We start from the raw sequence: 72,089 nt of genomic DNA, 5'->3' as shown, positions 1-72,089 counted from the left end.
TCGAGTGATTCTGCGATCGCTGGAATGAGTTTGAAGTTCGGCGCTGTCCATTCAACTCCTTTCACTAACATATTGGAAGTCTTCTTCGCCTTGCTCCTGCTGGTGGTGCTAGTGGAAGTCATTGCTGAATGGAACGAGTTCTTTTTAGATCCTTTGCTGCAAATTCATCTTAAATCTCCTTAAGCACTTTGAAAACCTAAGCTCTTCGAATGCTGAATAACGCGGTGAAGAATGAAGTCGATTTTGCCCTTTTTATTAAAATTTTGTCATTAATGCTTGATAAGTGGGTAGGTGAGATGACTTAATGACTTTAGTGATTGCTCGGTAAGACTGACCTAACTCGGTGTTCTTATGTCTGACCTAACTCGGTAAGGTCTGCAGTTTTACCATGCTCGGTAACATTCAACTCGGTAAGTGACTTTTCTGTATGTATCGAAAATACTGATTTCATCGATTATGCTTTTGTATTTTGGAACTGCTTATGGTAAGGATTTGAAGATGCAGTTCCTTATCTTCTTTAATGGATCTAATTTGTAATGGTGGGGTCACCCAATTCTTGAGTGACAGGACCATTGCTTGAATTATCCTGCTCGGTAGATTTAGGAACCCACTGTTGTCTCATCTGTTTCTGAATGTTGTCAGCTTTAGCTTTCTTTTCATCTTCAACCTTCTTTGTGTTCATGCAGTTCTTGGCTATATGTCCGAGTTCAGTGCATGTATAACATCTTATGGTTGTATCTTTCTTCCTTAGATGATGCCTTGTACAATTCATCCCAATGTGTCCATATTCTCCACAAGAATGACATCTGAACGAGGTATTGTAATCCCAACCAAATATTGCTTTGACAATTTGTTCTGCTGGAGTGAATGTCTTTGTTCTACATTCTGATGCCTTGTGACCTTGTTTCTTGCATTTGTGACATTTGCCTTCAAATTTTGGTTTCTCCTTGCATTCACTAGCCTTGTGACCATGCTGATTACAGCTGTAGCATTTGCCTTTGAATCTTGTCTTTCCATTGCTCCAACATTTGTTTGATGTGTGACCTGTCTTACCACAGTAATTGCATGTAGGTCTTTCATTTCTTTGGCTACCTTGCTCGAAAGATTCACCTTCTTCATTGTAACCAAGACCAGCTTTACCTTTTTGTTTATGAAGATTTTGCTCATTTAATTGATCCAAGTCTGTTTGAGATTTCATCATCCTTTCATTTGCTTGCTTTTGAATATCTAGCTCATTTTTCAAACTTTCATTCTGTTCTTTGAGAATTCCGATCTCTTCATTTGCATTGGAGAGTTGCTCGGTGAGATCTTCATGCTGTACAATTTCATTGTTTCTTCCTTCTATTTCATTTTGCATTTTATTCCTTTGTTCTAGGATTTCACAAAATCTTGCAGACTGAATTTCCTGTTCTCTTCTTAGCATCCTTACTTCTTTTTGCAGTAATCCATTTTTTTCTAGGAGTTCTTTAATTGCATTGTTTGCTTCATCTACTTCATTTGAACTACTTGTAGGAAAGAGATCTTCAATTTTTGTTTCAACATACTCATGATCATTTATTTCTTTTGCTAGTTCCTTTCTTCTTTTTAGGGATTGGGAAAGATGTTCTCTTGCTTCTTTGAGTTGCGCTATGGCCATTTCTAGATCTAGCTTTTCATTCTCAATAGCTTTGTCAAGTCTGAATATCTCCATTGTCTTGATCTTTTCTCAAGCTGTCAAACTTTTACTCTGAGAACCACAGTGCTCTGATACCAATTGTTGAAAATATTCAAGACTAACCAAGTTACTGAGAGGGGAGGGGTGAATCAGTAACACTTAAATCTTTTAATTCATTTATGCACTTGCATATATTAAACCATTCATTCATTTAATCTACTGCATGCATGAAAATATAATCATTCACAACACATAACACAAAGATTTGGTGACCCAGAAACCTTCCAAATAGAAAGTAAAACTGGGGTGGGGATGGTACCCACAAAACTTTGGTACTGCAGTAAAAGTTGGCCGGTTAAGGCTTACAATGATCACTTCTGATGATCTGCCCTGTTAGAAGCAAATTTGGACTGCTAGGTCCACCTTGTTAGAGGATTTACAAACATACAATGAAGTATGCACTCGGTTAAGAGATTTACAAAAGACTGTTAATTCTACCCGGTAAAAGGATTTACAAACTGATTCAACTGTTAGGATGAAATAGTAGATCTTGACTTACAACTTTATTGCTGATAAGATCCTTTGAGTATTGATCTCCTTCTGAGATAGATATGTTGATTCTGCTCCTTTTCTGACTCTGTGAAAATGTTCTGGTCTGCTGCCTTAATGCAGTTTCTGCTCTGCTCTTTCTAATTTCGCATATCCATACATCTTACATTTTTCATACATACTACAGATGGTATAATACATCACATATATATACCGTCCATAATTACATTTACATTTCATAAAGTCGGCCTCATACAAATTAATAACATAAACTCATTCTTAAGTCGGCCTTACATAGGTGAACAAAATATTACTGAGTCGGTAGATACTCGGTTCCTCAAGCTGGCTCGGTGATCTTCTGATACACGGCGTCCACTATAGTACTCGGCATTGTCATGCTCTCGGTAAGAGTAGAAGCTCGGTCCATACTAGTCCCGAAGTGTAGCTTGGAACTCGGTAGCTATGGTGACTCAGTAGATATAGTGTCACTCGGTAACCACTGGTGACTCGGTGAGAACTGACTTCTCGGTAACTGATGTTTGTCTCATATGCTCGGTGACAGTCTTACTGCTCGGTTTGAACTGTTTAATCGGTGAGCTTTACTGAATGCTTGGTATAGGCTGTGGACTGAGTGATGAGCTCGGTAACCATTCAAAATCGAATAAGTGTTTTCACTAAGTGTATTCACTAATGACAAATATATCATTATTCCAACAGGTACGTGGCTATAATTGAAGATCTGGAATCCTTGTGCAGAGACGAACAGATCCCCCTTCGTTTCACGGATTTTTCGGAGGACCGTGTGCACGCCGGGCGCCATCGTCCCGTCAACTTTAGCTCAAATTTTCAGAATAGCACCGTCTTGACATTTTACTACTAATTCTAGGTCCGCAGCTTCATCCCATATCCCTATCTTTGTTTATAAGTGAATCTTTCCTACTTTACATGCATTCCTAGTTCAATCTTTCTATCTACATTCTTTACAAAAGAGGGTATCCTTGATGTCTTAACCCTTGAAACCCATATAGAATCCAATCTTGCATTGTGTGGGATTGGATCTTGTGGGTTTCAACCCCTCTTTTGAATGTAAAGTCTCTCCTAAGTGAAAACCATCAACCCTAGTGACTCTCCCTTCTCTCTCCTTGGGGTTGGGGAGGGGAGAACGACTAGGGTTTGATTTTTCTGCTTTACATTTTGGTGAACTCAACGTGAACATCCTCATTCTGATTATTCATGATTAGATCTGAGAATTTTGTTTCCTTAAAGTATATTTCCATGTTTGATCTTTTGCAAATTTTAGAGGTTGATTGCATAAAAACCCTAAAATTTTCTTTTAAGTAATTAAACTTGTGAAATGTTTAATTGTTAATGCTTGTTTCAGATTTACCCTTCTATTGCATATTGTCAATTCATATTTGTGCTTTAATTCTGAAAATTAAGTGGTTAAATATCAAAACCCTAATTTTTTAGACCTTCTTGATTCAACTTTTGACTGATAATTCCACTGATCAAAACACCTCCAAATCGGCTGTAACTTTGGGTTCCGCAATAAAATCACAATATCTTTCATCCCTGAAAATTTGGAAAAAAGTTGCGAGGACCGTGTGCACCCCGAGCACCATCGTCCCCGACATTTTTTCTGAAATTTCGAGAGCTAGATCTTACTGTATTTTTCTGCTAAAATCTAGAATTTTGGCTGATTTTATCAATTTTAACACTTTCAAAATTAAAGTCAAAGTTGGTCTAGTGATTGCTTGGATTGAGGCTTCTAATCATTCAAAAATTGTTGAAATTGAAATTCATATCAAAATTGTGTTTCTTACAGTCCTAAATCTGAAAAGTGTGTTAGCATTCATTCGAAATTTCAGTGCTTTATTCAAATTTTTACAATTTGTGACTTTTGAAATTAAGTGTTTAATTGCAACAACCTTGATTTCCATTTTCAAAATTTGAATTTTGTATGAAATCGAGTCAACTTTTAAATTTCAAAGCCTGCATTGCTTTCAGCATTCCCTCTAAAATCATAAAATTCAAAATTTCAGTTTCCCTCTCTTTTTCAAAATTCAAATTTTGCATTTTTTTAACAATCTTGGTAGGGTTCAATTTTGAGATTGCAACTTTAATTTGGCCTATCTACAGATCGTAAAATCACTCAATTTTTTCAGATTAGCTTTAAAATCATCATAACTATCATCCCTGAAAATTTTGAAAAAAGTTGCGAGGACCGTGTGCACTCCGTTCGCCACGGTCCCGGACATTTTTTCCAAAATTTTGGGAGATTGTCCTGATTGCATTTAACAGCTTAAATCTAGGAGATTGGCTGATTTTATTGAAATTTGCTGCCTCTAAAATTCAAAATCTTCTCTCTCTTTAGTGCATGAGTTTTACAACAATAAGCCCTACGTACACTATTCCCGTTAGACGAAGCCTTAGAATTAAGTCCTTCCAAGGTGTAATTACCGAGGAGATGGAACCTAATTTGAATGGCCTTTTTAACGAGGACATGGGTAATTCCTCTAATCCTCTTAATGATGAAGAAGCTCTCCATGAGGTTTCTGTAGAACAACTTTCAAAATTGGACAACCAATTTGATGATTTTCGATAATGGATGTCTCAGGAATACCCCGATAGTCAAGCTCTTTCATTAATTGAGGGTCTAAAACGTATGGTTCAAAGTGATAAGAATGGAATTGATATTTTGCATGGTATTGCACAAATTGTGGATTCAAATGTGATGCCTATGAAAATTTGTGCTAAAACCTTAGGTTATACACAACCTCCTACTCAAGTTAATCATTCTATTCCTTTGACAACTCCTATTACTAGTATACCTACTTTTACATCAAACATAATGACTACTTCAATACAAGACATTCCTCCTATGATCACTAATCATGGGGGCAATCCTTCTTCTTCAATCAACCCTCTTCCTTCATTCAATCCAGCTTCTTCATTCATTCCTTCAATGAGTGTCCCTATTATATCTCCACAAATGAACATGACGCAAGGGGGCAATTCATTTAACCCTTCCATTCCTCCTTGTAGTGTTCCTCCTTTCCAATCATCTCCTATGACTAACTATCATAGTGTCCCACCACCTTACTCTCTACCTTCTTTCAATAACATAACACCTCCATCACAATCTAACACATCTAATATGAACTCTTCGACTGAAGCGACCACTAACAATCTTGCACAAACTGTCTCTTCTTTACAGCAACAAATTGCCTCTATGAATCAATCTAAGTTTAGTGTGCCCACATTTGATGTTGCGAGCCCACTTTCTCTTGACATTGTTCGAGCTATCCCCCCTAAACATGTTGAAATTCCGCATTTGGAGCTTTATAATGGTAAGGGTGATCCTCTAACACATGTTAAGACCTTTCAAACAATATGTACTGATTTTGCTTATGACCAAAGGTTGCTTGCAAAACTGTTTACTAGAACATTAAGAGATAAAGCCCTACAATGGTATTGCTCGTTGCCTTCTTATTCTATTACTTCTTTCGAACAACTTGCAAATGCTTTTATTCAACAATTTCAAAACAATATAAGTCCTAAAGTTACTTTGATTGATTTAATGCATTGTAAACAAGGTGTTAAAGAAAAAGTGACTGATTTCATTGGTAGATATAAGCATTTGTATGCTCAAATTTCTTTTCCAGTACCTGACAATGATATTCAAAGAATCTTTATTTCTAATTTACAAAAAGACATTAGAGAAAAACTTCTGTTTTCTGAGTTTACTTCTTTCCAACAGTTGTGTGCAACTCTTCACAATTATCAACTGACTGTGAGTCAAATGGAACAAGCAAATCCTATGGCTCTGAGTGATAAGGGTGATAGTAGTCAACAACCATTTGGGAAGTTTAAACCGAATAGAGAGTCCATTAAATTCAATGAGAACATCATCAACAACAATGTGAATGCAGCATCAGGTGTGCCTCCTATTTCTAAGTTTTTCAAGAAAGAAAGAAAGTTTACTCCTTTGAATGAATCATTGCATAGTATTATGAATAAGTTATTGGAACAAAATGTGCTTACTCTTCCTCCTATAAGGCAAATAGATCTTGCAAAGATTAATTCACCCTATTTTGATAACAAATCTTTTTGTCAATTTCATCGTCATCCTGGGCATGATACTGAAAAATGTTTTGCTTTAAAGGGTAAAATTCAAGATTTGATTGATAATAATACTATCTCTATTTCTGGTGTGAATGATAAAGGCAACACATCTGTAGCTCCTCCTAACCAAAATCTTTAGATTTTTACTGATCCATTACCTTCTCATACCTCTAATGCGATTGATACTAATGATTCCTCTGTCTCACCTGATGATCTTGTGTCTATGATTCTGAATGTGATTAACTTTGTGGAGCAGCAGAAAATTCCTAAAGAGCTTTCCATCACATTTGATTGCAGTGAAACTATCAGGGCACCTGATGGTTCTTTATATATAGTTGCAAAAGTCAAGAATACACCTTGTCGTGGAGTGCTTATTGATCCTTCTTGTATGGTTAATGTCATTACTGAAGAGTTTCTTTTTACTTTGCAATTAAATCAAGTGATCTATGATGAAACAAGTGTGGTTGTGAAACTATTTGATGCATTTTCTTCTCCTGCAATTAGTTCTATTACATTACCTATTGAGGTCCATAACAAATCCCTTGATGTGGACTTTTCTATTATTCCATCATTCGAACAATTTCGTGTGAAGCTAGGCTATCCTTGGCTATCTTCCATGAAAGCTATTGCTTCTCCTATTCACAAGTGTTTGAAATTTCCCCATAATGGTGAAGTTGTTACTGTCAATTATAGCCTCTTTAAACCAGCTGAAAGAACTTCTAGCATTCCTATTGATTACTTTTGGCCTAAACAATTCCAATCTCTTCCTCCGCGAAGTGATCATCTTTTCAAATCTTATCAAAGGTGGAAAAAAGATATGATCCTATCTCTAAGCAAACCTAGAACACCCAAACTTGACATTCCTATGGTTCTTGAGAAGGAAGTTCTTCCCTTGAAAGATAAAACTAATGTCTTTCCTCAAGAATATTCCCAACCCATCCCTATGGATGTGACTATGCCTATATCTAATAAACTTCCTAAAAGTAGACCTATACCTCCTCGTCATGAGGGGCTTGGTCTCCTTCCTAAACCAAATATTCCTCCCTTATATGGAGCAGTTCCTCCTCCTTCCTCTTATGGAGAGAAGAGACCTTCCTCTTCTCCTATTATTCAACCTAAGAGACCACAACCTAAACACCCAAGTGAAAAGGATGAGAACATTCCTCCTCCTCAATCTTCTCAACTTCCTACTAAGACTAGATGAAATCGTTCTGCACGTGAACGCTGATGAAAGCATCATCTTAGAGCTCAGGCAGCTGCTTCTCAAACTTTGCAATCCCCAAGAACACCTTCAACTAATATTATTCCATTTTCTCCTTAGCCGACAATTGAGCCGAAATCTCCTAAACATAAGATGCATGATGGTCTTGATCCTGTGCGAGTTAAAGATCCTATTTTTATAAATCTTGATGATGATATAGATGAAAATGTTATTCATGATGAAAATGTTACTCCTATTCATTCTGATAGTGAATATGAATATGTTGATGTTGATAACCATTTATCTAACGCATTTTCTAAAGCACTTATCCTAGCTCCTAGACAAGAACAACGTGGCTTGGGATATGAACATAGCCCTTGTTTGGATCTTGTGATAGCTCCATCTGCTGTGTTGGATGTTCCTCCTCTAGCGTGTTTCCTACCTTCCCAAAATATTGATCAACAAGATCGGGGGGTAGATGACATGCTAGACTAGTTCATTAGCATAGCAGACTCTCTCCTCCTCTCTTGATCTCTTTTGTTACTTCTTCTATGTGTTATTCTCATTCTTCTATTCGTTGTCCTTAGTTTTGTCTCCTTGAGGACGATGCAAAGCATTGAGATCTCTTTTGGTCTCTCTCATGTTGACTCAAAAGACACATGTGTTCCCTTCTTCTAGGTGACCTTCCTTGATTGGGGAATGAAGAACAATTATGCATACATACATATGATATACATGAATTATCATACAGCATACTGACCCCGAGGAAAGCGAAGTCACCTCGTGCTTTGTCTTTTGTGTCTATTATCCTTGGGCTTATCTCACACTTGGGGGCTAAATCCTTGTGATAACGTGCTCCCTTCTCATTTCTTATATGTATCACTACCTTAAAGCAATCACCCTCGATGAGGCGTGTGCGATCGCTTTAATGTAAGGGGGCATACATCCCATTCATATCTTTTCAAGATACTTGAAAATTTCTTGACAAATTTATCTTTGCCTCAAAAATTTTGATATCTTTCTTGCATGACTCATAGTGAGGGAACCTTACTACTGACAGTCATGGTTCTCCCTCATGATCTTCCCTTTTACTTTGTCAATCAAAGTTGTAAGATCCTTAGTCCACTGGGGGCTTGGTGTATCTTGCCTCCTTGATGTGGTGAAAGTTTTTCAATGTTGTTTCCTTTTACTTTATCGGAAGTATGAGCGTACGCTTATACTCCCGCTAAAGTGGGGGCTAAATGTAGCGTCCTAAAATTGTGACACTTGCAATTTCGACTGCATTTTGGTCTTCACGATGGCGGCGCAACGTTGAACCGGAATGGAGACCCCAAAACCTGTTTATAACACCAAAAACTGCATTTTTCTGCACCCTGGCCTGATCCCTCCTTGCACCCTACTGTCTCGGGAGGTGGGACCATGGCGCCCAGTGCCCTGGTCCTTCAGGACTAGGGTGCCCAGTGCCCTGGTCCCCCAAGACCATGGCGCCCAGCGCCCTGGTCCCTAGCCCTATTTTGGGCCTGGTCTCTTGTGGGCATCGGGTCTTTAAGTTTGCAAATTGGAAAATAATGTTTCCTGGTCGGCCTAAGGTCGGGAAAATCAGTCTATCAGCCCTAATTGACAAGTATATAAACTACTTTTCCTCTCCTAGAAAAGAAAGGAAGAAAATAAGCAAGAACAAGACGTGAAAGCGATATTCAAACATTCAGACATTCAAACATTCAAGGATTCAAGCATTCAAGCATTCCTTCAAGCAATTGAGCATTCTAAGTCTCCATTCAAGGCTAAGTGTTGCATTCAAGACAAGGATTCAACCATTGAAGAGGAGATCACATACAACATACTACATACATTACACCTTCGCATATAAGAATACAAACATTCTTCCAACAAGGTATCAGTACTTGTTTACATTACAAACATTTACATTTACAACATTCTCATTTCTTGGTTAATTCCAAAACTGGGGTTTGACCTAAAGGCAAACCCCTCATCCCTAACCCGCCAATCATCCTCTCTTTTCTGTGTGTAGGTTGCAAGTATGCGGCTGTAATTGAAGATCTGGAATCCTTGTGCAGAGACGAACAGATCCCCCTTCGTTTCGCGGATTTTTTGAAGGACCGTGTGCACATCGGGCGCCATCGTCCCATCAACTTTCGCTCAAATTTGCAGAACAGCACCGTCTCGACATTTTGCTCCTAATTCCAGGTCCATAGCTTCATCCCATATCTCTATCTCTATTTATAAGTGAATCTTTCCTACTTTACATGCATTCCTAGTTCAATCTTTCTATCTACATTCTTTACAAAAGAGGGTATCCTTGATGTTTTAACCCTTGAAACTCATATAGAATCCAATCTTGCATTGAGTGGGATTGGATCTTGTGGGTTTCAACCCCTCTTTTGAATGTAAAGTCTCTCCTAAGTGAAAACCATCAACCCTAGTGACTCTCCCTTCTCTCTCCTTGGGGTTGGGGAGGGGAGAACGACTAGGGTTCGATTTTTCCGCTTTACATTTTGGTGAACCCGATGTGAACATCCTCATTCTGATTATTCATGATTAGATCTGAGAATTTTGTTTCCTTAAAGTATATTTCCATGTTTGATCTTTTGCAAATTTTAGAGGTTGATTGCATAAAAACCCTAAAATTTTCTTTTAAGTAATTAAACTTGTGAAATGTTTAATGTGCATTGGATAATGGATAGGGTATTGGAAGAATTGAGCTTCAGTGGATGGAAATGAAGGTAAGATCAACATTGGCACACACCTTGAGGGGTGATGGACTGATGGAGGAAGAGTGGATTTTGGATATGGAGATTTTGATGGAGGAAAGGCTTGGGATTTTGGGACATAAGGGCCCAAAATGGATGAAGAAGGTGATGGAGGAACAAATTTGAGAGGGTTGGATGGAGGAATAGCAACTATGGATGCCAAGTTGGATGTTTCTTTAGGCTTTTGTGCTTCAAGGAGCCGCTTAGGGATCCACATGGTTTTTGATTTTTCATGCTTTTGTGGTTCCTTGGAGTGCATTGCTTGCACAAGGGATTTAGGAACCCATATAGATTTTGACTTTGCTTTATTTTGCTCAGTGGGCCTTTGTGGCCTTTTGGATATATTTTTTTCTTTATAGATCATATTGTTCTTTGTTTTGACATGTCGATTATATTGGACATGTTGATCCTTGAATACATGTGGATTGCTAGACTTATGACTTTTATACATGGCATCCAAATTGCTTGGAGGGGGAAAAGAATGCATGGATGGATATGAATGAAATGGACTTCTTTTGGATGGATGAAATTTACTCAAGGATGTGTGCCTTTGCTGACCTTGCATAGAGGACAAAGGGATATAAGGACCTAAGATGGATGGAAGGTATGAAGGGGAAGGGATATGTTTTGATTTTGATGGAGGGATACCAACGTCTTCTTTGATATGGAGAGATTCTTTCTCATGAAGGTATACTCCTTTGCCTTTATGAATATCTTGACTTTTAGGATACTCTTTTCTTTGGGAAGAAGACGTGAGTCCATTATGAGGTGGATATGATATGAGAGAAACAATGAGATCTTGAAGTGGATCAGATTGCACCAAAGTGGAAGAACCCATTATGCATGTCGAGGGTTCATGAACATCTTGCACTGACACATTAGAATCATGAGGGGGATTAGGATCATGAGGGGGACTAGGATTGTGTAGTGGACATGGTTCAATGACAGGCTCTTCAAGAGATGGAATGGGAGAAATAATGGGATCATCAAAAGAAATGTGATCTAGGAGTTTATATGGAGCATTAAGACAAGGAGATGGAGGAACAAAAGGATCTTGTGGAGGATTTAAAGGAATAATTTGATCTTGACAAGGAGGAAGATCATTGAAATCCTCTTTAAAGGTTCTTTTCTCTTGACTTTCAATGGGATCATTAGAAAGGATGGAAGGGATATCTGAAATGTCAATGGGACTTGAAAGGACATTTTTTTCATGAAATGGAATGGGATCATTTGGGATTGGATGGACTGGGATATCTTGATCTTGTTTGGGGAATGGAGTGTCAATAGGACTTTGGATAGGATGGATAAGAATAGGGGAATCCTCATGAGTGTTCGGGAAGATGGGATCTTGATCAACAATTGGATGGGATGATAAGGTTTTAGGATATTCATCTTGATCTATTTTAAGACACGTTTCTTCATGCTCTAAATTATCCTCTTGACATGGGGTTGGACTTTGGATATGCATGGAGGATTCTGACAAGGAATCAATGTTTTGGCATGAAGGAAATGCACTTTGAACATTTGTGATGGATTTTGGCAAGGAATCAATGCTTGAACATGAGGAAGAAGGACTTCGAATGGGGTCCTCTAAAATAGGTAATGGCAATAAAGTGCATGGTGGCATTGGGTCTTGTATTTCTAAAACATGACAAGGATGTGCATCATGAAAAGGATTATCTTGGCAATCAACTATGGATAGCCCTTGGATAATTTCATCCTTGGGTGTATTATTTGATGAGGACAATATGGAAGGTTCTTGTGAAACTTCTAGAGGTGTAGGGATAGATGCCACCGGAGAGTCAATTTGTTTGTGGGGAGATGAGGCATTGATAGACATAATTGTATTATCTTGATCTTCCTCAAAGAACTCACTTGGTAATTTCCTTAAGAGCATTGCAATAAAGCCACCTTTCTTTCGAGGTTTTGACATGGTTGTATCTAGAATTTGAACTTGTTTGGCAAGGAGTTGGTTCTAGTCTAATGTCATGTTTTGATATTGGACTTGGTTCAATTGTTCCTACATGTTTGAAACTAGGCATGGTGTGTGCTGCAACCTTTGTTTTTGAATGTTTGGTTGTGGTTGTTGACATTGATATGTTGATTGAACTTGTTGATATTCCACCATTGGTTGAACTATTTGTTGACATTGTATAGTTGGTTGGACATATTGTTGAAATTGGACCATTGGTTGTCTTGGTTGTATATGTTGGACCATTGGTTGTTTCTGTTGGAAATGTTGAACAACTGGTTGAACCATTGGTTGTGATGGTTGAAAATGTGATTGATAGTAAACACCTTCTTGTTCTTGTTGTGAAGGCACATAATGTTGTTGTCTCTTGTTTTGAAATTGTTTCATCATCTCTATTTGTGAGAGGAGAGCTGGTATGTCTGATCGTTCAATAAGAGATCTTACATCAATTGGCTCAATTTTTGGATTTTGACCTGGAAATTTTTGAAACATTTTGGACATTTGTGATCTATTCTTCTCAATGTTTTTCACTCTTTGTTCCAATATCTCCTTTTCTTGAGCTAGTTTCTCCTCTAGTTTTTGTATTTGGACACTTATTTCATCATAAAAAGTTTGATCAATGCTATTTTGTTGTTGGGTTGGATAGAATTATGATTGCATTGTCGGTTGATATGTCAAACTTTGTTGCATCATTGGTGCTTGAAACCTTGTTTAAATACACATGTCACTATGCAATGTTTTTGGGATTTTTTATTTTAAAAGGATGATGTATGATATGCAACTAAATGCAACCTAAATAGACGAAAATGCAATCTATGGCAAGAATGCAACCTATGTTTTTGGTTGTTTTTCAAGATTTTGACAAACTTTTTGGAATGCAAATCTAAAAAACAGACCCTTAGGAAACTGAAATGATGTCTAGACCTCAAAGGACAAAAGGACCAAGTGACAAAAGGACAAAATGACAATGTCTCCCCTATATGCTTGGATACTAAGCTAGGTTTGACCAAATGACATTGATGACAAAAAGACAAAAGTTTGATAAGGTCTAGACTTCCTAACAATGACTTAGGGTTTATTCAAAGATTTGGATTACTAAAGTATGACAAACCAAAGTTTTGACACCTTATGCAAATGGACAATTACTATGCCAATGACCCTAATATGATATGATAATGACCTAAGCTTAATGAAGAGACCTAGGGTATACAAATGTGCCCTAATGTTATGAGAACAAAGTTGCAAATGCAAATGTATGACAATGTCAATCTAAGACAAAACCTAAGGTTGAATTATGAAATGGTATTACTCTAATGCAAGAGGACACATGCAAATGGATGACTTTTATTGATATGCAAAGGAGTATGACCTAAGTGAAACTTAACCTTGGTAGTTGACAATGAATTTGCAAAATGCAAACCTACGATGAACCTAAATCTATGTGACATGAATGTTAGACAAGATTTTGAAAAATGTTTGACAACCATGTTTGAAGGTGTTTTGAACTTTGTTGAATGAAATACTCGTGTTTAACCTTGTTTTGAATCGATTGTCTTGTTTTTGAAATGAGACACAACTCAACTTTTGACAAGCAAAGAAGACAAGATATTTTAACTTAGACTCAAGACAATCATGCTCATTCACACATTTCTTATGGTAGGTAAAGACAGTAGGTACTTGAGAGGTAGACACATTATGAGATTCAAGGAGAATACATAGATGCTTGACCCCACGGGCTCCCCTCCACGGGACTCACTTCTCAGGGCAGCCAAACATCAGTCCCCATGGAAATCTCCCCATGGCGAACTTAGTATCTCTTCCAAGCATCCGAACTCGTCCTTCTCAAGAAACTAGAAGGATTTTTGGCCTCTAAATACAAGGTGTTTAGTAAGGATTTCTGTTAAGCGTTACTCCTTGGTGTCACTCAAGTGTGATTGAGACATTAAGCCCACCAAGATACCAAACAAATGTAGTCACGTAAGCATGATTTAGACCTTGAGGCCCTACTTTGATGTTGATATGAGAAAGAGTCCAAGGGTCATCACTTCCCAAGTAACTACAATTCCCACGTAACCCTTCCTTCAAAGCTTTCGCCCATTAGGTATTTATTTATAGTGAGTTAGAATGCCAAGGTATTCTAGCTATACACACTTTGGGTTGTTCAATTCTCCCAATTGTCACTTGCTTGCAAAAGAAAGGAAATTGTCGAGAAGGCAGGCCCTCTAAAGGTAACAAACAATCCAAGACATGAGAATGGTATCGAAGATCTGGATTTCTGATCACCCTAAGAAGGATGAGAGCATACTCTCCTACTCCAATGTCAAACTCGACAAGAAAAGTGAACACATATTCATTCCATCCTACTTAGCAAACATACTAGGTGCCTAATTATGAATTGCAAACACAAAGTTTGGTTGGAATACAAGGCAACTTGCAAAATCACTAAGTTAGGAGTTTGATTTGCTTGGTCTTTGACTAGTGAACCTACATAAAATTTGTTAGTAGTTTAATTCTTTTTTTGTCTTCATCACACGTAATGCCAAGATGTTGCACAAAGAATCAGTACCAAAAAATCAAAAAGCAGAAACAGAATGCAAAACAAAACAATTTGCAAGTAAGAAACACTGCTTTTTACCTCTGTTTCTGGCCCTACACAGGCGCAGAATGTCTCACATAGGCGCAGAATGCAGTAACATAGGTGCAAAATGTAGTAACACAAGTGTAGATGCCTTTGACTCAAGCACAAAAGTCCTTGACATAGACGCAGAATGCTTGACATAGACGCAGATTGCTCCTACATAGGCACAAAAGTTCTCAGAAAGCCCTGCATTACCCTGTTTCTTGGGTTTTTCACCTGCAAATCATCTCAAAAGCACTCAAAAGCATGGTTAGGGGGTTATTTAACATCGGGTTCACCAATTAATGTAGATAGGAATCTGGAAATCATTAAAGCAAATAGCAAATTAGACTAGCTCAATCACGAAAACTCAATTGTAATGATCAATCCTAATTACACTCAATGAAAACATGAAAACAAGACATTCAAGATTGAAAACTAAGCAAACCAAATGTAGATGTCTTCTTCATGTGGCTCCATTGTTCTTCTTTCTCCTTCAAATAGCTTTGTTTGTGGATCTCACCTACTAGTGCATAAGCATGATGTGAAAGCAAGTAGACAAGACAAGACGACAACATAAGGGTACTAGAAGCATGATTGATTCAACCAGGGACCTTGATTGAAGAAATTCATCCAATTTATAGAAAAATTGGAGAAATGAGAAGAATAGCTTGAAGAGATTTGAAAGGAAATTTCAAATCAAGAATGACAATTATGACAAATTATTACAAATTGACACTTTGTATGCAAGATTGATTGATTGATAATTATGACAAATTGCTATGTCAAAATTGATTGATTGTCAATTATGACAAATTGTGTCAAATTTGCTATGTCATTCTCATGAAATTAGGAGAAAAATAGGAGAAAATTGAAAATTAGATGAATTAGAAATTAGGAAATTAGGAATTAGAAATTGGGAATTAGAAATTGATGAAAATTAGGAAATTAGGTAAATTGGAAAATTAGGTAAATTAATTAATAATTTGTCTTTTATTAATTAATTCACAAAAAGAGGAATAATTAGTTAGCCAATTAAATAAATATTTAATTGTGACACGAAGACTTAGGATAAATAAATAATTTATTTAACCTAGAGGGAGAATTGACAAACAGGGTTTAAATGAATAAAATCATGAAACCCTAGAAGATGAATTAGAAATGCAAGGACGACAATTAGGTCTTGTCAAAAGATAATTGATATTGATTCAATTTGATCATGATTTTGACTGACAAAGGACCAATGTTGATAAGTGATTTGATTGATAAATGTGCCAATTGACGAGGAACAATGACTAATTGATCCAAATTGACATGATTGAGAAAGACGATGATTAATGACAAATCGATCACAAAATGATAAAATTGAAAAGAGAACAACAATCGATGACAAATCGATCGCAAAACAACAAGATTGAAAATGACCACAATTGATGACAAATCGATTGCAAGATGACAAGATTGAAAATGACAACGATCGATGACAAATCGACTGCAAGATGACAAGATTGATAAGAGGACAAAACCCTAATTCCATCATCGATTAGGATTGACGATGTCCAAAATGATGACAAATAAACATGCACATTGATACGACAGGATAAGATTGACCAAAATCATGACTGAAGATTGTTATCGACAAGACCAAATTCGAAAGTGATACAAATGGAGAATGCCGAAGAAGGACTCGATGCTCGCAAATGATAAAGACCAAGTGCGCAACATAGGAGAAATGTTAATACGACGTAAAAACCCTAAAATAAGGCAATGCATCAATGTTAAAGTATGACTCCGCAAGCGTTGACCATTTTTAGATGTCTACATTTTGCCCCTCTTTGAGACAATGTGATTTTAAGCATTGTTTCAAAGAACAATAATGAAAATGCCCCAGACACTGACAATGACATGCCCCAGACACTGACAATGACATATGCATGCCCCCTTGAGGAATTGGTAGGAAACATCCAGAAAAGAGGCCAATTGATCAATAAGAATGACAGAAGATGATAGGATCAAACAGATTGACAATCAGAGATCGGATGCATGAAGGACAAGCAAGTTTTTTTCTCTTATTTCTAGTAATAGTGAGATTCTCTTGAAGTCCTTGAATGAATTCTTGTGCAGTTCTCAGATAATCTTCAAGTTTGATATTTTTCAACTTCTCTAAATCATAGTCCACAAGAGCTCCTTCTAATTGTTTTCTTAAGTTTTCCATCTATACTAGTGTCAGAATCTTCCTCAAGTTGTTAGACTTTTGAAAATAGAGGACCAGACTCTGATACCAATTGTTAGGATTAATGATAGTCCCAAAGATACTGAGAGGGGGGGTGAATCAGTATCTAACTGGTTAACAAAATATTTGACCTTATTAAGTATTTTGCATTCCAAAACAATTTATCGATAAACAAGAATTAATGCTATAAATAGGAACAGTAAAGATAGCATAGAAAACACACCATAACACAAGATGTTTAACAAGGAAACCCAGTGTGGGAAAAAACTTGGTGGGATTTGTGACCCACAATATTCACTCACTGGCCAATGAATGGATATTACTTACAATGAGGGGCTTGCACATGTAGAAAGGCCAATTGCCTAGAGCTCACTGCTCAATCTACAAAATGGAAGTCTCACTGACTTACAAATGGATTATGAAAATCCAATATAATGTACTACAAATCAGCATCTACTATGCTAGGTTCAGTGCCAGTTTAAGCTTATACTATAACCATAAAACTTATACAAAATCTACCTTAATATTCGCTCATCACTTCTACCATCATATCCATCATATGTCCATCCACACAAAATGATTTACAAGATCTCATACATATATGAGTCTATTACAATATGCCATGTCGGCTTTACAAAAGATATTTACAATTAAATACAATAAACAAAAGTTTGTTCCTGTCGTCTGGGGTGCCGGTATACATTCTTGCCACTGCCGGTGTCTGTCGGTGATTTACAAGATGAATGCCAGGTGGTTGCCGGTAAGTTGCTATCAATGACAACACCATCATTTCTCACTAGAGTGTAGAATGCCATCGTGATGTTATCAACTATATCATCAATTTCTTTTTGTACTTTGCTTATTTCTTTATCAATGTCCTGGGTCAACAAATGTGGCTTGCATGTTTCTTTATATAGTTCCTTATACTCCAAAATTGTTGTATTCAGTGTCGATAAAAGTGTGTTAATATGCTTAGTACACTTCTTTACTGTCTCCTCAAAGAATTTTTCTTTTTCCATTTTCTCTTTGAATGTGTCCTCATTTATCTTATCCACTGTTATTACATTTCCAACAATAAATTTAGACAATGTGTGTAACTATCCTAAAGAATCCTTTACATTATGTACATTGCATTTTGGTGCAAAATAGGTATGGTATCATCAATTGCCTTATAGGCCAAAGCATTACAATTAGTTTTCTTCTTGATTGAGTCCAGAAGTACTTCAGTCACATTTGTAGGTCTGAATTCACTTAGTGAAGTACCTAATGTCTAACCAATTGCTTTTACTATCTCTGTGCTTGCAATAATAGTAACCAATTTTTTTTGTCTCAACCTCCGATGGATCAGTCTGAGTTTGTGTTTCCACCTATAGTGGTTTGGGTTTCTCAGTGATTACTGGTTTTGCTATCTCAACATGTACCTATGCTTCTACTGGTTTCTCTACTAGTTTCTCAGTGTTATCAGCTATCAGTATCTCTATGTTATCCACTATAGGTATCTTTGTCTTTGTCAATTTCACTATGCCAGTATCTACACTACCAGTGTTTATTCCACTGTCCAAAGGTTGCTCTATATGCACTGTTTGCTCTATATGCACTATTTTCTCTATTTGCTTTGTATGCTCTATTTGCTTAGCAATGTTTCCACTGCCAGCAATATCATCCTGCACCTCTATGCTATCCTTGTCCACAACAATGTTCACATCCTGAGTATCAACATTCATGGTGAACAAAATTTTTGATTCATGGTTAGTGTCCTCATGTGTTGTGTCAACATTTTTCAGTAGTCGATATGTCATCAGTGTTTTCTGGTGTAGTAGCCAAGGGAGGTGGTAGGTTGTCAGTTATTTTTATGTTTGGTATTCCACCAACTTTACCTTTTCCTTTGTCTCTGTCCTTGTGATATACCTTGAAGGCTTTCTTTGGTCTATTCAATTCTTCCTATTTTTCCTTTTCTACAAAGAAGATATTTGTCATGCCCAAAATTTAGGGCAAAAAATGGAACGATTTTTTTTAAAAAATACAAATTCATTGATTAACAAGTTCACTCACACGACAAGCGTTATTGAAACTTCCATAATTATACTCGAGCTAATTCTGAAAAGAACCAAGCATCGAAATTTTGTTTAATTTTATTTGCGGAAAGCTATCTGGTTTAATTTTATCTCTACGAGATACCTAGTCATTAGGTTTATTAAATCCATCACGTTAAGGAAATTAGGAGAGGAAATTTAATTCAATTCCCAATAAGACACATAGTCTAAACATCCAATTTAAAATTTAAATACTCTAATTAAATTACCCGGGACAAAATTAAGTATTTATTACATTAAATACATATAAAATTATAAAGGCTAGGCTTACTTCTTATAATTTATATATTTCACTTCCCTTTTTACTTCCTATGAGTAAACCTACAGAGCTATTTAAATGTTTAAAACTCTATTAAAAAGACATTTAAATATTTAAAAATTTATTAAAAACTTACTCCAATTTATAACCAGAATATATATATTTATATATATATATATTTATATTTAAATATAAAAATATATATATATATATAGAATTTTACATTATTTTTAATCCATTTAGAATTATCTCCCCAAGATAATAGTTAATCTGTTTCCCAACCCTAATTAGGGTTTAATATTTTTTTTTACACATATTAATAACTCTGAAAACTATCATAATATTTTATTTCATTTACCCTAGCCCTACCCGGGCTAGGGTTTAACCCATTTTTTTGTTTATCACTGAGTATTTTTTTTTTACAGGGTTGAAACCCCAAGGCGGCGGCCATTTTTGTTGCAGGTTCGAACAAGGCGATAGGGAGGGTCGAGGCACCACTGTGTGGGCGCACAGTGGGCGCCACGGCACCACTGTGTGTCCACACAGTGGGCGCCACTAGCGGCTCACACCACTGTGTGGCCACACAATGGCAGCCGCGGCCGACCACTGTGTGTCCACACAGTGGGCGCCACTAGCGGCTCACACCACTGTGTGGCCACACAATGGTGGCTGCGGCCGACCACTGTGTGTCCACACAGTGGGAGCTGAGTGGCCCACACTGTGTGTTCACACAGTGGGCACCGCGTGGCCCTCACTATGCGTACACACAGTGGGGCCCGCGTGGAACCCAAATTTCCCTTTTTTTTTTTATTTATTTATTTTTTTAAAATATTTTTTTATATAAATATATATATATATATATATATTTTAAATAAGATTTACATGCAAAAATGTTATACTAAAATAACAAAGGAAAAGCATTATGTTAATTCAAAAATATATATATATATATATATATATATATATTTAAAGATATATATATATATATATATATATATATATATATATATATATATATATATATATATATATATATAGAATTAGGCCCTTTTTTTTTTTACTTGGTTTTAATTGCTGATAAAAGAATGAAGCAAAATCTATTGATAAGCTTTTTAATCAACACTAATTAGAAATACAATTTAGAAATACATTTAAGGAAATACAATATACTTCTCTAGAATAAATAGATTCAGTGATTTTTCCTCTAATAAAATAATTACTTAAAACCCTTTTTTTTAAATACTTAGGATCTTTCAGCAAAAATAAACTCCTATTTTTCATCAAGTAGAATATAGGTAAAATTTAATTGGAAACTATTTTTTTTTCATAATACAAAAGAAGCTTTTGCATGCAACTCAAAGTGGCTTTTCTTTTTCTAAAAAAATAATCAGATGTAGAAATAAAACAAGCTTTTACAACTCTAAGATATTCTGCATATTTACAGGATGTTTCTTTGCTTAGCTACAACAATAAAACTCAAGTCTATTTTCAAGAATTACAACTTGCATCTCATTTCTATGATTGAGGGCATACTTCTGAATCAAATTAAAACAAATATTTGCAAATGGATTTAAGTATCTTCAACAATAATCTTCTGTATCTTTTCATGGATTCTTATCCTCTTTCTCCTGACTTTCCTGCATAATAGAAAACACAAATATGACCACGGAGTGCTCACCTCCTAGCCTAGGCTAACTGGTAGCCACCCCCGAGCTCGGAGAACCGATTCCTAGACAGGTAACAAACAGGCAAACACATAGAAGGCAAATGCATACAGATTATCAGACACACTCCCAACTTGGCTTCACAGCACCACCCCTTGGTGATGATCTTTTCAAAGGGTGGTAGTGGACCAATACCCTAAGGAGAACTGCAAGTATGAAATAAACAAGAAGCCACCTCATGGCACAATAATTATATCAAGAATCTCAACCCCTTATTCCTTATGCCCCCCAAAGGCATTCTAGCCTTATATCCCTCCTTATGACCCCCATTGCACAAATAGGCCATGCAGCAAGGGTCACACAAAGATCCCTTGTGATCGCTCTCGAAAGAGAGTCTCTCACTCGAGGGTTGTCACTGCTACCACCCACAAGATCCTCTTCTCTCCCAAGAGTAAGAGGTCTTGAGGAAACTCCCAAAACACAACACAAATCATAATTGCAAAAATACCAAACGATTTTTCAACAAAAACATTCAAGAAACACAGATTTCTTACACCAACAAACTTCCAGACATAAGCAAGAAGAAGACATTATAATGAATAGCTGAAACCAACCTTAATCTGCCCAAAGGTATTATGATATTTGATGAAGAGCTGCCCAATCCACGAATCTTTTTCCTTCTACCCTTAATCAATTTTTCTATTCCATAACATTATTTTCTTTTCAAAATTTCTCTTGTCTCCAAAAATGGAGAGTGGGTGATTACCCTTCAATTCCCAAAAATCTTGCTTAAGAAGCTCATTCTCTAAGTTCTCACAAGTTTCCAAAAACCAAAAAGGAAGAAAAGCAGAATGCAAAAAGACTCTCATCCCAAAAGGAAAAATCTTAATTAGATTTAAACTTCTAATCTTCAATTTTCGCACAACTCAAAAAAGCCAATTTTTAAAGCGTTAAAAAGATCATTATAAAGTAGAAACTTGCCTAAAATTACCCCTAACCCCTAGGTATACCTTATGGGCTTTAGGAAACCCTATTAAACTACCCCTAGGTGTTCATTTAACCCATTTTAAACCCCTCTGAAGTTTATTTTCGGGTCAAACATAAGTTGACCACCCCAAATATTATATTCCCAAAGTATTTATGACAACACATTATTTTATTTAAGAAGAACTATAATTAAACACTTTCCCACCAAGAGACAAAATAAAACATTTAAATTTAAATCCACACATGTGTCAAGTGACACAAATAAAACACTTTTACAAAAATAAAACATGAAATTGTCTTTTGTGGTTTTTTACACAATAAATTTAGATAACACTTAACACTCATGCAGCATATACTGTTACGAATAAAATACAACACAAACGGGGTGTTGTCTCTCCAAATAGACAAACCCTGGCTTGCGAACATACATAAGTCTAGGTTTGATTCTCCATAATTTTCCATGGTCACATGGTAAATTTCCTGCGCATCTCAATTTACACATTATTACTTCCAAATATCCATATATAATATAATTCAATAATATAACAATACACATCATTACTTGCATACAATTTTCATCTGCACAGATTGAATACATCTTTTATCAAGCAAATTCACATAAGCAATTTCATCCCAATTCACATAAACTAAACATACATCATAGTTCTATATTCAGAGTAAAGTCCTGCAAATTCAATAACGACATCTATCATTGCAATATCATCCTATCTAACAATCATGTAGTGTTCTATCTCATAAAGCATATAAGTAAATCACCAAATCATAGCAATGTTATCCAAATCCTGAAATCATATAAGTTCTAAGTCTCAAAAAGCATCAAAATAAAGTATCCATCATAGTCTAAATATAAAATCCACTGAATGTCAGACTGAGTCGAGGTGAGGCCTCACATCCTCCCCCTCTAGGCATGAACTTCCTCCTGGAGTTCATCAAAGAGGTGGGGGTACTCTGATCTCATACGTGTTGCGTCCTCCCATGAAGCCGTAACCTCATCATAACAATCCCACTGGACCCTAACCTGGTCCATCTCTCGACCTCGAAGGGCCAATGTCCAGCGTGCCAAAATGTGAATGGGCTCCAAAGCTAGCTGCCCGTCCGAGTCCACTGCAAGGCATCCCAATCTAAAATGTGCGACTCATCATAGATATACTTCCTCAAAATTGAAACATGAAACACATCATGGATGCGTGAAAGGCTAGGTGGCAAAGCTAAACGGTAGGCAACTGGGCCTATCCTCTCCAGAATCTCAAAAGGTCCTACAAAGCGAGGTGCGAGCTTAGAACCCTTTCCGTAATGGATTGGACTCTTATGCGGTCGCACTCTCAAGAAAACTCTGTCTCCAACCAAGTAGCTACGATCTATCCTCTTTGCATCGGCATATTTCTTCTGTCTATCCTGAGCCTCTTTGAGATGCTGCCTAATCAAATCCACCTATTGTTCCATATCCCGAACTAACTCAGGACCAATAGCAACTCTATCCTCTATGCGATCCCAACTCAAGGGCGTCCTGCAAGGCCTGCCGTATAATGCCTGATAGGGTGGCATCCCCAAAGAAGTGTGATGCCCATTGTTATAGGCAAACTCCACTAAGGGAAGATACTCCTCCCACTGGGTCTGATGATCCATGACGTACATACGAAGCATATCCTCTAACACCTGATTGACCCTCTCTGTCTGACCATCTGTCTCCGGGTGATAGGCTGTACTGAAATTGAGCTTAGTGCCCATAGCTGCCTGTAATGACTTCCAAAAGGAAGAAGTGAAAAGAGAATCCATGTTAGAAATAATCTTGTGGGGTACGCCATGTAGTCTAACAATGTCTCACAAGAACACCTGTGCTACTGCTAGAGCTGTAAATGTAGTACGAACTGGTGAAAAGCAAGCTACTTTGGTCAACTTGTCAACTGTCACCAAGATAGCATCATGGTGATGAGAAGACATAGGGAGACCAATGATGAAATCCATGGATATAGTATCCCACTTCCACTCTGGTATAGCATGAGACTGAAGCAACCCACCTGGATGGCGGTGCTCTGCCTTTACCCTCTAACACTTGAGACATCGAGCTACTATCTCAGCAATGAGCTGCCGCATTCCCGGCCAATGATACAACTGCCTCAAGTCAACATGCAACTTCTTAACCCCGGGATGCGCTGCATAAGGAGCTCTATGAGCTCTCGTGACAATGAACTCTTGCAACCCTCTGGAGGAAGGTACATAAATGTGCCCTTTGTGGCGTAACAGTCCATTGGACTCCAAAGATAATCCACATATTTCCCTTCTAGAGTAACCTGCGAACGTACTACCTGACAAACCTCTGCATACCATTCATCCTCTGACAAGTGCTGAAGTATATAGTCTCTCAAGTCTGTGCCCATGGATATGGTGTAAACCTCGTGACGTCTCCTACTCAAGGCATCTGCAACTACATTTTCCTTTCCTTTGATGTAGTGAACGTCAAAATCATATTCGCACAAGAACTCCATCCATCTCCTCTGACGTGCATTAAGGTTCGGCTGAGTAAAGATGTACTGAAGACTCTGATGATCTGAATGCAGCTCGAAGTGATGTCCTAAAAGGAAGTGTCTCCACCTCACAAGTGCATGCACTACTGCTACGAGCTCAAGGTCGTGAGTGGGATAATTAAGTTCATGAGTCTTAAGTTTCCTAGACTCGAAAGCTATGGCCCTACCATCCTGCATAAGAACTGTCCCTAAACCCTCTAGAGAAGCATCTGTACAAACCATGAAGTCAGCTGAAGGATCTGGTACAACAAGGATAGGAGTGCTAGTAAGCGCCTTCTTGAGTTCCTGAAAGGCCTTCTCGCACTTCTCTGTCCACTCAAATTTCTTCCCTTTATGCTAAAGAGAAGTAATAGGGTGTGCGACTCTGGAGAAATCCTCGACAAAACGTCGGTAATACCCTGCTAAACCCATGAAACTCCTGACCTCTGTCACACTAGTAGGCGCTGGCCAATCCATAATAGCCCTAATCTTTGATGGGTCAACTGAGATCCCATCACCGGAAATAATGTGCCCAAGGTACTTGACCTCAGACCGAAAGAAAGCACACTTCGATAGGCTGCCAAACAACTGGTTATCCCGCAAACACTGCAATACCTGTTTCAGGTGCTCCTCATGCTCCTTCTCATTCCGAGAATATATCAGTATATCATCAAGGAACACAATAACAAAACGGTCCAGAAAGGTACGGAACACCCCATTCATGAGGCTCATAAAAACTGCTGGGGCATTCGTAAGTCCGAAGGGGACTACGGTAAACTCATAGTGACCATATCTAGTGCGAAATGCGGTCTTGTGGATATCACTTTCCACTATTCTCAACTGATGGTATCCTGACTTCAGATCTATTTTGGAAAGACTTTGGCACCCTGAAGCTGGTCAAATAAATCATCAATTCCGGGCAAAGGATATCGGTTCTTGATGGTTACTTTATTTAGCTGTCGATAATCCATACACAATCGGAGAGATCCATTCTTCTTCTTAATGAAGATGACTGGTGCACCCCACGGGGATACGCTAGGATGGATATGACCCTTCTCAAGAAGTTCCTCGAGTTGAATTTTAAGTTCATTAAGCTCATTTGTGGTCATTCTATAAGGTGCTCTGGAAACTGGCTCGGCTCCTGGTACTAGGTCTATATGAAAATCAATCTCTCTGCGAGGAGGCATTCTCAGTAACTCTGAAGGAAATACATCTGAATATCCCTTAAGGATAGGATGGTCATCGAGAGATGTTTCTTTTTCCTCCTCTTCCCATCTATCACTGATAGTGATAGCAAAAAGCTGACATCCCTTTCGCATGCTCCGCTTAAGCTGCATTGCAGAGATCATACGAAGAGACACGAGCCTCTGAATCTCGGTGATAACTATGGGCGAACCATGATCATCCTCACACTCGATCTTTTTTAGGCGGAAATCCATCTTGGCTCTGTGGGCATAAAGCCAATCCATGCCAAGTACAATTCCGTAAGATCCAAGTGGAATCACTCTAAGGTCTACTAAAGTGGTGGTCTTGCCAATCTGCAGCTGACATGCCCTAACCTCTGATTCCACTGACACTCTAGCCACTGAAGCTAATTCCACTTCCCAACTGACACCCTGTCTAGTTGCCACTAGCCCGCAACGCTCCACAACCAATGGAGATATAAAGGAGTCAGTAGCTCCTGAATCAAACAAAATAGATACATTGTTACCTTTGATTATACCTGTAGATTCGATAACCATGGCCTGATGCTCAGCCTAGTGGTTGTCAACCACTGCGAATACTCTATGGGACCTGCCCATATCACCAACTGTCAGCTCTGAAGCAGCCATCCGCTGACTCCCTGCTACCTATCCCTGAGGGCAATCCCTCTCCATATGCCCCATGGCTCCACACGTAAAGCAAGCACCCCATGCCTGGAACTGGGCACCCTGAGGCCTAGAGAATGCCTGACCTCCTGTCCTACTGGATCCGCTGTACCCACCCCTGGAGGACTGCTGAGTCCCCATCGGTTGTGTGTACTGCCCCTATGCTCTCTGATCATGTTTTTGTCCCTGAGTCTGCCACTATTTGGGCTTGGAGCCCTGCTGATACTATGGAGGCTTCTGCCTCTGGTTCTGAGGTGTCTGTTGTGGAGGAGGGGGTTTGGAGAACCCTTGAGAATTTTGGTTGTTCCCTTTCCAATGTGGTTTCTGGAATCCATAAGTCTGAGGTGCGGGATTTCGGTTCTGAAACCGATCCCTATTGTCCTGTGGTCTAACCTGAATTTCCTCGACAATCAGTGCCTTTTCAACAGCAACCCGAAGGCTCTCTGGGGCAGACATCCTAACAGGCCCGGCTATACCGGCATTTAATCCCCTGATGAAGCGGTTTACAAGAAGTTTCTCATCCTTAAGATAATCTACATATGGCAACAACTCAAAGAATTTACTCTCATACTGGGTTACTGACAAGCCTTTTTGTTGGAGATCGTGAAATTCATCTATACGATGCTGCCTGAAGTGTTTTGATAGGTACCACTCACGGAACCTCTTTGTGAATATCTCCCAAGTGAGTGTATCAGGAACTAATCCGCATTTGTACTCTTCCTGTCTCCACCAGGTGGAGGCTGTCCCTCTCAGTAGATGAACTGCAACACGTGCTTTCAAGTTGCTCTCATAAGAACGCAACGCAAAGCACCTCTCAATACTCAAAAGCCATGCCTCGGCCTCTACTCCATCTATAGAACCTCCGAAGGATGGTGGTTGGAGGCGCATGACCTCCCTGATGAGATCCCCTGGATCTCGACGACCTTTCTCAAAATAAACTGGTTCCACCGCTGGAGGTGGTCCTGGCATATGCACTGACTCTGGCTCATTGCCACCCTGACTTGCTATAGGAATCAGAGTTGGGCTCCTGCTTCGTTCTCTATCAACAGATCTATGACTCCCAGAGTCATGACTCCTAACCTAAGGGTTCTCTGCTGGGATCCTTTCCTGAACAATGCCAATAAGATTTTGAATGGCTGCTAAGAGGTCTCGATTAGGTTCATTTGGCTATTCGGGAGGTGCTTCTAGGTTCTCCTCTGGAACTGATGCCTCCCTCTCTACCTCATCGCGTGCTATGCACACACGTCTAGGACCCCATCCGCACTTGTGAGCTTGTCGCATCGTCGGAGGCATCCTAAGAGGAAATAAGGCAAAACAATTAATTTATTTCTTTTAGAATTAAATTCAATTAAATTCAAAAATCAATTTAACAAAATAATTTTAAATATTCTAAGGCGAAACGTAAGTGAGTAAGGTTCCTAATGTGGAAACCTTTCTCTGATACCAAAATGTCATGCCCAAAATTTAGGGCAAAAAATGGAATGATTTTTTTTTTAAAATACAAATTAATTGATTAACAAGTTCACTCACACGACAAGCGTTATTGAAACTTCCATAATTATACTCGAGCTAATTCTGAAAAGAACCAAGCATCAAAATTTTGTTTAATTTTATTTGTGGAAAGCTATCTGGTTTAATTTTGTCTCTACGAGATACCTAGTCATTAGGTTTATTAAATCCATCACGTTAAGGAAATTAGGAGAGGAAATTTAATTCAATTCCCAATAAGACACATAGTCTAAACATCCAATTTAAAATTTAAATACTCTAATTAAATTACCCGGGACAAAATTAAGTATTTATTACATTAAATACATTTAAAATTATAAAGGCTAGGCTTACTTCTTATAATTTATATATTTCACTTCCCTTTTTACTTCCTATGAGTAAACCTACGGAGGTATTTAAATGTTTAAAACTCTATTAAAAAGACATTTAAATATTTAAAAATTTATTAAAAACTTACTCCAATTTATAACTAGAATATATATATTTATATATTTATATATATATATATATTTATATTTAAATATATAAATATATATATATATATATATATATATATATATATATAATTTTACATTATTTTTAATCCATTTAGAATTATCTCCCCAAGATAATAGTTAATCTGCTTCCCAACCCTAATTAGGGTTTTATATTTTTTTTACACATATTAATAACTCTGAAAACTATCATAATATTTTATTTCATTTACCCTAGCCCTACCCGAGCTAGGGTTTAATCCATTTTTTTGTTTATCACTGAGTAATTTTTTTTTACAGGGTCGAAACCCCAAGGCGGCGGCCATTTTTGTTGCAAGTTCAAAGAAGGTGACAGGGAGGGCCGAGGCGCCACTGTGTGGGCGCATAGTGGGCGACGCGGCACCACTGTGTGTCCACACAGTGGGCGCCGCTAGTGGCTCACACCACTGTGTGGCCACACAGTGGCGGCCGCGGCCAACCACTATGTGTCCACACAGTGGGAGCTGAGCGGCCCGCACTGTGTGTTCACACAGTGGGCGCCGCACGGCCCTCACTATGCGTACACACAGTGGGGCCCGCATGGAACCCAAATTTCCCTTTTTTTTTTAATTTATTTTTTTTTTTAAATATTTTTTTATATAAATATATATATATATATATATATATTTTTTAAATAAGATTTACATGCAAAAATGTTATACTAAAATAACAAAGGAAAAGCATTATGTTAATTCAAATATATATATATATATATATATATATATATATATATATATATATATATAGAATTAGGCCCTTTTTTTGTTTACTTGGTTTTAATTGCTGATAAAAGAATGAAGCAAAATCTATTGATAAGCTTTTTAATCAACACTAATTAGAAATACAATTTAGAAATACATTTTAGGAAATACAATATACTTCTCTAGAATAAATAGATTCAGTGATTTTTCCTCTAATAAAATAATTACTTAAAACCCTTTTTTTTAAATACTTAGGATCTTTCAGCAAAAATAAACTCCTATTTTTCATCAAGTAGAATATAGGTAAAATTTAATTGGAAACTATTTTTTTTTCATAATACAAAAGAAGCTTTTGCATGCAACTCAAAGTGGCTTTTCTTTTTCTAAAAAAATAATCAGAAGTAGAAATAAAACAAGCTTTTACAACTCTAAGATATTTTGCATATTTACAGGATGTTTCTTTGCTTAGCTACAACAATAAAACTCAAGTCTATTTTCAAGAATTACAACTTGCCTCTCATTTCTATGATTGAGGGCATATTTCTGAATCAAATTAAAACAAATATTTGCAAATGGATTTAAGTATCTTCAACAATAATCTTCTGTATCTTTTCATGGATTCTTATCCTCTTTCTCCTGACTTTCCTGCATAATAGAAAACACAAATATGACCACGGAGTGCTCACCTCCTAGCCTAGGCTAACTGGTAGCCACCCCTGAGGTCAGAGAACCGATTCCTAGACGGGTAACAAACAGGCAAACATATAGAAGGCAAATGCATACAGATTATCAGACACACTCCCAACTTGGCTTCACAGCACCACACTTTGGTGATGATCTTTTCAAAGGGTGGTAGTGGACCAATAGCCTGAGGAGAACTGCAAGTATGAAATAAACAAGAAGCCACCTCATGGCACAATAATTATATCAAGAATCTCAACCCCTTATTCCTTATGCCCCCCAAAGGCATTCTAGCCTTATATCCCTCCTTATGACCCCCATTGCACAAACAGGCCATGCAGCAAGGGTCACACAAAGATCCCTTGTGATCGCTCTCAAAAGAGATTCTCTCACTCAAGGGTTGTCACTGCTACCACCCACAAGATCCTCTTCTCTCCCAAGAGTAAGAGGTCTTGAGGAAACTCCCAAAACACAACACAAATCATAATTGCGAAAATACCAAACGATTTTTCAACAAAAACATTCAAGAAACACAGATTTCTTACACCAACAAACTTCCAGACATAAGCAAGAAGAAGACATTATAATGAATAGCTGAAACCAACCTTAATCTGCCCAAAGGTATTATGATATTTGATGAAGAGTTGCCCAATCCACGAATCTTTTTCCTTCTACCCTTAATCAATTTTTCTATTCCATAACATTATTTTCTTTTCAAAATTTCTCTTGTCTCCAAAAATGGAGAGTGGGTGATTACCCTTCAATTCCCAAAAATCTTGCTTAAGAAGCTCATTCTCTGAGTTCTCACAAGTTTCCAAAAACCAAAAAGGAAGAAAAGCAGAATGCAAAAAGACTCTCATCCCAAAAGGAAAAATCTTAATTAGATTTAAACTTCTAATCTTCAATTTTCGCACAACTCAAAAAAGCCAATTTTTAAAGTGTTAAAAAGATCATTATAAAGTAGAAACTTGCCTAAAATTACCCCTAACCCCTAGGTATACCTTATGGGTTTTAGGAAACCCTATTAAACTACCCCTAGGTGTTCATTTAACCCATTTTAAACCCCTCTGAAGTTTATTTTCGGGTCAAACATAAGTTGACCACCCCAAATATTATATTCCCAAAGTATTTATGACAACACATTATTTTATTTAAGAAGAACTATAATTAAACACTTTCCCACCAAGAGACAAAATAAAACATTTAAATTTAAATCCACACATGTGTCAAGTGACACAAATAAAACACTTTTACAAAAATAAAACATGAAATTGTCTCTTGTGGTTTTTTACACAATAAATTTAGATAACACTTAACACTCATGCAGCATATACTGTTACGAATAAAATACAACACAAACGGGGTGTTGTCTCTCCAAATAGACAAACCCTGGCTTACGAACATACATAAGTCTAGGTTTGATTCTCCGTAATTTTCCATGGTCACATGGTAAATTTCCTGCGCATCTCAATTTACACATTAGTACTTCCAAATATCCATATATAATATAATTCAATAATATAACAATACACATCATTACTTGCATACAATTTTCATCTGCACAGATTGAATACATCTTTTATCAAGCAAATTCACATAAGCAATTTCATCCTAGTTCACATAAACTAAACATACATCATAGTTCTATATTCAGAGTAAAGTCCTGCAAATTCAATAATGACATCTATCATTGCAATATCATCCTATCTAACAATCATGTAGTGTTCTATCTCATAAAGCATATAAGTAAATCACCAAATCATAGCAATGTTATCCAAATCCTGAAATCATATAAGTTCTAAGTCTCAAAAAGCATCAAAATAAAGTATCCATCATAGTGTAAATATAAAATCCACTAAATGTCAGACTGAGTCGAGGTGAGGCCTCACAATATCCCATTTATCTGTTGTTTCCTTTGCAATTTCATTAACTGTTCCAACCATTAGGCTCGCATGTTGGTGACCGCTTGCAAAAATTGATCTGTTAGCTTCACTAATTAGGTCATCAATCTCTTCTTTAGAGTTAACCGTATGTACAGCTAGTAGTTTTTCAATCTTAAGTTTCTTATCTAACTCCATAACTGCAATCCTCTTTGCATCTAACCTTCCATACAATTCATTTGGCAAATCATCTACAACTTCTACTAACACTTTCTTCTAAATATCCAGATTTAGAATTAAGTTGTTCTCAATACTTTCCTTCTCAGAATCAATGAATGTTTTATACAGTTTTCTCACATTTTCCAAGTTGCCATCATCAGTGATTTCACTCAGTAAGTTATCCAAAGGTGGTATAACCTGTTTTTGTTTCTTCTTGGGTGTCAACTTATTTTCTGGTTGTCTTACTGCCTGTTGCTTCTTTCTTGGTGTTCTTGTTTTCTTGGGTGGAGGGGAGGGTACTGGTGAAGGTTTTCTCTTCCTATCAACACTCTTGAATTCAACAGGTATTTCACTTTTAGATGATGTACCAACTGGTGAGATATGTGCCTCCGGTTGTAATCCTTCCAGATCTCTTTCCTTTATTCCAATGAGGTTCATGAAAAAAAAATTTATTTCCTTAACTTGTTTTGATGCATCTCTTATGTACTTTTCTCTTCTCTTTCTTTGTTTCAATGTTTGTACATTGCTCTCAATTGTTTCTGCACTGCCAAAAACTTTTTCCGTTGGTTTTCTAGGTGCTTCTAATAGGGCTTTAGCATAAGTTTCAATAATATTTACATCAACCTCATACCCCATTTTAGTTACCCATACAGTTCTAGGAAGAACTGTTTCCATCCATATTTCATCTTTCTTAATTACAAAGCAAATTTCCTTATCATATTTGTCTACTATACTTTGTGGTAGTCTCTCTCTTGTTTTCATTTTGGCTTGGAAAGCTTTGAAATGTTCAGTTATATTGTTTTGCCTAGCAGTACCCATGTTGGTGAAGGCTTCTTGCAACTGCTTGCCTACTGGTATGTCATATCCAAAATCTTTGTCTCCAATACCAAGAATTTGTTTTGAGAAATACACATAAGACATACCAAAAGATTACCAAAATGAAATGTTCCTTTCTTGTCACCTTTTGTCTTCTTTAAATTATCAACTAGTTCATCCTTTAGTCATTCACATACATCTATTTTTGCATCATTATTTACCATATCATAATCACTTTTAATGAAAAGACTAGAAACTGAATTGAGTCGATTTGCATGTGTAGTTTTGTAACCTAAGATCATACTTATGAATCTGACATTGATATCCTTGATGTCATTTACTCTTAGGGATCTACTATCAGATGTTCCTCCTATTAAAGTCATGACTATGTTGATGGGTACCTTCTTTGTTTTGTTAGGTCTATTGCCAGTAGAGGGTAAACCTGTCACTTCCCTAATTGCTTCCTTGGTAAGTTTGCAAACTAAATCTAGCCAAAGAAATTCTCCATGTACCTTGCTAAGGATAATTCTCACTACCTCCTTAGGAAATTCAGGGGTGTCCAAGATTTCCATAAAAACTAGTGCCTCAATAATTTTGTGCTTGGGTTTGACATTGTCATTTTCATCATAGATAATGGTTCTAAACATCTTCATTACTTCCTCAGAACCTAATTCCTCAATATTGCAGTGAATGTAAATTCTAGGGTCTTCAACATAAGCTACACCTTTAGGAATTTTTGAAAATGCGCCTATGGAATCACCTTGCTTAGCTATTTTGGGAAAGATTTTGAAAACAGGCCTAGGGTGTTTTACAACTTCCACAGTAGTAGGGTTTTCAATAAATTCTGGAGCAGAAGAGGAAGCCATTTGAAAAATACCTTAAGTTCCCTGATAAAGATTGAGTGCTTGAAAGAAATCACTTCACTTCTTCGCCTTGAATGCCTTTTCTCAGATTTCATGCTCTTTGAAAGTTTGAATTCTCGGTGAATCAAAAATTAGCAAAAACTGATGATTTATAATGTCTTTTCTTTCAACAACCACATTAAATGCTCATCGGTTAAGTGAAACTTAACATATCTGCCAATAGAGAAGAAATTCATCTTCACACCATCAACCAAGGGTAATTTTCATGATGTTCAACTTGTTGCAATACCCCCAAAGGGTTACTTCATAGTTGGATGAAAAATTTCCTGTCGATGGAGTAATACTCTATTCTACCAGTGAAGGAATAGTCTTGTAAACATTCTGATATGTCTTTTTAATCCAATGTCTTGAAAATTCTTTCTTTACCTCATCAACATTTTCTTTGCCTTTCAAACTGGGTCCTTTGTTATTTGCCGGTGAAGTCTTCCTTCTACAAAATTTTACAATATGTCCAATCTTGTTACAAGCATAACAAGTCACATTATTCTTCCGAATAGCCTTTCCATTTCCTATACTGGTTTGTGTTCTGCATTGATTAGATAAGTGCCCAAATATTCCACAAACATAACATCTCACTTTCATTCTGTAGTTTTCTGAATTATGACCAACTTTGTTGCATTTGGAAATTGACCGGTGGGTGCATTAATGTTCTGATTGTTTCTAGATCTACACTGATTTTCTCTATGACCATACTTGTTACAGTTAAAGCATTTCCTATTAAATTTGTAAGCATTCGGTTGTCTTACCGATTTACTATGATCATGATTGTTTGCAGTACCAAAACTTTCACCAACTTCAAATCCAAGTCCATTAGTATCTCCATTAGGTTTCTGACTTTTCAGCATATCATCAAATTCTTCTGAACTTTTCTTGAATTTCTCTTTATGTTGATTTGTAGTAGCCAACTCATTTTCCATAATTCCCATATGTCTCATAAGTTCAGTTTTATCATGTTGCATGTGAATCAGATCTGTCTTTAACATATCATTTTCATGACTGAGTCTTAGATTTTCATTATCAGCATCATTGAGTCTCCTACTCAAGTCATCTTCATTCTTCTTTCTATCTTCAATGTCTTTACGAAATCTCATAGTCATTGTTGTTCTCAAAATATGATTCCCCTTAAAACCCCTTATAATAAAATGATAATGTCTGTCTACAGAAGAGAGATCAAAGAGAAGGAAACTTTAGAGCAACATATGACAAGGTTTTAAAACCTTCTACAATTTGAACTTATCCAAAGTTCAGGCAAGTATATCTTATGTGAATTGACTTCACACTTTTAAAAGACAGATCCATAGTAAACCAGTCTGAAAACCAATGAATCTTATCACCTCAAAACTAATTGAAACAAAGAAACAAAGCTTATACTCATGTTCAGTATTGACCTACAAGATATGTGTAGACACCTAAAAATGGTCAACGCTTGCGGAGTCATACTTTAACATTTGCGCATTGCCTCATTTTAGGTTTTTGCGTCGCATTAACATTTCTCCTATGATTCGTACTTGGTTTTTATCATTTGTGAACATCGAGTCTTTCTTGTGCATTCTTCATTTATCTCACTCTCGAATTTGGTCTTGTCGACAACACTATCCAGTCATGATTTTAATCGATCTTATCCTATTGCATCAATGTGCATGCTTATTTGTCATCATTTTGGACATCGTCAATCCTAATTAGGGTTTTGTCCTCCTATCAATCTTGTGATTAATTTTTCATCGATCGTTGTCCTCTTATCAATCTTGTCATCTGGTGATCGATTTATCATCAATCCTTCAATCTTGTCGTTTAACGATTGATTTGTCATCGGTCGTTGTCATGTTCGATCTTGTCATTTTGCGATCAATTCGTCATTGATCGTGGTCATTTTCAATCCTGTCATTTTGCAATCTATTTATCATCAACTCTTGTCATCTTGTTCGATCTTGTCATTTTGCAATCGATTTGTCATCGATCGTTGTCTGTCTCAAATATGTCAATTTGGATCAATTTGTCATTGTTCCTCGTCAATTGGTGCATTTTCTCAATCAAATCATTTATCACATTGGTCATTTATCAATCCAAAATCAAATCATGATCGAGTCAATTATCTTTCATCAAGACCTAATTCATCTTCTAGGGTTTCGTGATTTAATCATTTAACCTAGTGTGTCATTTTCTTCCTTTAGGATTAATAAATTGTTTATTTATCCTAAATCTTCTCATTGCAATTAAATGTTCATTTAATTGGCTAATTATTCCTCTCTTTGTGAATTAATTAATAAATGACAAATTATTAATTAATTTACCTAATTTCTAATTTCCATCAATTTGTCTAATTTCCTAATTTTCTAATTCCTAATTTCAATTTCCTCCTATTTCTCTCCTAAATTCATGGAAATGACATGTCAATTTGTCATAATTTACAATCAATCAATTTTGACATAGAAGTTTGTCATAATTTGTCATAAATTATCAATCAACAAATTTCGCATAGAAAGTGCATAATTTGTCATAATTTGTCATAATTGACATAATTGATTTGCAATTTCCATTTGAATTGAATCATGCTAATCTTGTCATCTCTCCAATTCTTCTATAAATTGGATGATCTTCATCAATCAAAGCTAATTGGTAATCAGACTATCGAATTTACGCTTCTAGTACTCTTGATCAAAAATCTCGTCTACTTGCTTTCAATTGTGTGTGTGCACTTGTAGGTGAGATCCACAACCAAACCATTTGAAGAGGAAAGAAGAACAATGCAGCCACATGAAGGAGCATTCAAATTTTCTATTGGTTTGCATATGTCTTTGCTTTTGAATGTTTTTATTTCATGTCTCTATTGAGTGTTGTTTAGGATAGATCATTGCAATGAATGCTTTTGTGATTGACTATTACGTTTATCTTGCTTGTGATGATTTCCTATTTCCTAACCTACATTAATTAGTGAACGTAACATGAACACTAACCTTCTAACCTCTTTATGGTGTTTTGAGTGCTTTCAAGTTGAGTTGCAGGCCAAAAAACCCAAAAACAGGGTCGTGCAAGGTTTTCTGGAGACTTCTGCGCTTGTGTCCTGCATCCTGCGCCTGTGTTGAGCATTTTGCGCCTATGTTGAAGACATTTTGCGCTTGTGTCCTACATTCTGCACTTGTGTCATGGGTTCTGCACCTGTGTAAAGTCCAGAACAGGGGTAAAAATGTAGTGTTTTATTTGAAATTTGTTTAGTTTTTGTCGTTTGTTTTCTGTGCTTTGGATTTTGTTACTAATTATCTGTGCAAAATCTTGGCATACGCATGGAAAAGACAATAAATCAAACTAATAACATGTGTTATGAAGAATCGATAGTCAAAGACAACAAATCAAACTCCTAACTTGGGTTTTGCAGGTTGCCTTGGAGAAACAACTAAACTTGGTGTTTGTCTTTAAATGTTTTACGCACCTAGTGATTTTTTAAATAGGATGGAATGAATCTATGCTTGATTTGATTGTTGAGTGTGACATTGGAGTAGGAGAGTATGCTCTCATCCTTTTAGGGTGATCAGAAATCCAGATCTTCGATACCATGCTTTTGTCTTTGATTGTGTGTCTCCTTTAGAGGGCCTGCCTTCCCGACCACTTTGCTTTTGCAAGCAAGTGATAATCGTGAGAAGGGAACGACCCAAAGTGAGTACGGCTAGAATTCCTTGGCATTCTAACTCACTATAAAAAAATACCCGATGAGCGAAAGCTTTGAAGGAAGTATTATGTGGGAATTGCAGTTACTTGGGAAGTGATGACCCTTGGACTCTTTCTCATATCAACATCTAAGTAGGGCCTCTTGGTCTAAATCGTGCTTGCGCGACTACATTTGTTTGGTATCTTGATGGGCTTAATGTCTCAATCACGCTTGCGTGACATCAAGGAGTAATGCTTAACATAAATCCTTACTAAACACCTTGTTTTTAGAGGCCAAAAACCCTTCTAGTTGCTTGAGAAGGACAAATTTGGATACTTGGAAGAGATACTAAGTTCGCCATGGGAAGATTTCCATGGGGACTGATGCTTGGCTGCCCTGAGAAGTGAGTGCCGTGGAGGGGAGCCCGTGGGGTCAAGCATCTATGTATTCTCCTTGAATCCCATAATGAGTCTACCTCTCAAGTACCTAATGTCCTTGCCTACCATAAGAAATGTGGGAATGAGCATGATTGTATTGAGTCTAAGTTGCAATATCTTGTATTCTTTGCTTGTCAAAAGTTGAATTGCATCCCATTTCAAAAAGAAAAACAAATTGATCCAACATAAGTTTAAACACAAGAGACATTCATCCAACAAAAGTTTATCAAGATTCAGAATTCATCTTCAAACATGGTTGTCAAATATTGTTCAAAATCTTGTCTCAACATTCATGTCACTTACATTTAAGTTCATCCTAGGTTGCATTTTGCAAAAGTCATTGTCAAGTACCAAGGTTAGGTTTCACCTAAGTCATATTCCTTTGCATATCAATAAGAGTCATCCATTTGCATATGTCCTCTTGCATCAAAGTCATATCATTGTCATTCATTCATATTTGCATACCCTAGGTCTCTTCATTAAGCTTAGGTCATTATCATATCATATTAAGGCCACTTGCATAGTAATGTCCCTTTGCATATAGTGCCAAAATTAGGTTTTGTCATACTTGAGTAATCCTAATCTTTGATAAACCCTAAGTCATTGTTAAGAAGTCTAGACCTTATCAAATATTTTGTCCTTTTGTCATCAATATCATTTGGTCAAACCTAGCTTAGTATCCAAGCATATAGGGGAGACTTGGTCATTTGTCCTTTTGTCACTTACGTCCTTTTGTCCTTTAAGGTCTAGATATCATTCCAATTTCCTAAGGGTCCCTCTCTTAGATTTGCATTTCAAAAGTTTGTCAAAATCTTCAAAAACAACCAAAAACATAGATTGCATCCTCGTCTATATAGTTTGCATTTAGTTGCATATCATACATTATCTTTGAAAATTCCAAAAACATTGCATTTGCACAAGTGACATGCCTGTTGAGACAAGATCAAAATCTAAAAAGATGGGCGAACCAATGTATCAACCCATTGACAACATAACAAATTCGCAGTTTCAAACCAGTCAAACAGTATAAATTGAAGGTTCATCAAACACATCTCTACCACCATATGGAACGGTTCAACTTGGGCCACCTCCATTATATGAACCAGTGTTTGTACCTATGAAACCAGGACATGGGAGTGTTCCACCAACTCCAAGAGGAAGTGCATCTTTCAATTTGAGTCAACCACACCTGCAACATGACATTCAAAATCAAACATTATATGAAGAACAAACCCTCTCACAAGGATTTGGTTCAGATCAAGGCTTTCACCAAGAAATGAATCCAAATGTCCAACCAGATTCCTCATCCGATTCTGATACTTCTAACGATGTTGACATGTTCCTTCAAGATCCGAAGATAACAAAAAAGATGGATAAGTTCTTGAACAAAGTCTTTAAGATGTTTCCACAAAAGTATCTTAACATGATGAGTAATGTGACATCTTCAAGTGACCAAATCAATGTGCAAGAACAACAAGGTGGTGAGTTGTTAAGTTTTTCCCTGCATCCAAATGAAGAAAATGCACAACAAGCAACTCAACCTACCTTGATGAGTAAACGTGCTTCAAAGGCATTGACAGTGACTATTCCTCAAAAGTCACCATTCGAAATGATAAATAATCCACTATTCAACACAACACCTGTAACGCAAGATCAAATAAAGAACACGCAAGTATTCACAGTTGTCCCTCAACAAGAAGTGGTTCCTTACATGCATAAAGTGGGATCAAAATATAAGATGCAGGAAAGCTTCACAACTGGAATGCCTAATGTCACCAATGTCCAAAATAATTCCATGATGCAACAAAGTTCTTATGTCCCATTAAGTTCAATATCTTTGCCGAATACTATTGCGACAAATCCTTCAATAATGGCAACACAAAGAGCTACAGATAGTGGTTTGCAGCAACAATAATTGTTGCAACAATTGAGTAATATACAAAAGGTACAATCGAATGTGCAAACAAGTAATGTGCAACAACAACAATTTCACATTCGACAACAAATTGCAGTGCCCTCGGCACCATTACAAGTTAATGTAAACTTGCAATCATCACAATGGATTGGACAAACAACACAGCAAGTTAATGCAAGTGCTATACCCCATCCTAAGGAGAAGCAACGAAAAGCATCTAAACAAAGTTTTTTACAAATGATGGGATATACACCACGACGACAATTGGCACAAAGTCAACAAGTTCCGATCCGTCAGCCTCAACACCAACATGTGTCACAATATGTGCCAAGGCAAGCAAGCTATCCTACTTTACAACCGCAATTGGCGCCTGTGCGATATCAACAACCTACTCAATTCCAATATCAACCTAGGCTCCAAGAAGCACAACAACAAGGTCAATATCAAGGCATAGCACAACCATAGCAACAAGTGATGTATCAAGAACTTTATATGCTGGAAACACCAAAAACGGCCATTTCAGAGTATCAACAACCGATCGGAAATGCGATGTATCGAAAAAAGGATACCAACTGGGATTAATGATGGACCTCTAAATTCTGATACAATTGCGCAACAACTTGAGAAGTTGCAACGAAAAGTTGACGCATTAGAAACTAAAGGAACAAAGAAGTTGTATACAGATCAAGATTTATGTCCTAATCCATTTGACAAGAGTGTACACATGCCTCCATTCCCTAAGCATTTTGAGGCACCTAATTTTGAGAAATATAAAGGGAATGGCAATCCAAAAGATCACATTCGAGCATTTTTCATGGCATGTACTAAGGTAAGCTATGAAGAGACATATTTAATGCGCTTATTTGCTCGAAGTCTCACGGGACAAGCTATGGATTGGTATTCACATTTGCTAGGAAATATAAAGACTTGGTCTGAATTGGCTCAAAAGTTTTTATCTCATTTTGTGTTCAACATCGACAGTGATGTGACCATGTCAGATTTATCAACACCAAGCAAAAGCAAGGTGAATCATTAGTGACTTTCTTGCAACGATGGCGAAGCTTGTATAGTCGTTCTTCTCTTGATATACCCGAAGAACAACAAGTGAATCTGTTTATCTAGAATTTGGTCCCAGAAATGATGTATGAGCTAAAGTTGAAAAGTCCCAGTACTATAGAGAAACTCATTAAGAATGGAATGAGCATTGAAATAGCTCTGGTAGCTAAAGGAATTATCAAGCTCAATAAAGACAATGACAATACCAATTATTTGGGGGATAGAAACAGATTTTGGTATAAGAACAAGAATGTCACTAATGATGGAGTTGTTGATGCAAGAACGGTGAATGCAAATCAACCCCCATTCACGATCAAGAAATTGAGTGTTCCTAATATGTCAACTATGGAACAAAATCAAGCACCAATGAGCAATGTTACTCAACAGTCAAAATATCAACAACATGCTCAACAACAGCATACTCAACAACAAGGCCAACAACAAAACCAGCAGCGCAAACCCTTCCGATCACAGGATGGGCCTCCTCAAAAATTTACACCATTGGGAGAGCCTATTGAATCAGTAATGAGACAATTGATACAAGAAAAATTTATTAAGCTACCAGATATCAAGGCAGAACCAGCGGTAAAACCGCATTGGTGGAATGATAATGCGTACTGTGAATATCATCGGTCTAAAGGACACAAAACTGCATCCTGTTTCCAATTGAAACACATGATTCAAGATTTATTAGAGCAAGGAGTAATTGAGGTAGATCCACCCCATCTGACCTCTAACACTGATCATACTATTTTCAAAACTCCTTTGCTTGATCATGACAAGGGTAAAGCATCTTCTTCCAACTCTGCCCAAATGGCCAATTATGCAAGTTATGGTTATAATAATGTCATTAATTGTTTTCACGCATCAACTGAGTATGTTTCTACCCTAAGAATAAAGGGACAAGATCCTTCTTGTGCGGTCACCACTCGTCGATCCAAGATAGTCCTGAAAGGAGCTCCTGCAGCTCCTCCCAAGCCAACTCCTGCAAGTCAGTATAATCTTTTGGATCACCTAGGAAAGACACCTGCACAAATATCAATCCTTGAGTTATTGAAAATGTCTCCCATGCATCGTGCAGTCCTGGATAAAGCTTTAGTTGAGTCCACTGTTCTGACAGATATTGATGTTGACCAGTTTCAAGCCCGGATTGGACATTTAGCCATTTCCCAAAATGTCGCATTTTCTGACAATGATATCTCACCCGACAAGCTCCCTCACAATGATCCTTTACACCTTGAAGTCTTTGTTCATAACTGCAAAATCTGACAAGTCTTGATAGATGGTGGAGTAGGTCTTAATATTTGTACTTTGAGAGTGGTTATTGGCCTTGGGTATACAAAAAATGACATTGATGCTTCTAAAAGAATAACAATCAAAGCATATGATGATGCTGAGCACCCATCCAAAGGGATAATTACATTGCCTATCAAAGTTGGTCCAGTAACAGAAAACACTTTCCTACAAGTCCTCGACCTTGATCTCCCTTATAATATGATCCTTGGCCATCCATGGATTCATGCAATGAAAGCAGTTCCATCCACCTATCATCAATGTTTGAAATATCCTTACAATGGAACTGAGATAACAATTCCTAGAGATCCTAATCCATTTCAATTTTGTGCTACTCTAAAGGATACCCCTCAGCAACAAGTCCCAGTCAACAGAGAGTCCAAATCACATAGCTATGTGGATCCTAATCAATTGTTAGAGGCTATCAAAGGATAATTGAAGATACAAGACCAAGGATGTGGAGAATATTCAATGGATCAGACATTCCTCATCGGGAATTTGCCAATATCTCCAAAATCATATGGCAAACCACATTTATTGCAAAAGGAACCTAAGGTCGTTATTCAATATCAACCTCCTACTACATTTACAAGATGGGGTGAACTTGACAAAGAAACTGTAGATGATGATGTCATAGATTGGCTTTATAAAGATCCGACTGAGACCACACCTATCAGGTTGCCAGTGGAACGATATGGCAAAGGATTTACTATGCTGCAAAAGAAAGGATATGATGGTTGTAGTAGCTTAGGCCTGAACAACAATGGAAGGCTAGAACCTATCATACCCAAGAGACGACCTCCAACCTTAGGGTTAGGTTTTGTACCATTGCGAATTGGATCCACATCTACCAAAATGCCCACATGTAGAAAAGGGCGTGATTCTGACGATGAAATAACACCTAAGGATCCCTGACCCGAAACTAATTCTAATGAATGGGAGTGGAGTTCTTTTTCTTCTAGTTCCTATGCCCTCGATAATATTTTCATTGACCCTGATAAATTGCCTATGGAAGACAAACATGAAATAACTCCTCTTCCTAAAACCTATCCTCATGCTTGGATAGAGACATTTTGGGATCCAAGCTCTAAATCCGATACAAGTAGTTCAGATAGTGACACTACAGATGTTCATATCTTTACCATATTAGCCCTCTCTCTCCTTACAACTGATGATGACATGCCCCTCATCTATCCCCAGCTTATCCAACATGACCAACAAGAACCGCTCACATTGGACTGTTTTCAAAATGATGAAGCAATTGCAGAATTCCTTGGACTACGAGAAGGCATACCACAAGGTGATCACAAGGCAGGATTTGCTATTGACTTGGATTCCACGGCATATTTTGGGGAGTCAACTCCCTCTTCCAGTCATCAAAATGAAAAAAGAAAAGAAATAGTAAAAAATCAAAAGAATAGATCTTTGGGTGAAAACTGTAAGGCACTCTCTGATCATACAAAAGTAAAAAGAAAAGACATACCTGTGGGTGAAAACCTCTCTGAGGCACCCAAAGGTGGAAGAGTGGACATACCCCTATCAAGTCAGGACAAATCAACATTACTTGTGGAAATGACCAAGGAAATCAATTTGGGTACACCTAACAACCCTAAGGTCATTCATTTTGCTACTTCCCTCTCACAACAGGAAAAAATAGATTTTGTCAATTTCTTTCTTGAGAAGAAGATCAGCTTTGCATGGTCCTATGCAGATATGCCTAGCCTTGATCCAGAATTGGTTCTTCATCATTTGCCACTAAAAGCGGATGCCAAGCCTGTCAAACAGAAACTTAGAAAGATGCATCCTCAGGTGGCTCTTTTGGTCAAAGTGGAATTAAAAAAATTGCTAGATGTGGGCTTCATCAGACCCATTGATTATGTAGACTGGATTTCAAATTTAGTGCCAGTTAGAAAAGTAACTGGGGGCATCAGAATCTGCATAGATTTTAGGGATCTCAATAAAGCATGCCCTAAAGATGATTTTCCATTGCCAAACATAGACATCATAGTGGACATGACGGCTGGATATGAGATGCTTTCATTAATGGATGGTTTCTCTGGCTATAACCAAATTCGCATTGCTCCTGAAGATCAGCATAAGACAGCATTCACCTGTGCTTGGGGTACCTATTGTTGGAATGTGATGCCCTTCAGTCTTAAAAATGCAGGTGCAACATATCAAAGAGCAATGATGACATTTTTTCATGATTTCATGCACACTCTGATGGAGGACTATGTTGATGACTTGTTATGCAAATCTGTCACTAGAGATAGTCATCTGGCCATCCTGGGCCCAATCTTTGACCGAATGGAGACCTACAAACTCAGGCTCAATCCAAAGAAGTGTGTCTTTGGTGTCACAGCTGGCAAACTACTAGGATACATTGTTTCTCACCGAGGCATTGAGGTCGACCCTGCAAAAGTCAAAGCAATAATGGATATGCCTCCACCTTCAAATCTTTGGCAATTAAGAAGTCTGCAAGGAAAGCTCCAGTCAATCCGCCACTTCATAGCTCAGTTGGTCGACAAATTTCATCCATTCCAGCATCTATTGCATAAAGGTGTCACTTTCAAATGGACTGAGCAATGTCAATCAGCCTTTCAAGCTCTTAAAGAATATTTGTTGTCGCCACCTATTCTAATGCCTCCAATAGATGGAAAGCCATTTTTATTGTATATTTCTGCAACTGAAATGGCATTAGGAGTTCTCTTGGCCCAACAAGATGAGAACGGCAAAGAGCGAGCTATTTACTATATCAGTCGGACATTGGTAGGCTATGAGCTAAATTATTCAACTATTGAAAGGGCATGCTTAGCAGTGGTATTTGCAACGCAGAAACTCCGACATTATATGCTGAGCCACCGAACATTGTTGGTTGCAAAAATTGATCCCTTAAAATATTTGCTTAGCCGAGCAGCTTTAACGGGTCACCTAGCAAAATGGGTCATGATTCTCAGTGAATTTGACATTGAGTATATGGAGAGAAAGGCCATAAAAGGACAAGTCATAGCAGATCAACTTGCAGAGGCTCCTATTTCTGATGATCATCCCATGTTGACCGATTTTCCAGGTGAATCAGTCTTTGATTTCACATCATCTAATGAATGGAAGTTATACTTTGATGGGTCCCATACCAAGTTCGAGTCCGGAGTAGGCATCTTGTTTGTCACCCCTCAAGGTGATGCTATTCCAAAGTCTTACAGAATAACTTTCCCCTGCACCAATAACATTACAGAGTATGAAGCACTGGTTACAGGACTCCGAGTAGCAGTCCACTGGAATGTCAAGCATTTGCAAGTCTATGGAGATTCTCAATTAGTTATCCGACAAGTGAATGATGACTACAAAACAAAAGATGAAAAGCTTATTCCCTATAAGCATATGGTAGATTTCTTCAAGACCAAGTTCACGGCTATCCATTTCAATCAAGTTCCAAGAATGCAAAATAAGTCGGCAGATGCGATGGCTACGATTGCTTCCATGTTGAATATGCCAACCAATATGGACAAATGTGAATTTTTAGTTGAACAATTGCTGGTTCCTTCTTTTGACATTCCGACAGCGGATGTGATGTGCGTTCTTGTTGGTCCCAACTCCCCATGGTACAATGACGTCTATCAATATTTAAAATCCCAAACCTTACCACCCAACGCCAAGCCTTTATCCGACAGACAGCCAAATATGTCATCATCGCCGACACCCTTTACCGCTGTTCCTTTGACCATACCCTCCTCAAGTGTTTGGATTCTAATGAAGCACAAACGGCTTTACACGAGGTTCATGATGGTATATGTGGGGGCAATTTCAATGGTCTAAGCTTAGCTAAAAAGTTGATTCGTGTTGGGTATTATTGGCCCACTCTGGAAAAAGATGTTCATGATTTTGTTAAGAAGTGCTACAAATGCCAGATTCATGGAAACTACATTCATGCACTAGCCCAAGAGCTTCATTCTGTCATATCTTTGTGGACCTTTTTCTCAATGGGGATTGGATCTTATTGGCAAGATTCACCCGACCTTTGCAAATGGACACAAGTTCATCATTATAGCCACAGAGTATTTTACAAAATGGATTGAGGCTATCCCCATGACCTATATCACGGGTGTCCAAATTTCAAAATTCTTGCTGAATTATATCATATGCCGGTATGGGGTTCCCCTTGCCATAGTCACTGATAATGGTCGTCCTTTCAAGAATAAAGATGTTAAAGAGTTTTGTGCAAAGTTTCATATCCAACACCATTTCTCCAGTCCATACTATCCACAAGGGAATGGTCAAGCTGAAGCATCAAATAAAACCATTATCAAGATCCTGAAAAAGGTTGTCAATGATGCTAGTCCAGATTGGCATGTACAGCTGAATCCAGCACTATGGGCTTATCGCACTTCTATCCGCACACCTACTGGCGCAACACCTTATTCCTTGGTGTATGGTGCGGAAGCTATTTTACCTTTGGAGGTGGAGATTCCTTCCTTGCGTGTTTCCTTGCAACATCTGATTGATGACGAGACACACAAAGTCTCTCGGCTGCATCAGCTTGAGATGTTGGATGAGAAACGTTAGACAGCTCTGACACATTTGCAAGCATATCAAAACCATCTCCGTCGCTCTTATAATAAGAAGGTCAAAGGGTGACACTTCGAAGTGGGAGACATGGTTTTAAAGGCAAACCCTAAGAATGCACAGTCTACTGACATCATCAAAGTTAAATTTGAACCTAATTGGGTTGGTCCTTTCATAGTAACTGCAGCATATGGCTCGGGGCATATCAGCTTGCTACCCCGGAAGGTGAACCTCTGTCCGATCCTATAAACAGCATGCATCTTCGCAAGTACTGGGCATAATTTTCTATCAGTACTTCTTCAAATATGATCCTGAAAAAATTTAAAAAAATCAAAAGGTGAAAAAATACAAAAAAATCAAAAAAATGAAAAAATACAAAAAAATTGAAAAAAGAAAAAAAAAAAAGCAAAAAAAAGAGCAAAGAAAAATGATTTGCCCTCTAGTGAAAACCTAGCAAATAGGCGCTTTGGGGCAAGTACCTTGGTGAAAACCTGGCAAACAGGCGCCATGTGTAAAATGAGATCGTTGCTCCGTCATCTATCATGACCTCTAAGCTATGTTTTTTTCTCGGCCGGTTTCTCATGTCTATCTTTGTCTTGACCCGATGTCCTATTCCAGGCTCATTATTGGTCAACATCATTGTCTTACATACCCCAGTTCTTTGTCCATATGTTTTGGTCCCGGTCTATGTATGTCTTTCCGATGCACATTGGGGGCATTCCCTTGTCATGATCGATCATTGGAACTTTTGCATTTAAAAATGTCCTGAAAAAAATTCTTAAAAATTGAAAAACGTCCTGAAAAAAAATCTCATAAAAATTCAAAAATGTCCTGAAAAAATCTTCCAAAAACATTTAAAAACGTCCTGAAATAATTCACAAAAAAAAAAAAAATTGAAAAATGTCCTGAAGAAAGATCATAAAAATTGAAAAATGTCCTGAAAAAAATTTTTAAAAAAAAAAAATCATATAATGTCCTGAAAAAATCTTCAAGCAAAAAACTCGAATAAAATCCTGAAAAAAGTATCTAAAAACAGAAAAAATGAAAAATCCCTAAAAATCATAAAAAGTCCTGAAAAAATGACCACAAAAACATTTCAAAAACATTAAAATCCAAAAACATGCATTTTGCAATAAAGGATCTCTTTTTGTGCATAGACAGATCACTGAGCATCCCTCCAACGACACGCAATTAAATGCTATGCTTTAATGAAATCACGCTTTAACAGATGAACTTTTTCATTCAGACCAGACATTCAAATTGATCAAAATTGTCTTATCAATCAACCTCAAAATCAATTCATCCTTGGCACATTATCATGGGTCTTATGCAGGGTGTGGTATACTCGAAACCAGACTGTGTCCTATCTTAAACAGGGTACCGCATGTCCTGAAACCAGACAACATGATCGTCCTATTAGCACTTTCAACTTTTGACAATAAAGATCAAGATGTTTGTTTGATTTGTTGGAATTTGTGCATCTTATCTTTTTATTGATTTATCTTTGGCTTCGTTCATGTTCCTATGTTGCTCAATGATGTCACTAAGTGATTTAGAGTGACCAGGATGGATCATGGTCCTTTTCTTGATTGTGAATGTTGTCTGTCTATGATGTGTCTCTCTTTTGCAAAAAGGGTTGCATTTCAGCTCTGGCCTTCAATGCCATGATGCTACGCATCCATTTTGCTACATAAAAATAAAGGTTCTCACCTACAAAGTGCATTACTGAAAGCAAGTTTTCTTCATCTTTAACTGTCTTCTGTCTCATTTTCTTCTTACTAACATTTCTTCTGTCAGTTCGGATAGTCAGTTCGGTTTAGTGCTCCGATTTCCCCGCACACATATGCTGCATCCTACATCCATTTGGTTAGTATAGTTGCATTACATCGAGCATCACATCAAGCATCTTATCCATTTCATATTATAAATGCATCAAAAATGCATAAGAAAAAAAAAACATATCCATACATATTCCATAATGATACATAAACAATGCCTAAGTGATCCATACATGAAAAATAACATAAGTCATAACATGTTGCATCCCATCATATCGATGCATATCATATCATATATCATCATAATATCGGAGTACAAAATCGGACTGTCTGTCCTAAGTATGGCCCGCAGGCTGACTACAAAATGTCAAAATACATAATGTCCACTGTCTGTCTAAGGAGCACGTGCCTCTGTCACTGGGTGCTCCCTCAGTCCTCCTCATCCTTGCTAGGCCTTGCGGATGATGTCCCTCCTGGTCCTGGCTGTGGTGGTCTCATCGGTCCACTCACCCCAGTGCTGCTCAATGACCTCCGAGAGCGTGCCCTGCTCTCTATCCTCGATCGTGCCCGATATGAAGGTGCTCTCTACTCTGGTGGAACTGCACTCTCATATAGTGTCCTCCAATGGCGTATCTCCTCTCTGATCTCTACCAACATTTGTCCTAGCTCCCGTACACTAGCATCCCGAATCAACCCAATATACTCAGTGACTCTCTGTTCCTCTCACTGTGCCTGAGCCATCGCTACATCTCAAGCCGCTGTGAGTCTAGCTATCCCTTCTCTGAACTGATCATGCTCTCTCTCTAAAGTCTCAATGTGATCCTGCTGACTCGCTATGGTAGCCCTACATATCTCCATCTCCTCTGTCCTAGCTATCTCTGGCTCTATGGGTATGTCCTGTAATGCCTCCTACTCCCCATCCTCATCTTTGTCCTCATCCCCTCCATCATCCTCATCCCCGTCCTCATCCTCCTCGTCCTCATCATCTCCCTCCTCCTCTCCTATGAGTGGGAAGTCCTGTCACCTGGGTACTGGAATATCTGGATCTGTCAATGGCACTGGCCGTCGTCGTGCAAACCATCTCTCATACTCATCTGTCATCCCAGCGTCTGCCACATCTGATCTCCAATCCCACTGTCTTGGCTATAGCTGTGCGAAGTCCGCATATGCTGTGTGTGTCTGAATCATACTCCCCCACTGACTCGTCTCTCTGTGAGATCGGGCAAAGTGTGCAGTCCTCCTGGGTACATCCTGCCTCTCTCCAAACTATCGTCTGACTCTCTCTGGTAGGTACAACTCAATCACTCTCTAGTGATTCACTGGTCACCCAATCAGGTACCTCTCTTGTCTACAATATGGTAACTCCTCACTGTCATCTGACCATCCCAAGCAATCATGATATGGCCTCCATATGAACTCTCTCAATTTGTCTAGCTCGTGTCGCCAATATAGTATATATCCAAAAGGACCCTGTCTCAATGCTCCCCCATAGCAATACACATATGGTCAGTGTGGTACTACCTATTTATTTGTAATCGGTCGACATATGGCTATGTGCTCAAATGCCCATACCTGTAACAATGTGACTCCACACCTCAAAGTCTGAACTCCCTGATATGCTATCTGATGCAGCTGAAAATACAGCATAGCCAGTACACATGGTCCCCATGCGTACACTGTCCCCTCTGTCGCCATCCGCTCTAGCACTCTTCCCCATCCAATAGGGAATCCATGTCCTTGTCTGTCTCCTGCTATCACCACTGCTATCACCATGTATTGTCGATCATACTCTGATGCCATAGTCTCCCAGCCAATCTCCCTCTCGACGATATCCAACTCATCTGCGTCGCACTCAAACAATCTACACAGTGCATCTCTCCCTATCACTGGGTCATACTCTATCATCTCTCCATGAATCGAAATGCAGAGGATATGCCATACATCCTCTAGTGTCACTGTCGCCTCTCCAGTCGCCAGATGGAATGAGGAAGTCTCTGAATGCCATCGCTCTGCCAATGCGGTAAGCAGTCCTGTGTTTGCCCTAATCACGGGCATGAATGTGACATAGTATATCCCAAGTCCTGCTAAGGTATCTCTCTCTATGCTCCTGAGTCTATGTCCTGGCATAAAGCAATCTGGTCAGTTTTCCCGTGTGATCAACGGATACTATCGACTCTGCATCACAATTGGGGCAAATTTTGTCAGTTTTAGGGTTTGCTCCTATGGGTTGCATTTCCTCATTTTCATGTCTAATCAGGGTGTTTTTCATCTAATTTGACCATTCTACCCTTGTCCCCTTTTTCCGGATCATTGGCATATCATTTTGACCAAAATTAGGGTTTGTATTGCACAATTGCGCCTGTGTAAGGTAACCTACGCCTGTGTCAGGTAACCTGCGCCTGTGTCTCCCTACACAAGCGCAGGATTCGCCCTACACAAGCGCAGGAGTCCTTTTCTGCATCCCCTGTGGGCCCCGCAATGTCCCGCAAGCAATCAAAATTCATGAAATTGAAAACATGGGTATTTGCGATCCATACCACTGCTCTTACGTCGTCCGGTCATCTGAATGTGTGTACACGTTCCCCGAGGTGATCCGCCATTGGAATGTTCGCCATCTCTCTGCAAGTGTTCTTGTCCAGAGCAACAAATTATCCTCCTTGGCTAGTGCAAATGAGCATTTTTTTCACCCTCTTGGCCTCATTTATAGCTCTTTGTCAGTGCATAGATGGACGTGCACCCTCTCCATCTTATGTTGGTCGCGGTCTTTTGCATCTTCAATTGCTTGTCCTTCATGCATCCAATCTCCATTTGTCAGTCTGTTCGATCCTATCATTCTTATCGATCAATTGGCCTCTTTTCTCGACATTTTTGGCCAATTCCTCGAGGGGGCATGCATATGTCATTATTATTGTTCTTTGAAACAATGCTTAAAATCGCATTGTCTCAAAGAGGGGCAAAATGTAGACACCTAAAAATGGTCAACGCTTGTGGAGTCATACTTTAACATTTACGCATTGCCTCATTTTAGGTTTTTGCGTCACATTAACATTTCTCCTATGATTCATACTTGGTTTTTATCATTTGTGAACATCGATTCTTTCTTCTGCATTCTTCATTTATCTCGCTCTCGAATTTGGTCTTGTCGACAACACTATCCAGTCATGATTTTAATCGATCTTATCCTATTGCATCAATGTGCGTGCTTATTTGTCATCATTTTGGACATCGTCAATCCTAATTAGGGTTTTGTCTTCCTGTCAATCTTGTGATTAATTTGTCATCGATCGTTGTCCTCTTATCAATCTTGTCATCTGGCAATCGATTTATCATCAATCCTTCAATCTTGTCATTTAACGATCGATTTGTCATCGGTCGTTGTCATGTTCGATCTTGTCATTTTGCGATCAATTCGTCATTGATCGTGGTCATTTTCAATCCTATCATTTTGCAATCTATTTATCATCAACTCTTGTCATCTTGTTCGATCTTGTCATTTTGCGATCGATTTTTCATCGATCGTTGTCTGTCACAAATATGTCAATTTGGATCAATTTGTCATTGTCCCTCGTCAATTGGCGCATTTTCTCAATCAAATCATTTATCACATTGGTCATTTATCAATCCAAAATCAAATCATGATCGAGTCAATTATCTTTCATCAAGACCTAATTCATCTTCTAGGGTTTCGTGATTTAATCATTTAACCTGGTGTGTCATTTTCTTCCTTTAGGATTAATAAATTGTTTATTTATCCTAAGTCTTCTCATTGCAATTAAATGTTCATTTAATTGGCTAATTATTCCTCTCTTTGTGAATTAATTAATAAATGACAAATTATTAATTAATTTACCTAATTTCTAATTTCCATCAATTTGTCTAATTTCCTAATTTTCTAATTCCTAATTTCAATTTCATCCTATTTCTCTCCTAAATTCATGGAAATGACATGTCAATTTGTCATAAATTTATCATAATTGACAATCAATCAGTTTTGACATAGAAGTTTGTCATAATTTGTCATAAATTATCAATCAACAAATTTTGCATAGAAAGTGCATAATTTGTCATAATTTGTCATAATTGACATAATTGATTTGCTATTTCCATTTGAATTGAATCATGCTAATCTTGTCATCTCTCCAATTCTTCTATAAATTGGATGATCTTCATCAATCAAAGCTAATTGGTAATCAGACTATTGAATTTACGCTTCTAGTACTCTTGATCAAAAATCTCGTCTACTTGCTTTCAATTGTGTGTGTGCACTTGTAGGTGAGATCCACAACCAAACCATTTGAAGAGGAAAGAAGAACAATGGAGCCGCATGAAGGAGCATTCAAATCTGCTATTGGTTTGCATATGTCTTTGCTTTTGAATGTTTTTATTTCATGTCTCTATTGAGTGTTGTTTAGGATAGATCATTGCAATGAATGCTTTTGTGATTGACTATTACGTTTATCTTGCTTGTGATGATTTCCTATTTCCTAACGTACAATATGTAAAAGATAACCACAATTGATACCAGTGCCTTATCCAGGTCACAGAGTCATCTAAATTGAAACAATACTCCCACAATCAAATATCTCCACACATCCCATCATCTTGGCTTCTATAAAACCCCACATATGCCTGACATACATAAGAAACTACCCTTATCAAACTAGACTACATTCATCAAATTCAAAATCTTCCACAAGGAATTTACTAATAGAAATCATTCATTCATATTTAATCTCCCTCCTGGAGAGAAAAGCGAAGAAACACCTCTTTTTAAAATTGCCTTACAATCCATACTCAAATGAATAACCCTATATTATGTTGGCATTTTTTATGTTTATGTTGTGATTGTCATTGATGGACACACACTTGCATTGAGATCCTCTTTATATGTATGAGTTTGAGCTCAACCAGTATTTGTTCCAATCGGTATGTTGTATTATAGTCTTTAGACTATTGATGTTTTGCAGAATGTGTTTCCCGGTCTGAAGCGGCATGTTGACCCCAAGAGGTTCATGGATACCAAGCGGTACAAAGGACTAAAGTGGCATAACACATTTTTACCAGTCTTCATTTTTGTCAAACTGTCAACTAGCATTTTGTATGAACCGGTAATACTCTATGATGAGTTACCTACTGACATTTTTTGATGAGTTACCATCCACCGATTGTTTATCGATGTCGACACCTAAATGATTCCTTTTTGTGTCATGGTACCAAGTATGTCTATGTTCATTGAAACTAGGAAATTGTTATGTAATCCTATTGGACTGACATGAAATCAGATTCCTTTATAAGGATATCATGTCTAGGGTTTTAGGTTGTTGATGTGGATATAGTGGAAGTGTATGTTGTTGCTAGGGTTTTAGGTGATTGAGGAGTTGGAGAGAATATGAATGTGTAGAAGACTGAAGTAATGCTGGAGTGCATTAGGAACAAGCTACCAAGGATCTAACCAAGCAGTCTGTGCTACTAGCTAGATCAAACACTTGTTGATTACTCACATCTTTGACAAGTTTGTAGCCCTTAACCGGGTAGGCCCAAAAGCCTTTTGTAAATCCTCTAACAAGGTGGTTCACATTTGTGGATCCAAAATCCTCTAGCAAGGTAGTCTTTAATTGGACTTATCTCCTAATAGTGATTGAGATTCCTAATAGGATCTGTTCTGGTAAAGAACATTGTAAGACCTTAACTGATCTGACCTTAACTGGTCTGGTTCCTATTCTGCAGATAGTTACTTGTGAGTTCCATCTCATTGTGGTTTTTCCCATTTGGGTTTCCACGTCAAAATATCTTGTGTTATGGTGTTTGTGCTTCTATGGGTGAATGCATTATTAGTTATTTGGTTTGCATGTTTGTTAACTGGTTTGTCTGCTAAATTATTTTACCAGTTACCTGTCAGTCTTTCAAAGTGTTTAAGTGCAAATTTTTTTGGCATACTAATTCACCCCCCCTCTTAGTATTCATTAATTTGTATGAGAGCCTACCTTTCTATAAGTTTAACCACTTGGAAAGATATATGGGGGAATACACTTTGAGGTAACTTACCCACCAACTCACTCAGTCTGAGCAAGCCTATGATGATCTTATGGTCAAATACAAGGCATCTCAAGCAAAAAGAAGAGAACATGTAGAAAAGCTGATGGAGCTATCTGAAAATAGTTCTTCAGATGAAGCAGACATGGAAGCCCTAATTGCAAAAGTAAATAAGTTGAATGAATCAAACTCCAACCTGAGAAAGGAGTTGGAAGGACTAACTATCCGGATGTGTCAAGAGCTTGAGAATTAGAGGAAAGCTAAAGATTTGGTGAGAGAAAGAGATGATGAGATTTCCAAGCTGAAACAAGAGATCAGTACCCTAACTGCTCAACTCCATGCCAGCAAAGTGGAAAAGGAAGACATGCAAGGAGAACTGAACATTGTCATCTCTGAGAATGAAAACCTGTTGGAAACAAATGTTGCTATTTCCAAAGAACTCTCTGAGTCAAAGGAAATACTTGCTAAGTTCAATAAGAGCACTATCAAACTAGAGAAAAAGCTTGAATCTACCAAACTGGTCAAGAATACCAATGGACTTGGTTATTCCAGTCATGAGGAAGGTGAGACCTTTGGTACAAATGCTAGAACATCAAATAAACAACTAGCATCAAAGGATAAAGGTAAGCAAAAGTTTAAACCTATTTGCTTTAACTGTCTTAAAGAAGGACATACTACAAATGTGTGTAGGAGTAAGACTTACAACAATTTTCCTTATTTCCTAAATGATAAGCCTAGATCCTATAGATTTGATGGTAACTATTATGCATGCAACAAGTATGGGCATAGAGAATCTGAGTGCAGGTCTGTTATGAATAACACTGGAAGATATCCTCAGAGGACCCAAGGAGTTGGTCCTGAACCTTATGTGAACTGGAATCACAACTGGTTTAATGCCTTCAATCATTAGCAAAGAAGCGATGGCTATCAAGTGGCAACTAGATGGAGAGAAAACTGTATGGTATGTCATGGTCATGGTCACACTGCTGCAACATGCAAAAGGAAGAATGGAAACATGAACAATGGACCTTGGAGAGCACCTGGATTGGTTTGCTATCACTGCAACAAACCGGGTCACATTGCTAGATTCTGTAGATCAAGAAAGGACATATCTGATGATATACCGATCACTATGGAAGGAAACATTTATGTTGACACTATTCAAGTGGACATGAACAAAACTTGGAAGAAGAAACCAGTGGTGTTACAAGAGGAACCAGTTTCTGCACCTAGTGTGGAAATCACAGAACTGGCAAACTAAGCTTCAGAAAAACTAAGGGTGAGAAAATGGCAAAATGTTTCAAACCCCCAGTTTACACTAGTAAAAGAGCTTAACTGGTATGTGGTACTTGTCATCTGGTAGAAGACCAAAAATGGTAAAAAGGCAAATTAGGGTTTACGCCCTAATTGAGGAGCATTAACTGTAGTAGGTGAGAAATATGATTAAAAGGATTTTTCAAATCATTTCTCACTATCAGTTTTCGAGCAAAGAAAAGTTTTTCAAAGAGTAGAGTGATGAAAAGGCGATTTGAGATAAGATTTTGAGAAATTGAGAAACCACGAAGGAGATTAAAATTCAAACTACAAACGATGAAGTGGAGAACACAAAGCGGTGATTCAGCAACCGACAGAGTGTGAAGTGAAGGAGAATCAACAAGCCCTAAATTCACATGTTTCAAAAGGTATTTCTCGAGTTCTTGAAATTTATATCATGGCTTCCACATCTCATACTAGTTCTAGTGCATCTGTCGAGTCTGCAAGTTTTATTGAATGAAAGTCTAGGTATAATTCCCTATCACAACTCCCGGCTGGTGTGATAGTAGAAGAGGGAATTTTTGACTACATAGATTGCAAGATTGAAGACCTAGGGTCTTTATCCATCCACTCTCAGTTAGGTTTATTTTATGGCAAGGATAAGAAGATCAAACCAGAGTTTAATATTTTGGAGAAGAAGAAGCTCCACAATGTTGTTTACTTCCTGGAGGATTTCACAGAGGATCATATAAGGATCATTCTGAGCAGAGTCCATGGTGATAAGATGTACCTGGAGAGAACACATGACATTACGCCATAGGCAATTCATGCAGTCACTAGATTCTACAACATAGGGGAAGTGCCAGCCCTAAGGACGGTAAGCAAAATTGAAATGTCCAAGCTCACCAATTCAGTGAGCGACTCATGAGGCATGATAGTCAATTCAATCAAGGATGATCTAGTGAAGTATGCATGTATGGTGATTGGATACCGAACATTCTTAGCCAGTAGAATTAACTATGTATCTGTTGCAGCAATAAATGCCACTTACCAGATGATAAAGGAGGATGCATCATTTGATCTGTGCACCGGTATGCATAGATAACTCCTATTGAATCTGAAGTCAATCAAACAAGATAATGCACTAAGGTTCAAGTTTGGGCAACTACTGGTTGGGTTGTTCTTCTATTTCCAAGGCTACTTTCCAGGAGTAGGAGATGTCCAGTGGTCTGCTGACCAACTGGTGACCAAGCAAAGCATTGAAGCAATAGGGACTGGTTATCCTGATGTTCTGAACAAGTATTTTGATGAGTTCAGAAGGAAAATGAGCCAAAGAATGAGGATATCAGGTGACATCATCAAGAAATATGAGGATGATATTTGTTTCACCATCAAGGTGGATCAATGCATAATGGAGGTTGTTGAGCCTAGATGGGAAGAAGTGGAGCCAATGGGCTATGAGGTGATGTACAATATGTTGGAAGGGTATGCCTCTACCCTTATTGCCTCACCTCTTGATCCTAAGGCAAAGAGGACCAGAATCTATCTGGAAAGGGTTACATTGATTGAGGAACCCTCTACAAAGAAAGGAAAATAACCTACAGTGAAGAAGGCAAAGGCAGTGCCTGCAGCATCAGCACCAATTACTACTGCAACTCCGTAAGTGACCAAGTGGTCACCAGCCAAGAAGAAACCAAAAGCAGTACCAACTAAAGTGTTCGAGAGAAAGAGGAAGACAAGGAATACCTCTCCAGACTCAGAAGAAACTGTGTCTGAGGAAACGCCACAGAAAACATGTCAAGCAAAGAGGAAGACAAAGAATGAACTGACATCATCTGCACCGGTAAATATAGACATCTCTTCCTATAAACCTTTGACACATTGTCAAAGAACAATAAAGAATATTAGGAGAAAAGTGCTACATGACTTAATTGAGTGTTTTGATGACTTTAATGATGATGAAAAGAAAGCGGTTGAAAAGGAAATAATTCAGTACCTATGTGTTAATGACTGGTCACCCTCAGAGATTAAATCTCAGACACTAGATTCTTTATATATGTCATTAGATAATAGATGGTGCATTGCCATAGAAAAGGAACAAGAAATTAGGGAGAAAGTTTTTGCACAGTGTTGGCATTATGTAAACCGGCATGAAGACATAATGATATGTATGTTGTCATTGATGTCAATATGAGACATAGTGTGAACCGATACATATGATAGGTGAAGAAAGAGAGGAACCGGCATATGTATGAACTAGTTTATATGCCAAAGTGAAGCGGCATATTTGTTCAAGGTGAACTAGCATCTAGTTATGGGAACCGACACATGGAGGCATTGTATGACTACCGGTTGGTAGGTAGCTTCCACTTCGGGGTTTCCAATTGGAATACCTCAGGTCTATGTAACTCAATCGATGATCTTTGTGTGATGAGTTAGCAGTATGATAGAGGATAGATCATGTTTCCACATAAGCTTTGTGTGTGTGAAGGATCTTGCATGAAGATGACTATTCCTATCTACCGCGAGAATGTGCGAAGTCTGTCAAGCGGTGATAACGTGTGATGGGTTATTAGCCACCATGAAAATGTTGGATAATGGATGATGGAGAATGTCTTGAGATCGATTCAAGACTGTTGCATTTAATGCAGTATGATTCAATGGTCAGGATCGAACCATTTGAATTGCTTAGCCTAACAGGTTTAGGGTTTAGGGTTTTTGCTATCGACCTATATGTTTCCTATAAGGTCAATGTTGGGTTGCTTTTTGAGGTTGTTGGCAAAAGTTGTGTGTGTGTATCCAAGGAAAGTGATACGTGATTCTGGCCAGACCAAAGGAGAGAAGAGATACCTACAAAGTGAATGTGCAGAAGGAAAAGAGGAGCCTAAATGGATCTGCATTAGCATTAAGTGTTGTTAATAGATCATTGTAATACCCGTTGATCTCTAACCACTTCAACAGTTGTAAAATCCCCTAATAGGGTAGCCTTAACTGGCTTGATTCAAAATCCCTTAAATTGGGTGGTCTTAACCAGCTTGTTTCAAATCCCTTAACCAGGTAACTCAAGGCTAATGAGTTCTGAGAAGCTAGAGAAGCTTAGGAGATCCTTTGAGCTATTAAGTTCTTGAAATCCTCTAATAAGGTGACCCTAATGGGTTTAACCCTTAACTAGGTATCCCTTAACTGGGTGATTCCTAATAGGATCAGTTCCTACCAGAACCTATTGTAATGTCCTTAACCGAACAAGGCTCCTAAGAGAGCAGACTTCTAAAGAGTTCAAAAAGCAACTTGTGGGTATTCATCCCCACCGCGGTTTTTCCCAATTGGGTTTCCATGTGAAAAATATGCGTGTCATGTGAAATGTTTTTTTCTTGTGATGCTTTGTTTTATCTATTAAGCACATGAAGTTTCTATGTTTTACGCCTGTCTATAAAAAATGTTGAACTCATTGTTGTGAAGATCTAATAAAAAAGTTTACCTGTTTATGCATGAGAATCTAATGATACTATAGTATTGAGCTAAGAGGAAAGCTTATTGAGTGACCGATTCATGACTGATTGAGCTATACTGGATGTTACTGGTTGCACTTTGTTTTACCGGTATCCTTGTTTATTAGTCATTTAGAGTGTTTGCTATCAAACCGGTTTTGGACTATATTTGTGTTTGTACTGATTCACCCCCCTCCTCTCAGTACCGGTTTGGTACTAGTGGTTCATCATTGAGTTATCAATTGGTATCAGAGCACTCCAGGTCCTCAGTGTTGTAAGCTTAACTGCTTGAGGAAAAGATCCTAGTCAAATGATGAAGAGGGAAGGTCCAAAGTTTAACAGGGAAAATTTTGGTATATGGAAAGACAGGATGAAGATATTCATCAAAAGCGTGGGTGTTCAACACTAGAGTTATGTTGAAAATGTATGTGTTGTTCATACCGCTACTCTCACCGATGACCAAAAGAGAGAGATACAAGAAAATGGGCAAGTCATGGAAGCCCTCATCAATAGCTTATCTGACATTGAGTTTATTGATGTTCAGGACAAGGCAAATCCCAAGGAGGTATGGGATGCTCTTGAAAATATCTATGGTGGTGATGAGCATGTAAAATAGGCTAAGGAAGAAAGCCTGAGAGGGAAGTTTGAAGACATGTGGATGGTTGAAGGAGAGACCATTCAGCAGTATGGAATATGAATCAAAATAGTTGTTGGAGAAATAAAGAGTGCAAGTGGCAAAATAGAAGATTTCACTATGGTAAGAAAAGTCCTGAGATCCCTATTGCCAGTCTATGCAATAAGGGTTGTTGCTATTCAGGAGCTGAGATCAATAGACAAGTCTAAGGCATCCGTGGACTCCATTATAGCCAAGTTGATAGCCTATGAGCTCAATAGGTTTGATGGTAGTGTTCAAAAGACAGAATCAGCTTTTAGAGCCTCTACTATACCTTCCAGAAAAGGAAAAGAGGCTAGCACTAGTAGGGAACCTAATCAAAGCAGAGAAATGAAGGATGAAGAGTTTATGAGGGAATTTGAAGCACTTCTTGCCAAGAAATTCTCAAAAGGAACTGGTAAATATAAAGGTAAGCTACCTTTGAAATGTTTCTCCTATAACTGGATAGGACATATTGCTATGAACTATCCTAATAGTGACAACAAGGACAAACTAGAAAGGTTCAAGAAATTCAAAGGAGGAAACCAGAGAAACTATTTTGTGGTAGTTGATGAAGGTGTCACAGATGAGGAATCAGAAGATGAAGAGAATGAAGACATTGTGTTTGTTGTTGTAAAGGAAGATGTGGCAAACAAGAAGGCTCTTGTCTCCTGGTTTGATAATTCCAATGAGTGGATCATTGATAGTAGCTATTCTCACCATATGACTGGTGATCGGAGCAAGTTTCTATCCTTAGAGGAGTATGACGGTGGTGTGGTTCACTTTGGAAATGATGCACCATGCATGGTCAAAGGAAGAGGGTCCATCTCTTTGAATGGAAAGAGTAGTGCTGACAATGTGTACTGGGCTGATGGTTTCAGACACAACCTTCTAAGTGTTGCCTAGCTAAATGATAGTGGTCTCACTCTGCAATTCAAGAATGGAGTTTGCAGAATCAAAGGCAAAGATGGTAAATTGGTAGCCACCACCATGCAGACTAAAGGTAACCTATTTCATTTGAATGCAAATATAAGTACATGTCTTATGGCTAAGCTTGATGATAGCTAGATATGGCATAGGAGAGTCTGCCATGTGAACTTTGATAACATTGTGAAGGCTAGTAAGATCAAGGCAGTTAGAGGGTTGCCGGTGCTGAGAAAACTGGATAATACCTTTTGTAGAGAATGTCAATTGGGGAAAATATCTTCCTCAACCTTTAAAGGTAAATCTTTCACTATTGACAACTTGCTTGATCTTGTGCATACTAATTTATGTGGTCCTATGAAAACTAGAAGTGTGCAGGGTGATAGGTACTTCATGATTCTCACTGATGACTGCTTAAGAATGATGTGGGTCACATTCTTGAAAGACAAGTCTAGAGCGTTTGGAAAACTCAAAGCTTTCAGAGCATTAGTGGAGAAGGAAAGCGATAAGAGGATCAAATGTCTCAGAACTGATCAAGGAGGGGATTTCACTTCTAGTGAATTCAACAAGTATTGTGAAGAATTTGGCATCAAGAGACAATTGTTTGCCCCCCGGACTCCCCAGTAGAATGGCCTAGTAGAGAGGAATAACTGGACTATGGTTGAAGTAGCTAGAACCATGTTGATCCAAGGAAAGGTTGCTCACACCTTTTGGAGAGAAGCGGTGAGCACTGCAGTCTACACTATGAATCGGGTACTCATCAAAAAGGGTAAGGATAAAACTCCTTATGAGTATTGGACCGGTAAGACACCTGTGGTTAACTACTTTAAGGTATTTGGTAGCGAATGTTACATCAAGAGGAGTGAACATCAGGGTAAATTTGAAGCTAAATGTGATGAAGGAATATTTCTAGGATTTTCCACCAAGAGTAAAGCCTTCAAGTGCTACAACAATAGGACTCAGAGAATTATGGAAACCATTAATGTAAGAGTTGATGAATCCTCTAAGAAGATTGAGGAAAATAGCAGTGAGAAAGCTTTAAATAAACCGGTTGCAACCTTCTGGGAACCAGTTGTTAGCCAACCAAATACCAATAACAGTATCCTTGAACCAGTGAATGCTGATACTGATGAAGATGAGGATGAAGAAGAAAAGCAAGAAGAACTAGTTAAGACCATTCCTCGGTATGTCAAGTTGAATCATGAATCCCAAGTAGATCATAGGTGATAAGGATGTAGGAATCCTTACCAGAAGAAAAATCAGAGAAAATTCATGTATGATCTCTAAATTTGAGCCTAAGTTATTCAAAGAGGCTCATAAAGATGAAGACTAGATCAAGGCAATGGAAGAAGAACTTGACTAGATAGAGAAAAATGGTACATGGTCCTTGATACCTAGACTAGAGCATAAAAATGTCATTGGCACCAAATGGGTGTTCAGAAATAAGTTGAATGAGGATGGCACAATGATTAGGAATAAAGCCAGACTGGTATGCAAAGGGTATGCTCAAGAAGAAGGTGAAGACTATGGGGAAACCTTTGCTCTTGTGGCTAGATTGGAAGGAGTTCGTATGCTTCTTGCATATGCAGCTTTTAAGAGATTCAAGGTATATCAAATGGATGTAAAATCTGCATTCCTAAATGGTGTACTTGAAGAGGAGGTGTATATTGAGCAACCAGATGGGTTTTCCCTATCTGAAGATAGTGACATGGTATGTAGGCTACATAAAGCATTATATGGTCTAAAGCAAGCACCTAGGGCATGGTATGAGCACCTACATTCCCATCTTGTGAAGATTGGATTTGAGAGAACAAGTGAAGATAGCAATATCTACTTGAAGTTTGAAGGAGATCAGATCCTGATCTATGAAGTTTTTGTTGATGACATCATCTTTGGTGGAGATGACAAGATGAGTCATGAGTTTGCTGATGAGATGAAGAAAGAGTTTGAGATGTCACTCATAAGGGAGATTAAGTTCTTCATTGGACTGCAGATCCAGTAGATGGAAGATGGAATCTTCATCACTCAGTCCAAATATGTCAAAGAGGTGTTGAAGAATTTTGGCATGGAAGATAGAAAACTAGTTGGTACACCAATGGCGATCGGTTACAAAATGAAAAAGGAAGATGATTCTGCATTGGTCGATGAGAATGAATACTAGTCAATGATTGGTAAGTTGCATTATGTAGTGCATAGCAGACCGGATATTGCACATGCAGTTGGCATCACTACAAGTTCTAGAAGAGTCTAAGAGAATCTCACTTGATTCTAGTCAAGCAGATTCTTAGGTATCTAAAGGGAACAATTGACTATGGATTGTGGTACCCATACAGCAATAATTTCAATCTGAAAGTATTCACAGATGCTGATTGGGCCAGTAATGTGGACGACCAGAAGAGCACAATCAGTCGTGCAATCTTTCTCAGTGGTAGACTGGTCTCATGGATGAGTAAAAAGCAGAGTTGTATCTCTCAGTCTATAATGGAAGTGGAGTATGTTGCAACTTTCATGAACTGCACTTAGACAATCTGGATGAAGCATGTACTGGAAAGCTTCAAGATCCCTGTATCTGAACCGGTAAGTATATTTTGTGATAACACAAGTGCTATCAATATATCAAAGAATCTGATTTTACATTCTAGAACCAAGCATTTTGAGCTTAAGTATCATTTCTTGAGGGAAAAGGTTCAGAATAAAGAAATTACACTGGAGCATGTGTCCAGTAAGGAGTAGTTAGCAGACATATTCACCAAGCCTCTCCCAAAGACAAATTTTGTGCATTTGAGAGGTGAATTAGGGGTATTGCCCCTTCAAGAGGTGAACTAAAAGTGATTGTTCCACATCAGTCAGGTACTGGAAAGACAAAGTTTTGGTTGATTGGTGTGTTGAAGGATGCTACTCCTTTGGGGGAGCAGCATGATGGAACAGTGATGATTGTACCTCCACTTTGGAATTGTTCTCAAAGAGGGAGAAGGAGTGAAGAAAAAAGATATCTGTAGCAAATGGGGAGAAGATGTGAAGCAAAGAAGATATCTTTTGTATATTCCATCAATGCCAAAGGGGGAGATTGTTGGCATTATGTAAACCGGCATGAAGACATAATGATATGTATGTTGTCATTGTTGTCAATATGAGACATGGTGTGAACCGGTACATGTGATAGGTGAAGAAAGAGATGAACTAACATATGTATGAACCGGTTTATATGCCAAAGTGAAGCGGCATATTTGTTCGAGGTGAACCAACATGTAGTTATGGGAACCGGCACATGGAAGCATTGTATGACTACCAGTTGGTAGGTAGCTTCCACTTCAGGGTTTTCGGTTGGAATACCTCAAGTTTGTGTGACTCAATCGGTGATGGAGGATAGATCATGTTGCTACATAAGCTCTATGTGCATGAAGGATCTTGCATGAAGATGACTATTCCTATCTACCTCGGGAATGTGCGAAGTCTATCAAATGGTGATAACGCGTGATGGGTTATCAACCGCCATGAAAATGGTGGATAATGGATGATGGAGAATGTCTTGAGAGCAATTCAAGACTGTTGCATTTAATGCAGTATGATTCAATGGTCAGGATCAAACCATTTGAATTGTTTAACCTAATAGGCTTAGGGTTTAGGGTTTTCACTACTAACTTGTATGTTTCCTATAAGGTCGATGTTGGGTTACTTTCTGAGGTTGTTGGCAAAAGTTGTGAGTGTGTATCCAAGGAAAGTGATACGTGATTCTTGCTAGACCAAAGGAGAGAAGAGATACCTACAAAGTGAATGTGCAGAAGGAAAAGAGGAGCCTAAATGGATCTGCATTAGGATTAAGTGTTGTTAACAAATCATTGTAATACCTATTGATCTCTAACCACTTCAACAGTTGTAAAATCCCCTAACAGGGTAGCCTTAACTGGCTTGATTCAAAATCCCTTAAATTGAGTGGTCTTAACTGGCTTCTTTCAAATTCCTTAACAAGGTAACTCAAGGCTAATGAGTTTTGAGAAGCTAGAGAAGTTTAGGAGATCCTTTCAGTTATTAAGTTCTTAAAATTCTAGCACGGTGACCCTAACGGGTTTAACCCTTAACTGGGTATGCCTTAATTGGGTGATTCCTAATAGGATCAGTTCCTACCAGAACCTATTGTAATGTCCTTAACTGGACAAGGCTCCTAATAGAGTGGACTTCTAAAGAGTTCAAAAAGCAACTTGTGCATATTCATCCCCACCGTGGTTTTTCCCAGTTGGATTTCCACGTGAAAAATATGTGTGTCATGTGAAATGTTTTTTTCTTGTGATGCTTTGTTTTATCTGTTAAGCACATGAAGGTTCTATGTTTTTGTAAAGTGGAAAAATCGAACCCTAGTCGTTCTCCCCTTCCCAACTCCGAGGAGGGAGAAGGGAGAGTCACTAGGGTTGATGGTTTTCACTTAGGGGAGAGACTTTACATTCAAAAGAGGGGTTGAAACCCACAAGATCCAATCCCACACAATGCAAGGTTGGATGCTAAATGTGTTTCAAGGGTTAAGAAAGCAAAGCGACCCTCTTTTGTAAAGAATGTTGATAGAAGAATTAAGCTAGGAATGCATAGAAAGTGAAAAAGATTCGCTTATAAACTGAGATAGGGATATGATATGAAGCTGCGGACCTGGAATTAGCAGTAAAATGTCAAGACGGCACTGTCCTGCAAATTTGAGCAAAAGTTGACGGGACGATGGCGCCCGGCATGCACACGGTCCTCCAAAAAATCCGCGAAACGAAGGGGGATCTGTTCATCTCTGCACAAGGATTCCAGATCTTCAATTTCAGCCGCGTACCTGCAACCTACACATAGAAAAGTGAAGACGATTGGGGGGTTAGGGATTAGGGGTTTGCCTTTAGGTCAAACCTCGGTTTTGGAATTAACCAAGAAATGAGAAATGCTGTAAATGTAATGTAAAACAAGTACTAATACCTTGTTGTAAGGATGTTTGTATCCTTATGTGCGAAGGTATAGATGTTGTTGTTTGTTGTATTGTTGTATGTTGTATGTAGCATGTAGTATGTGATCTCCTCTTCAATGGTTGAATCCTTGTCTTGAATGCAACACTTAGCCTTGAATGGAGACTTAGAATGATCAATTGCTTGAAAGAATGCTTGAATGCTTGAATGCTTGAGTATAGTTTCCACGCTTTTTCCATCATATCGAATGAAAGAGGAAAATGTAGTTTATATACTTGTCAATTAGGGCTGATAGACTGATTTTCCCGACCTTAGGCCGACCAGGAAAGATAATTTTCCAATTTGCAAACATAAAGACCCGAAGTCCAAAAGAAACCGGGCCCAAAATAGGACCCAGGGACCAGGGCATTGGGCGCCATGGTCCTGGGGGACCAGGGCGCTGGGCGCTCTGGTCCCACCTCTAGGGATAGTAGGGTGCAAAGGAGGTTCAGGCCAGGGTGCAAGAAAATGTAGTTTTCAGTGTCATAATCAGGTTTCAGGGTCTCCATTCAGGTTGCGTGTTGCATCGCCATCGTGAAGACCCAAATGCGGTCGAAATTGCAAGTGTCACAATTTTAGGACACTACATTTAGCCCCCACTTTAGCGGGAGTATAAGCGTACGCTCATACTTCTGGTAAAGTACAAGGAAACAACATTGAAAGACTTTCACCACGTCAAGGAGGCAAGATACACCAAGCCCCCAGTGGACTAAGGATCTTATGACTTCGATTGACAAAGTAAAAGGGAAGATCACGAGGGAGAACCATGACTGTCAGTAGTAAGGTTCCCTCACTATGAGTCATGTAAGAAAGATATCAAAAATTTTCAAGGCAAAGCTAAATTTGTCAAGAAATTTTCAAGTATCTTGAAAAGATATGGACGGGATGTATGCCCCCCTATGTTAAAGCGATCACACACGCCTCACCGGGGGTGATTGCTTTAAGGTAGTGATACATATAAGAAAATGAAAAAGGGAAAGGAGCACGTTATCACAAGGATTTAGCCCCCAAGTGTGAGATAAGCCCAAGGATAATAGACACAAAACACAAAGCACGAGGTGACTTCGCTTTCCTCGGGGTCAGTATGCTGTATGATAATTCATATATATCATATGTATGTATGCATAATTGTTCTTCATTCCCCAATCAAGGAAGGTCACCTAGAAGAAGGGAACACCTGTGTCTTTTGAGTCAACATGAGAGAGATCAAGTGATCTCAATACTTTGCATCGTCCTCAAGTAGACAACACTAAGGAAAACAAATAGAAGAATGAGAATAACACATAGAAGAAGTAATGAAAGAGAGGAGGAGAGAATCTGCTATGCTAATGAACTAGTCTAGCATGTCATCTACCCCCCGATCTTGCTGATCAATGTTTCAGGAAGGCAGGGAACATGCTAGAGGAGGAACATCCAACACAGCAGATGGAGCTATCACAAGATCCAAACAAGGGCTATGTTCATATCCCAAGCCGCGGTGTTCTTGTCTAGGAGCTAGGATAAGTGCTTTAGAAAATTCGTTAGATAAATGGTTATCAATATCAACAAGTTCATATTCACTATCAGAATGAACAGGACTAACATTTTCATCTATATCATCATCAAGATTTATAAAAATAGGATCTTTAACTCGCACAGGATCAAGACCATCATGCATCTTATGTTTAGGAGATTTCGGCTCAATTTCCGGCTGAGGAGAAAATGGAATAATGCTTGTTGAAGGTGTTTTTGGAGATTGCAAAGTTTGAGAAGCAGCTGCCTGAGCTCTAAGACGACGCTTTCGTCGGCGTTCACGTGCAGAATGATTTCATCTAGTCTTAGTAGGAAGATTAGGAGATTGAGGAGGAGGAATGTTCTCATCCTTAGCACTTGGGTGTTTAGGTTGTGGTCTCTTAGGCTGAATAATAGGAGAAGAGGAAGGTCTCTTCTCTCCATAAGAGGAAGGAGGAGGAACTACTCCATATAAGGGAGGAATATTTGGTTTAGGAAGGAGACCAAGTCCATCATGACAAGGAGGGATAGGTCTACTTTTAGGAAGTTTATTAATCATAGGCATAGTCACATCCATAGGGATGGGTTGGGAATCTTCTTGAGGAAAGACATTAGTTTTATCTTTCAAAGGAAGAACTTCCTTCTCAAGAATGATAGGAATGTCAAGTTTGGGTGTTCTAGGTTCACTTAGAGATAGGATCATATCTGTTTTCCACTTTTGATAAGATTTGAAAAGATGATCACTTCGCGGAGGAAGAGATTGGAATTGTTTAGGCCAAAAGTAATCAAGGGGAACGCTAGAAGTTATTTTAGCTGGTTTAAAGAGACTATGATTGACAGTAACAACTTCACCATTATGGGGAAATTTCAAACACTTGTGAATAGGAGAAGCAATAGCTTTCATGGAAGATAGCCAAGGATAGCCAAGCTTCACACGAAATTGTTCGGAAGATGGAATAATAGCAAAGTCCACATCAAGGGATTTGTTACGGACCTCAATAGATAATGTAATAGAACCAATTGCAGGAGAAGAAAATGCATCAAATATTTTCACAACCACATTTGTTTCATCATAGATCACTTGATTCAATTGCAAAGTAAAAAGAAATTCTTCAGTAATGACATTAACCATACAAGAAGGGTCAATAAGCACTCCACGGCAAGGTGTGTTCTTGACTTTTGCAACTATATATAAAGGACCATCAGGTGCCCTAATGGTTTCACTAGAATTAAATGTGATGGAAGGTTCTTTAGGGATTTTCTGTTGCTCTATAAAATTAATCACATTCGGAGTCATAGACACAAGATCATCAGGTGAGACAGAGAAATCAGTAGTATCAATCACATTAGAGGTATGAGAAGGTAATGGATCAGTGAAAATCTGAAGATTTTGGTTAGGAAGAGCTACAGATGTATTGCCTTTATCATTCACTCCAGAAACAGAGATAGTATTATTATCAATCAAATCTTGAATTTTCCCCTTTAAAGCAAAACATTTTTCATTATCATGCCCAGGTTGACGATGAAATTGACAAAAAGATTTGTTATCAAAATAAGGTGAAGTAATCTTTGCAGGATCAATTTGCCTTATAGGAGGAAGAGTAAGCACATTTTGTTCCAATAACTTATTCATAATACTATGCAATGATTCATTCAAAGGAGTAAACTTTCTTTCTCTCTTGAAAAACTTAGAAATAGGAGACACACCTGATGCTGCATTCACATTGTTGTTGATGATGTTTTCATTGAATTTAATGGACTCTTTGTTCGGTTTAAACTTCCCAAATGGTTGTTGACTACTATCACCCTTATCACTCAGAGCCATAGGATGTGATTGTTCCATTTGACTCACAGTCAGTTGATAATTGTGAAGAGTTGCACACAACTGTTGGAAAGAAGTAAACTTAGAAAACAGGAGTTTGTCTCGAATATCTTTTTGTAAATTAGAAATAAAGATTCTTTGAATATCATTGTCAGGCACTGGAAAGGAAATTTGAGCATACAAATGCTTATATCTACCAATGAAATCAGTCACTTTTTCTTTAACACCTTGTTTACAATGCATTAAATCAATCAAAGTAACTTTAGGACTTATATTGTTTTGAAATTGTTGAATGAAAGCATTTGCAAGTTGCTCAAAAGAAGTAATAGAATAGGAAGGCAATGAGCAATACCATTGTAGGGCTTTGTCTCTTAATGTTCTAGTAAACAATTTTTCAAGCAACCTTTGGTCATAAGCAAAATCAGTACATATTGTTTGAAAGGTCTTAACATGTGTTAGAGGATCACCCTTACCATTATAAAGCTCCAAATGCAGAATTTCAACATGTTTAGGGGGGATAGCTCGAACAATGTCAAGAGAAAGTGGACTCGCAACATCAAATGTGGGCACACTAAACTTAGATTGATTCATAGAGGCAATTTGTTGTTGTAAAGAAGAGACAGTTTGTGCAAGATTGTTAATGGTCGCTTCAGTCGAAGAGTTCATATTAGACGTGTTATATTGTGATGGAGGTGTTATGTTATTGAAAGAAGGTAGAGAGTAAGGTGGTGGGACACTATGATAGTTAGTCATAGGAGATGATTGGAAAGGAGGAACACTACAAGGAGGAATGGAAGGGTTAAATGAATTGCCCCCTTGCGTCATGTTCATTTGCGGAGATGTAATAGGAACACTCATTGAAGGAATGAATGAAGAAGTTGGATTGAATGAAGGAAGAGGGTTAATTGAAGAAGAGGGATTGCCCCCATGACTAGTGATCATAGGAGGAATATCTTGTATTGAAGTAGTCATTATGTTTGATGTAAAAGTAGGTATACTAGCAATAGGAGTCGTCAAAGGAATAGAATGATTGTCTTGAGTAGGAGGTTGTGTATAACCTAAGGTTTCGGCACAACTCTTCATAAGCATCACATTTGAATCCACAATGTGTGCAATACCATGCAAAATATCAACTCCATTCTTATCACTTTGAAGCATACATTTTAGACCCTCAATTAAAGGAAGAGCTTGACTATCAGGGTATTCTTGAGACATCCATTGTCGAAAATCGTCAAATTGGTTATCCAATTTTGAAAGTTGTTCTACAGAAACCTCATGGAAATCTTCTTCATCATTAAGAGGATTAGAGGAATTACCCATGTCCTCATTAAAAAGGCCATTCAAATTAGGTTCCATCTCCTCAGTAATTAAACCTTGGAAGGACTTAATTCTAAGGCTTCGTCTAACGGGAATAGTGTAAGTAGGGCTTATTGTTGTAAAACTCATGCACTAGAGAGAGAGAAGATTTTGAATTTTAGAGGTAGCAAATTTCAGTAAAACCAGCCAATCTTCCAAATTTAAGCTGTTAAATACAATCAGGACAATCTCCCGAAATTTCGGAAAAAATGTCCGGGACCGTGGCGCTCGGGGTGCACACGGTCCTCGCAACTTTTTTTGAAATTTGCAGGGATGAAAGTTATGATGATTTTACAGCTAACCTGAAAAAATTGAGTGATTTTATGATCTGTAGATAGGCCAAATTAAAGTTGCAATCTCAAAATTGAACCCTACCAAGATTGTCGAAAAATGCAAAATTTGAATTTTGAAAAAGAGAGGGAAACTAAAATTTTGAATTTTATGATTTTAGAGGGAATACCAAAAACAATGTAAGTTTTGAAATTTGAAAGTTGACTCAATTTCACGCAAAATTCAATTCTGAAAGCGGAAATCAAAGTTGTTGTAATTAAGCACTTAATTTCAAAAGTCACAAATTGCAAAAATTTGAATAAGTCACTGAAATTTAGAATGAATGCCAACACACTTTTCAGATTTAGGATAGTAAGAAACACAATTTTGACATGAATTTCAATTTCAACAATTTTTGAATGATTAGAAGCCTCAATCCAAGCAATCGCTAGACCAGCTTTGACTGTAATTTTGAAGGTGTTAAAATTGATAAAATCAGCCAAAATTCTGGATTTTAGCAGAAAAATACAGTAAGATCTCGCTCCCGAAATTTCAAAAAAAATGTCGGGGACGATGGCGCTCGGAGTGCACACGGTCCTCACAACTTTTTTCCAAATTTTCAGGGATGAAAGATATTGTGATTTTATTGCGGAATCCAAAGTTACAGCCGATTTGGAAGTGTTTTGATTAGTGAAATTGTCGGACAAAGGTTGAATCAAGAGCGTTTCAAAAATTAGGGTTTTGACACTTAACCACTTAATTTTCAAAATTAAAGCACAAATATGAATTGATAATTTGTAATAGAAGGGAAGATCTGAAACAAGCATTAACAATTAAACATTTCACAAGTTTAATTACTTAAAAAGAAAATTTAGGGTTTTTACGCAATTAACCTCTAAAATTTTGCCAAAGATCAAACATGGAAATGTAATCAAGGAATCCAATTTTCAGATCTAACTATGAATAATCAGAAAGGATGTTCATGTCGGGTTCACCAAAATGTAAAGCGGAAAAATCGAACCCTAGTCGTTCTCCCCTCCCCAACTCCGAGGAGGGAGAAGGGAGAGTCACTAGGGTTGATGGTTTTCACTTAGGGGAGAGACTTTACATTCAAAAGAGGGGTTGAAACCCACAAGATCCAATCCCACACAATGCAAGATTGGATGCTAAATGTGTTTCAAGGGTTAAGAAAGCAAAGCGACCCTCTTTTGTAAAGAATGTTGATAGAAGAATTAAGCTAGGAATGCATAGAAAGTGATAAAGATTCGCTTATAAACTGAGATAGGGATATGATATGAAGCTGCGGACCTGGAATTAGTAGTAAAATGTCAAGATGGCACTGTCCTGCAAATTTGAGCAAAAGTTGATGGGACGATGGCGCCCGG

The sequence above is a fragment of the Cryptomeria japonica genome, chromosome 1 (assembly GCF_030272615.1).
Source record: "Cryptomeria japonica chromosome 1, Sugi_1.0, whole genome shotgun sequence".
NCBI classification, from domain to species: Eukaryota; Viridiplantae; Streptophyta; class Pinopsida; order Cupressales; family Cupressaceae; genus Cryptomeria; species Cryptomeria japonica.
This window is presented reverse-complemented; position numbering follows the sequence as displayed.